The 72089-nt window shown below is 36.9% G+C and overlaps 2 protein-coding genes and 1 pseudogene across 3 annotated transcripts; 1 reads left to right on the forward strand and 2 right to left on the reverse strand.

The window, feature by feature from the left end:
• Positions 1–8843: 8843 nt before the first annotated feature.
• LOC126615352 (uncharacterized) lies at positions 8844–12791 on the forward strand. The gene is made up of 4 exons (XM_050283176.1): positions 8844–9034; positions 10181–10556; positions 11570–11601; positions 11723–12791. Exons 2-4 carry the CDS (start codon positions 10229–10231, stop codon positions 12674–12676), a joined length of 1314 nt encoding a protein of 437 aa, XP_050139133.1. The 5' UTR covers positions 8844–9034; positions 10181–10228; the 3' UTR covers positions 12677–12791.
• Positions 12792–14702: 1911 nt separating this feature from the next.
• Positions 14703–18470, reverse strand: LOC126615353 (uncharacterized). Of its 2 annotated transcripts, XM_050283177.1 has the most exons (10): positions 18228–18455; positions 17952–18070; positions 17718–17848; positions 17568–17634; positions 16995–17047; positions 16561–16615; positions 16401–16475; positions 16134–16251; positions 15163–15209; positions 14703–15051 (listed from the first exon to the last, which is right to left on the reverse strand). In XM_050283177.1, the coding sequence occupies exons 2-10, from the start codon at positions 18027–18029 to the stop codon at positions 14950–14952; spliced, it is 726 nt and encodes a 241-aa protein (XP_050139134.1). In that variant the 5' UTR covers positions 18030–18070; positions 18228–18455; the 3' UTR covers positions 14703–14949. The 2 variants fall into 2 exon arrangements, with proteins under 2 accessions (XP_050139134.1, XP_050139135.1); XM_050283178.1 differs by lacking the exon at positions 16401–16475 and having other exon boundaries at positions 18228–18470.
• A 31895-nt stretch (positions 18471–50365) lies between these two features.
• On the reverse strand, positions 50366–56603 carry LOC126616191 (ankyrin repeat-containing protein ITN1-like; annotated as a pseudogene).
• Between the last annotated feature and the right edge of the window lie 15486 nt (positions 56604–72089).

Below are 72089 nucleotides of genomic sequence, written 5' to 3' on the forward strand. Positions count from 1 at the left end.
GTTCACAAGGGCAACAAGCTCGCGTGTTTGAGTACGCCTAGTTTTGTGGAGCGTCTCAAAGAGCTTCTCATACTGCTCCTGGAAGACCTCATTCTTCATTGCTATCTTGTTATTCTGAGCTTCTAGCTCATTGACTTTAGCTTGAAGAGCAACCCTCTTTCCTTCATTCTTTCGTTGCTTCGCACTAGGTGCAAAAAAGGTGTCATTATGTGTGCTATGGCTTCCTTCGCTCCCCATGTTGGAAATGGATGATTGGTCAAAAGAAAGTGTACGAATGGTGGAAACTAGCTTAGCAAAGCTGAAGAGAGTGTGAATAAGTGTCGTTCCCATAGACAACGCCAAATGTTGATGCACAAAATCAGTGAGGACTTTGGTACAACAAAAAGTGTTAAGTTTGTAACCTTCGCTAGATTGCTCCGATCACTAGTGTGGATAAGTATGTAAATGGATAAGGATAGGGAAGCAAACACAAGATGTACGTGGTTCACCCAGATTGGCTACGTCCACGGAGTAGAGGAGTTCTCATTAATTGTGAAGGGCTTACACAAGTACATAGGTTCAAGCTCTCCTTTAGTGAGTACTAGTGAATGATTTAGTACAAATGACATTAGGAAATATTGTGAGAGAATGATCTCTATTTATAGAAGAGAGTTTCTAGTTTCATTCTAACATTGACATGTGTCGTGTTGTGATTGGCTTTTGATGTTGACACGTGTAGCGCTATGATTAGCTTCTGATGTCAACACGTGTCGCGCTGTGATTGGCCTCCTGGTTTGAGGGAAACTCTTCTGGGTCCTTGACGGTATAACGTTAATCGGTACTCAGTAGTTTCGGGATTGGTCAAGTATGGTACAAACAGATTTTATTATTGTTACTGCCATGGCTGATGATTTCAGAAGGCTTTATTATTTTGTGTCTCAAGTCTCAATAGATTGCAAAAAGGGTTTAATTAATTTGAATTTTGACTCTGATAAAAACAGTCAAGCATGCTAGTTTTAGATTAAATGGTAGTGTGAATGAAATGACATTCCTAGTTCATGAATGTGTTCTTGAATTATATATTTGAATAACAATTCATAATTTCATATTTCAATTTGGGATTCCCAATTTGTCCCGAAATCCCGAAAATATTTCAGGATTCCCGAAAATTTGGTTTGGGATTGGTCTTCAAATTCCCGTCCCGAAAAATTTCGGTTTGGAATTCAGGATACTAGTTTCAGTATGGTATCCTATACCGAACCACCCCTAGTTTACATCACTTGGCCTTTTTCAGTTCATCTTGATTCAATAAGTTTTCTCTTCGTACAGCTCGTAAAATACTAAATTATGTGAGGCATTAAGTTGCATTGTGTGTCCTTGCTTTCAATTAAGGACCGAAATTATGGCAACTTGGAAGATGGGAGGCTTCTCTGGATCTATGAGCTTGGTTCCAATTCATTGAAGGCGAGGATTACAAAGAGTGGTCTAAAATATAGTTACGGTGGTCCTTTTGGGTTTTCCAGTAGCTGGTCATCTCTACTAGATTTGTGGCTGTAGTAGCTAATGACCTTTTTAGTAAAAGCCTTTGTTTGTAGCCATTTTTTATTGGAATTTTTTATTGGGTGTTTCAAAATACAACTCCTCAACCATTACTGCAGAAGTGCAGTTTCTTTGGAAGGTTATTTGGCAGGCGTGCATTCCGGGGAAGGTGAAGATTTGTGTTTGGAGGTATTGTCTTGATGTATTACCAACACGATCAAACTTGAGGAAAAAGACAGTAATTACATAAACTTCTTGTTTGTATTATAATGGATATTTTGAAATAGTTGACCATTTATTTAGGGAATGCACAAGAACAGCCGCGTTGTGGTTTGCTAATCCTTTGGGGGTGGGAATTCGAGTTGATAGACGTGGAGGTTTTATGGATTAGATTATGTAGAGAGCAAGCTCTTTATCAAGAGAAAGCTTCGATCTTTTCCTGATTTTAATTTAGAGCATTTGGAAGGAACAAAATCCCTTTATATGGAAAGGTGTGTCCTTTTACCTACTGGATATGGTCCCTAAGGCGCAAGCTTGGCTCATTGAGTATAGAAAATGGGCATGGGTGAGAAAAAATAAAAAATGGAATAGAAGTGTTTGGGTTAATATTTGAATATTAGGCTTAGAATAAAGGAAGCCCAAAGGCACCAAAACAAGTTGAACTTGCCCGAAGCCTAGCAATGAAGGCTGAAACAAATTGAAGCCTTCTCAGCCAAGGCATAGGCCACGTGTCTATGATGGAAGTGACAACTGATAGAGACCAGTTCACTACCAACCAAAAAGCACTTTCTGATGGCATCAAGGTGTAAATACAAGATGACTCACTGCCCTAAAAGCCCTTGACCAAGAGTAAAGCCAAAACAGTCGGGCCAAATTGCCTATAAAAGCCAAAAGAGATAACAGAGAAAAGGACATTCAACCAATCAAACAAAAGACATATAAACTTGCCTCTCAGATAAGCAAATACCCAAAAAGCTGCACTTCGTCTAGATTCTGCATCTTTTAGCCATAGATTCCCCATAAAAAGCCATCTTTTGCCAAGATTAGAAGCTCTACTACCTTATCCTAGATTTGTAGTATCGATTCCCTTTAGGAAACCCTGTTTGTATTTCCTGCTTACATTTCCATTTCCCAGTACCCACGACCCTTCTACAAACTCAAAGAGAAGTGGTTGCAAGAGGTTTGAACATTGGCTGACAATCTTGTCCAACTTTCTTGAGTTTGTACTTACAGTTTGTAGATCTGTTGTTTAAATGCATAATCTATTATGTTTTAACTCACTTGCAATGGTTTCTTGCTTTAAGACCCATTTATGATCAAATCTAGCTAAGCAAGTTAACTTCACTTCTTTAAACGTTTAATTGTAACCAATCAAATGATTAAGATGGCTCTGGACTCCCTTCCTTTGAACATACAAAATTATTAGTAAAAGTCTTTAGTCACAAGGCAAGAAAAAGAACTTAATGCAGACTTAACCCATTTGTGACAATCCTTTGATAACAAGAAGTTTAAGTATCTTGAGGCGCAAGTAATCGACTTAAATCAAATCTGTTCAACATCTGTTATATTGAGATAACAGTGGCACACTTAGCTCTTTGTTAGTTTTGATTGTGAGCCTCAAGGCCTACACCTAAGGCCCACAAAGGCACCTTGCAAAACTAACTTTGTAATCTTCTTGTAGCACATTAAGCAGCAAGAACTCGACCAACAACCAACATCAACGCCAAGTGCCAACACTCCAGGGGAGCTATGCCAAGGCCGAATCCTTGCCCGAACAAGAGGTACAGAGATGGAAACCTCCCGATGATGGGTGGATTAAGTGTAATTTTGACGCGGCCTAGGATGGACACCGAGAATGGGGAGGAAAAGAAGTGGTGATAAAGGATGAAAATTGTGTTTTTCTAGGGGGCCCTTGCACAGAAACACGAAGGAATGACTTCCCCATTGTTGGCGAAATTCATGGCTGCCAGAGATGCCGTGTTCTTTACACAATAGCAAATGTACGAGAAGGTAGAGGTAGAGAGGGATGCACTTATGGTTATTACTGCGCTACAAAGAAAGGGCGAGTTGAATGCCTCACAGTTTGGGAATGCGATTGCAAATATTCAACAGGTTCTGCAAACATTTTCAGAGAGGAAGATGAGTTTTAGTGGACATGCAACGAATAAGGTAACCCATCGGTTGGCTCGTTTGAGCTTATTTCGTGACAATTATGTAGCTTCATTTGAGGAACCACCTGATGTAATCATTAACCTTCTCTTTTAGGGTAGTTATTCGTAGTATTAGTTTTGATGCGGTACACTTTTTTTCCCTTCGTCTAGGTTGAAATCCCCAGCAAGATATTTATCGAGGCCCATTTTATGCACCCTATCCTCAATGATTGTACATTTTATATTCTACTTAATGAATATCGTACTTTTCTCAAAAAAAAAAAAAAAAAAATACAACTGCTCATTGATCGTGTTAATATCATTCTTAGTGCATTACAGCAATTCATAATGTTGGCATTTGATTGTGCACTAATGTTCTTTGAATTACATTTTACACTTTGAATATGTCATCTTGGTTAACCCATTAATTGGGCCATTATAGAGTCTAACGTTTTTTATGCCGTCCTTAATCTATCAATGACCATTTTGTATCTTTTCCATGTACTATATAAGCACCCTTGACTCCGTCAGATAACATGGACAAAACAATAAGAATAACAATTGGTTAATTATATGTATCTCTATTAGTGTAGATAATTACGAGGATCATATTTGAACTACATTATTGTTAACCCATTTTGAAGCTAAGTCAACCCCCTCTTCCTTAGTGTAGATAATATCGTTTGTTCAAAAAAAAAATTTATATGTATCTCTATTATGTTTTTCCCTTGACTAACCCCTTTTTGATATCAATCTTCAAAACTCACTTCTCTCTTAATCCATCATTCTTTAAGTGTTATATTCATTTCTTGTATTCAAACCAAAGAAAGAATCGAGTTGTTCACTCAATCAAAGTATTGTGAGTGTACGCTTACGAGGATCATAGGGTGTTGTATCTTGGAGGGTAAGGCATGATAACCTTTTACATTGAGACATTGTCTTAGAGGGACGAAAACTACACTTAAGGACAATTATTACACTTAAGGACAGTTATTACACACCTCTAATCAAGTATCGACAAAGAACCATTTCTACCCTACAGAAGGTAAGTATTTTATCTTATTAGTTTATTTTATTTGATAAATTGGGATAAAAATTTGTGATATACTAATATTTATTTTATGTGATTTGTTGTAAGAGAAGTCGCATCCATATCGCCGAATATTTCCAACATTTTTACCCTTTTTGTATGGGCTCCTCATTGTTTGGGTTTAGACACATTTTATATGTAATTTATTGTTTTGGGCACAAACAATAGCCTTTATTCGTAGTATATATGCACATGTGACATCCCATTTGCACAATCCCGCACTCATGATAAAAATAAAAGCCTTTCACAAGAAGGTTAGTTATTTCTTATTACAAACGATATAGAGAGAATTTGAATCGAGAATAAATGATGTGATGGTTGAAAATGACTCCAAGATAGTTATAGAGAGGATTCTCGACTGATGTGATATAAATAGCACACAAACTTAAACCCTCTTTTTGATAGTTGTAGTATGTGTAAGTAGGGATCGTTTTAGGCCGGGGATTATGAGGGTTGCTAATCTACACAAATTAAACTCTAAATCGCTAAACTAGACTCAAAAATAGAAAACTAAACTTAAACTACTCAAAATAAGCGAAACTAATGCAAAACACACAAACTAAGTTAAATTGACTCGAAATAGGAACTAAAGGGAAGTTTGGACGAAAATTAAATTAAAAAGACTCAGAATACTAAATGGGAGGTTGTTTTGACGAATTTAAGATTTAAACAAACAAACTTGCAGAAACAAACTGAAGGGTACAAAATTGGGTGAATTAAGGGGGTGGAAGACTAGCTAGAGGGTCCTTCTCCACACATGACACATATGCATACAAATCGATTTCCAGTTATTCCTCCTATAAACCATGAATGACAATGCCCCAAGTTAACCGTGAACTGCACAAATTAACCATCAGATTTTCCTAAATTCATTGAATTGGACTCAGCGACGTAACCAAATTATTCTTATCAAGTTCCCTACATGAACTGCATAATAGAGGTACTTATAAAAGATCATTGAGTTCTGTGAAAATCATAAGCATTGACATGGCATTCGTAACTATGAACTGCATGATACACCTGCCAGGAATTTACTTAACGCGATCGTGACTAGCAACCTCTACTACTTGTAAATATAAGTTCATAACTATTAGGTGAAACTCCCTTATATTTTAGCATCAAATTCATGCATGCAAACTAAGTGGGCCCCCTTAATCAACACACAAGAATAAGTTATCAATCAAACGGTTAAGTAAATTGCACTCACGATTTATGAAATAATAACTTGATGTAATCAATTCATATCATATATATGTTCATGGCTTTGAATTCACCTCTAGCTAAAACGAAGTTAGTTCCTCATGTTTGCAATTAAACAAAGACAATTAAAATTAAACATTGAAAACAAAAGATAGAATACACCTAGAAACGCTCTAACAATCCAAAGGTCTTGAATGGCAGGCACGGCTCCAAGCTTCTTCTTCTCCTTCCTCGCAAAGCTGCAGCACAAGTGTGTTTTTTTTTATCTTAGGCTCCTATGTGTGGTGGTGCTGAATGGTGAGGCATTGTGGTGTATTTATAGGCTAAGGGCACACGGCATAAAGGAGTTTTGGAGAAGGATTTGGCACTCCAAAGGTTGTGTTGGAAAGGGATTGCACAGCACAAACCAACAAGGACAAGGATCTAGGGTGCGGTAGATTTCTAAGCTTCTAGAAATGAGGTGTTGTGGCAGGTTCCTAGAAGGACAAGGGACAAGGTATGCGGCACCCTTTTAGAAGAAGGTAAGGCCTTTTAGAAATCAGGTTTTTAGATCTCCCAAAATAACTCCCCCTTGCAGCTGGAATTTAGGTAGAATAGGATTAGGATAAGGTTAGGATAAGATAGGGTTTTGATAAGATAAGATAAGGTTTTAAATAATGTTCCTTCTCTTTAGCTGATTCCTTATCTTTTATGTTTTCAATTAATTTCTTCAACTCTTTAGCACATTCCTAGCCTCTTTTGATCTTCAAAAATGTCCATCCACCTTGCTCAATTCATATGCTATCCATTCCAAGCCCAAAACTGCTCTAAAATGCTCCAAATTGCCTTTTCTTGCCACTTTTGCCATTTGAACCTACAAACACACAAAAATGGCTTAAAACACTCTAAAAAGTAGAAACTAACTACGTAAATGCAAGGAAACAAGCTAACTATGTCGCATAAATATGCTCATATCATCGATCGATGCAAGATCCCTTGGAGGGTCATAACTATTTTTTAGGACATCAAATGGTTGGCAACCTCTTTTGATTATATTTAGGTGACTTTTGCTCTAGGTTTATTTTTTGGTAGGGTTTCTCTACATATTGACAGTTTAATTCGTTATTGAATGTTTGATTGCAACTAGACATTATGTTTGTATATGTACACATTGAAGATTTTTGCTTTGTATTGATGTATTGAAAGAGATCATGACGGTTAGAAATAAAAAAGTATGTGTGAGAAGTTAAAAATAGTGTGAAAATCATCCAAAGTAGTTTTGGGTGAATGTAGAGTAGACCATCATTATGTCATGGAACTTTAAAAACTTTAACCTGCATCTTGTAGTTTAGCATTAACGCCACTTTGGTTTATCCATTATCAAATATACGCAAAAAATATGTGGAGGTCATGCACCCATGATAAAAATAAAAGCCTTTCGCAAGAAAGTTATTTTTTATTGCAAATAATATAGAAAGAATTTGAATCTAAAACAAAGGATGTGATGGTTGAAAGTGACTCCAAAATAATTATAAGGATTCTCGACCGATGTAAGATCCCTTGGAGGATCAGAACTATTTCGAGGACACCAAATGATTGGCGAACTCTTTTGATTATATTCAGTGCCAAGATGTTTATAAAGAAGCCAACGTCCTAGCCAATGTTTTTACATCTATTGACCATAATATTAACAACAGTTATATTTGGGACAGAGTAATGAAGCACGCTAAATGTTTGTATTTGACTGTATGAACACTGGGTGTTTTAAAAAATTCTCCTTTTCTTAATACAATTTATTTCCTAGAGAGAAAAATTTGAATCTAATACACAGTAAATTGAAAAAAAAAATGCAATATTCACAATCTTCGTTTATTTATTTATTTATTGGTTTGCATCCTATATGTCGTGAAAGTCTTAAACAATTAAAATAGAGAAATGCATGCTAAAATGTACCTATAACGATGTTTAATTGTCAGAAAACGAAAATTATGACAAATTTTTCTTTTGTAATTTTCAAGTTGTTAAAAAAAAGACATGTAGGCGGGTGAAAAAAGGGATAAATAGATAAAAAAAAAAAGGGATAAACTGGTTCAAGAATAGGTAAACGGGTAAATGATTATGGTTAAATAGGTACACGGTTATGAGTATGATTAACCGTTTATAAACAGTTATGGGTATGGGTAGAACTGTTTATGCAATTACCCAACGAGTAAATAGTTATGCGAGTATGAACATAAACGGTTATGGATAAATAACCGCGGTTACCCATCCGCCATAATCGTTGTCCATCCTTACGTAAGACTGCTGGTCCCTCAATTTTAATCAAATCAAAGCAACGATCTCTTAACTAAAAATCAATTACCATTGTTCTCTCAACTCATCAAAATATGTAGTTATGGTCATTTTCGTTAACTTTATCGGAATTTTATCAAAATAAGTTATGTTGGAATGACCATTGTTACAATGGGGGTCCTCAACTCGTCAAAACGTGTAACTATGGTCATTTTCATCAATTTTGTCAAAATGAGTTATGTTGGAATAATCATTGCTACAATTGGGTTAAATTTTAAGGGACTATTGCTCCAATTAGGTTAAAGTTAAGAGATCATTTCTGCAGTTAGATTAAAGTTGAGGAACCAATAGTAATTGATTTTTAGTTGAGAGAACATATACGTACGTTTTGATGAGTTGAGGGACCAATGGTAATGAATTTTTAGTTGAGAAATCATTGCTCCACTTGAGTTAAAGTTAATGAATCATTTCTACAATATACTTTTTGTAAAAATACACAGGAGCAGTAAATATCCAAAGAAAAAAACAAACTAAAAGCTTCAAGTACAGAATACGTGGCACAATTCCCCGTGCGCTTCCCAACTTTCCACTCCCATATGATCCTTTCCGTTCCCTTTAACTCCGTCACAACGACGGTCGTCCCTTTCTGCCGCCAAATCCGACCCCTTCACATCCACGCCGTTATTCTCACACCGCTTATATCCTCTCTCCCTAAATCTCTCTTCTCTCCTCCTCTCTCAGCTTTATGCGGGAGAAGAAGATGAAGACCTCCCTCGCTGTCTGAAACCCTAAACGGAACGAAACGGTAAATTCTCGACGACTTTTCCTTTCTCTTTCGTGCACTCCAGCAGTTTGGAAACCCTAGGTTTTTTCTGCAATTTATATTTCCATTATTGAACTTCAATGCTTATTTTTCCTAGGTTTTTCTTCAATTTTATGATTATTAAGAATCAGTGAATTTTGTTTGCCTAATTACTTGACTCTGCTCTTAACTCTGTATTTTTTTTCCTTTTCAATTGTTGTTGTTGATTTTTGTATCAGTTTGTGGATGCGGTTTCGATTTGTTTTGGTTTGTTGTGGTTTTTGAATTTAAAATTCAATTAAGTGGTGGGTTTAGATGTTAATTTTGAGGAATTACTTTGCTTCTTAGTATTAATACGTAGATAATGCATTATGTTAGTCTGGAAGAGATAATGTGAACAGTATTTCCTTAAAAGGTAACTTGCAAATCGAAGATACCGAATAGTTGTACCCTTACCTGAATACAACAGACGATGTTGCAGTTAATTAATTACGGTCGATGATGATGCTGCTGCAATCGGATTTTCGACAGTAGATGATGGGTCATGATAACCTTACTTTGTTCTTAACTTTTTTTCCTTTTTGAATTGTTGTTTATTTTTGTTTTGGTGTGTGCTTGCAGTGTCGATTTGATTTGGTTTTCGCTTGTTTCGGTTTCGGATTTGACATCTAAGAACAAGTGGACTCTATGTTCAGTGAATAAATGGTGAAGTAGGCTCCATTTTTTTATAGGAAAACTAATGAAAAGGGCTTGAAAACTTTGAGTTATAATGATAAGGACAAAATAAAGGGTAAAGTGAATAGTACCAGGATTGACTTTTTAGTGTAAAAATGTGGTTTTTCGTTAAAATGAACAGTACGGGTGCTTTTCGTTAAAGTTCCCTGTTTTTTATAGCATCTATCATTAAGCATCAATTTGGTTTTTTCTGTTAGAGGTTAGTATGGAAGCAATAATGTGCAGAGTGTTTCCTTAAAAGGTAACAAATTAATTGAAGACGCCAAGTAATGTGCCATTAACTGAATACAACAGATGATGTTGCAGTTAATTGAATACAGTAGAGCTGCTACCGGATTCTCTACTTAGAGGATTAGGTTGTGGGTATTAAACATGAATGACAGACTAAATCTTGTTTATTTTCTGTCTTCCCAGGATGTGAAATTTTGGTTCGCCGTCAGAACTTACGGTATCTGGACAATCATGGGATCAGCTTGCTGTGTTGCTGCAAAGAAAAAAACCCACCCAAATCAAAGTGAAGGTGAAGCATTGCACAGGAATGCCATTCATTCACCATCATGGAGTTTTCAGTGGGATAATCGTCGGCGTGTCGCTGGTGAAATTGATACTCCATATCAAGTCTCTGGTGGAATCAGTACTAATGATAGCATGGAGTTAAAAGGTGCATTAAGTTCTGAAAGGGGTAATTTCTCAGATCTGGGAAGCCCGCTGGAGAATTTTGGAACACCTATATCTCAAAAGTCCCCTGTTCATGGAGGAACAGGTAAAAATCTGAGGAGTCCATCTCCAGGTAAACGTTGTGAAATATAACTCTCACTTTTGGTAAATAAAACCTTCTGAGCTTCCTACTTTTCATCATGAGGATAGTTTACATAAGATTGAATGCAGTGAACACGTAATTGCCTCTTTTACTTGGTTTATAAACTACTACATCAGAAATGCCTGTGAAATTGAAAATTTAACTTTGCAATCCTCAGTGTGATGCAAATGGCACAGCGGTATCACGTTTGCATTGGTAGGACTTTCTGATAGTCGTGAATGAGAATGACCAATCTAAAAAGAGTTTATAGACCTCGTGTCTTAATTTTAAATTGTTACTTAATGAATCCTTTCTGCTGGTATTTGGTCTTCCATGTATGGACAAGAATGTATATACTCTGTCAAAATGTGATCTCTTTCGCCGACTGATCATAGTGTTTTTAAGTAATTTGGGTGCCTTTTTTCTTGGTATTTGTAAACACATTGAAGAACCACACATTTGCCTTATATCCAAATATATGCCTCTCTCCGCTTCCTGCTTTCCTACTTGTTTATATTAGGCCCTAATACTGGAAGGGCTTCTTGCAGTTTTTTTCTTTCTGTTTTTTGAGATGACTGGACATCTGCCAATTTACATATCATCAAAATAAAATAAAAAGAAAGATCAAATGTGCAATTTTCTTCTGTGAAAATAGAAATTCTGGACGCATCACTGTTTTATGCATCGACGAAGTCTTATAACAGAACATATATTTTAAATTTTGAAGATGTATGTCCTCTATTTTCTTTTCGTTTGAGCACATGTTAAGAAAGGACATTGGTAACCTGCAGTTCGTTGTTTTACAATTATTTGTACAATGGAAAATTGGTAGCCCTCTCCATGAGGTCTTTGGATGCTTGCATGTGATGTTTTGTGCATGCACACACTCATCGGACGTACCTCCATTTTTTGTTAGGTAGTCATACAAATTTAATTCTTGGATTGCTGGTTTTTATTTCTTCATTCGTATGTGGTTTACTGAGCTGAGTGTGTGCATTTTGCAGATCTAACCATTGCAAGAAATTATTCTCCAGACGTGAGTTTGACCCCATTAAAACTAGACCTGTTATAATGGGTTGTATGCATTGTTGTTTGATGCTCTAACCCTTTACCAATTGTCATTTGATTGTCTTGACCTTTTTCCAATTGCATTTCAGGTGAAGAGTTTGACAGAATCACCAGGAATTGCAAATTCAGCCGTGTCAAATCTTTTGTTGTCCATGCCTACAACTTTTTCAACACCAACTGCAGAAACATTACGTACCCCTAGCTACCCTCTATTTCCCAACTCAACCCCATCAAGACGAGCTCGTCGTTCACCAGGACATCAGCTGTTGAGACAGGTTTCTGATAGTCGGATATTGGGATTAAAATCTCCAAATAACAACTCAATCTCTGAAGGAAGGCAATCATTTGTACTCTCCACTTGCAGCAATGACTTGGCAACTGGATCTCTAGGCGGGTCTTCTGATGGCTGGTCAATGCGTACCTTTTCTGAGCTCGTGGCGTATTCTCAAAGGGAAAGATTGTCTTTTGACAGTGAGCACTTTGGTTCTATCCATGGAAAGCTAAGTGGATCAAGCAGCAGGTTCTCGTGTTCTCCTTCCATAGATTTGCAGTCTTGTGGTGTCTGCTCAAAGCTCTTAACGGAGAGATCTTCATGGAGCGCCCAGAAAATTATTGCTGGCAGCGACACTTCAGTGGTTTCTGTGCTGGTATGTGGACATATTTACCATGCTGAGTGCTTGGAGACTATGACCTTGGAGGTTGATAGGTATGACCCGGCTTGCCCAATTTGTATGGTCGGAGAGAAGCAAGTCTTAAAGATGTCGAGAAAAGCTTTGAGGGCAGAAGTAGAGCTCAAAGCCAAAAACCACAAGGTATCCAAAAATAGAGTTGTAGATAGCTACTTTGATAGTGATAACGATGTCTTTGATCAGCAGAAGAATGCCAATAGAAAAGGACAGGTTTCTAAGATGGAACCGAGTTCCAGCACTCGGAATTCCTCTGCGAAGCCTTTCTTGAAACGACACTTCTCGCTTGGATCAAGGTGGAGTAGATCCCTATCGGAAAACGATTCTGCTAGGAGGAAGGGTTTTTGGGCCAGATAGCTCAACGATTGGTCTCCCCAACCCCAGCTGGTAAGAAAGATGCAAGTACAATGTTACATTTTCTTCCGAAATTTGTAGTCTAAGCTTCAATAATAAATTAAGTTTCATTTCGAAAGTTTCTTTCCGCGGAGTTCCCATATATCCGTTGTATAACCTTTGCTTGTGCGTACTTACATGCTCGGGGATTCATTAACCGTCGTAGGTTCAGAGAAAGATGGAATCCGATGAGGACGCCCTTAATTTTAATGTTAATTTTGCCGAAAATATCATGCCTTTCTCTACTGTAGAGATTAGTGGTGAGATTGAGATTAAATGAAATCTTCCAATTCTTCGCCCTTTGTTCTGCATCTGGTAGATCAACTCAGCGTTGGATAGGGACCAGCGGAGCAATTTTTCTTTCTTTGAACAAGCGATATTATTTACACTAAGATCATCTCAAACCGGAAGGGTTAAACATAGCCTTGTCTAGAATACCCTATAAAAAATTATTTTTAAATAAACAATGTCAAAGTATGGCCATATCCAACCGAATGGGCTAAGCATAGCCTCTTTAATAATTTATTAGTTTTTAGTTTATACTTTAAATTCAGTGGTTAATGTAATTAAACTAACGTTGGATGTTTTTAAACTTGTCATTGAATTTGTATCCATTATTGTAATTGAGGAGCTGGGTCTCAAAAAAATGGCTAAGGCCATCTCCAACCGAGTCGGTTAAAAGGCTACAGGCCAAAACATAGTTCCTTTTGACACAAAACCCATCTCTAATAGAGGGTTGGATCAAAGATCATGTAGCCTTTTTTTTTAAGACGAAATTAAAAAAAAATTAAAAATTCTAATTTTTTCCTATAAATACCTAAGTCATGTCTACACCATTTCTCGTATCATTTTCACAATTCCATATTAACTTACCTCATTTTAATGTCTAAGTTGTTAACATGCAAGTTAAATTAAAATATTTAGTAACATGAAACTTAAAACAACATTTAACGACAAGTGGCCCTCAAAAAATATCCCGAAACCTTATTTTAATATAATAGTTTAATCCAATTAACCAATAAAATTAAGGCCTAATCGGATAAATGGTCCCCATGGTCATAAGGTATTCGGATGATAGCCCCTATGGTAAAAAAATTCGGATTTAAACCCCTGTGGTCTAAGTCTGTTAGGATTCATGCCCTTCTGTTAAATAATGCTGACGTGGCTACCAAATGTCTGCCACGTGGCAAAAATATTAATTTTTAATTTTTTTTTTTTAAAACCTGAATTTTTACAAAAAAAAAAAAAAAAAAAAACCCAGATTTGCAGAAGAAGAACAAGCTCCCCCCCCCCCCCCCCGCCGGACTTCTTCTCCTTCTTCTTCTTCTTCTTCCCACCGGAGACCAGCTCCCCCCCCCCCCCGGTCGGAGCCCTCTCCCCGCGCGACCCTCCTCCCTCTCCTTCTTCCTTCTTCTTCTTCCCGCCGGAGACCAGCTCCCCCCCTCGCCGGTCTCCCCGCGCGACCCTCCTCCCTCTCCCTCTTCCTTCTTCTTCTTCTTCTTGTAAATCTGGGTTTTTTTTTTTTTTTTTTTTATTGTAAAAATTCAGGTTTTTTAAAAAAAAAAATTAAATATTATTATTTTTACCACGTGGCAGACATTTGGCAACCACATGACATATATGTGGCAGCCACGTCAGCATTATTTAACAGAAAGGCATAAATCCTAACAGACTTAGACCACAGGGGTTTAAATCCTAACAGACTGTGACCACAGGGGTTTAAATCCGATTTTTTTTACCACAGGGCTATCATCCGAATACCTTATGACCACGGGGACCATTTATCCGATTAGGCCTAAAATTAAAGCACAAACTTAAAATAATAAATTATTGAGAAGGCTAAAAAATAGCCTATTTTGGTTGGAGATTGTACATAGATATGGTCTGACATTGTTTATTAAAAAATAATTTCTTGCAGGCTATACTCTGTATGGAGGCAAAAGGAATGTGGGGAGTAGTGTGAGGCACATCCAAAGCCGAACAATTAGCCTTCTGGGAATCTGCCTACGGCATCCAAATTTCATCAAAGTATAGGCACAACAGAAGACAGTAGAACCAAAGTGATTTTCTTTAGTGTTTCATTACCTTAAGAAAAAAAAAAAATTAAAACATTGCAGCTGTCCAAGGAAACACCCGATGTTCGTCGCTACCCAGAGTCACCCCCGTGCCCACTTAGCTAGTAAGATAAAATCAAATTTACTCCGCTCCTATGAAACCAAAATAAACCTTTAAACTTGCTACTCGGTAGCATTGGGCCTGCGGTATGGCATGTATCTGTGGTCCTTCGCTGCATTCTTCCTGCGCCTTTTCTCAATGAAGGCTTCGAGCTTGCCAGATGCCTGGTCATGCAAACGGATGACATTATTTGCCAATGCCAAAGCCATCATGACTAAGTACTAATCTCTCACAAAGCTATTTTTCAACATCATGACAAAAGGAAAACATGTTACCTTGAGTTGTTTATACTTCTCCATGAGTCTTTTCTTTCGGATCTCAGCTGCGAATAATAGAAGAATGAAACGTCAATTGGAATTTAATTTTGATCTACTCATCTTATGATCTCATTTAATCAAGTGCTACTAGAACAATATCTCAGTAGCACTCATGCCGAAAACCTATACTGGGTTTCGACAGTCTATACTTCTGGGTAGTACTGAGCAGTCACAATAAGCAGAAAAAACATAATGAAACATCTGTATTCAGAAACTCAAAGCTCTTCATGTGATCATTTGGAGCCCAATTCTACGTTTTTAGCTTTGTTTAGGGTGACAATTTATATTTCCGAATCAAAGAGCAAAGGGTGATTTGGACTCGTCCTATTTATTCCAAGAAATGGTATCCAGAGAAAAAATTGTATCACAGTTCCAGTTAGCAGCAGTACAAGTTTTTGGGTGATGGCCACGCAGAACTTTGCACTGGTCATGGTTGAGAGTCTTGTAACGTTCATTCTTGTAATGTCATCTGGGTCTTCTTGTTAATCCTAGGTATTTGGTGGTCTGGCAAATAATTGTAGTTTTCTTATGATGCTTGCTCATAAGTGAATAAAAGACAGCATTACTTTAATGAGCTGGCAGATACATTTAAGGCAATGTTGTATTCAATTCGCTGATGTGTAATTATTTTAAGAAAGCTACATGTAGCTTCCATACCACCAACAAACTACTACTATGAATTGCCACCCATGTAAGATTTTAAGAATGAACATCTCAAGATTCTCAACCATGACCAAGGAAACGTCCTGGAAACCTCAATATCAGTTACTATTGCTGCTCACTAGAATTGTGATAGAAAATTTTGAAACAAAAAAAATATATATATTTTTCTTGTATCTGCTATGTGCTGACTAGAAGTACATACTATTTGAAACTAACACAGATGAACATGCGCACACAGGTGGAAAGGGAGCAAGAAAGGGCATTACATTTCTTAAGGAAAAAGGGTTGCTTCCCTTCCTTTGCTGCTTTTCTCTCTTTTTTCTTGTGCTCAGTCAGTATTGCAGCTTCAGTACCCTTAGCTGAATCAGATTTTAGCTGTTTATCCTGCAAAGACACAAAAACAAAGATAAATGAATAGTTACAGAAGCAGTATTTCTAATTTTCCAAAGCAAATATAAAGTTAAAAGGCCTATATAACATGGTCGCATAAATGAGGGAGTCTGCCAAATATTTATATAAAGGCAAGCATTTACAATCAAAGATATGTGTTTCTTTAGTTCTTCAATGGTTTCTGGGTCCTTAGATTTCTTGATTTGCTTCTGTAGTTCCTGTAATATTCAAACCAAAACTAAGCGAGAGAAAAGGTATGTATAGCTGATACTGAATATATATGACTTATTTAAGAAACTTTACCTCTTTTTCGGCAGGAAGCTCCTCCTCAAATAAAAAGCGATATTTCTTCCTAAACCTGTTGAATGCATGTTATTCCCTCTTTCTTTTTCATTTTTGTAAGAAACAAAATTTTGCTTACGTCAAAACAGTTACAAGTTCGACGACAAGTTGTCCACCACCCGTAAAACAATAAACAAAAATAAGCCAACGCAGTAAAGTTTATCTATCATACAACAACTGTAAAATCAAGATCAGAACATCTTTCCAATCTTCAAAATAGCAACAACACAAAAGGAGTTTTCTTTAACTCGACATTAAACACCATAGTGATGTCAAAAACCTTTCCATCCCATAAGACCCCTTCTCCACATGTTACTTACTAACTGGCTTCAAGAAAAAATCAATAAACATAAAACTCCAGTGAAGGCTTTGCCAGAGAGAGAGAGAGAGCATACCGGTCAACATCAAGTTCTCCACATAAAGATTCGAAACGTGGGTCCCGTACCACCTGAACATAGCAAGAAACAATTCCAACCAAGGTATATAAATGGCTTTCTACTGACTGAATTATACAAGTTTTACACTAATCGAAGTACATGTAAGCCAGTAATCCAATATCAATGAATTGCCAATTGATTAAGTATGGAAACACCTAGCTTTTATCATAGAAGTGACTCACAAATTTGATCCATCGATTGCTAGCTTTATCACAACTTTGACAAATCAAACCTAGCAGGATAAATGAATCCTATAGGAAAAGCCACATGAAATACTAAACCACCTAATTCCAATTCATCGTGCTTAAATCATACCAGGTTTTGAATCCAAATAGTTCAGGGCAATTACATAACAACAGAGTATAGTTATTTAAAGTTAACTTTCTTCATGGTAAAATATTTGTAATTACCAATCTTTTCTAATGAAAACTTTTACAACCCAATAGAAAACAGAAAGGGTTACGGAAAATGAGAATGAATCTTAATGAAGTCATCATACAAATCATAACAAACGCCATAACAAAATCTCACCTTTTTCGAACCTTGAATGACTTCTCGAAATCTAGGGACAGGCTTTGTGCAAGTAACCTCCATCGGCCTTCATAAACACACAAACATATTCATCTGTTCAACTACAAAACATATGAACCAACAAAACAATCCAATGTACGCTGAAATTACCGGTTCTTGTTCGCCCGGCCACCCTTCTTCTCTTCTTTAGGCTTAAGGTGCACTAAATGTGACCCGTTCGAGCGTGCCTTCTGCAGTTCCCCAAATGTCACATCTGCAAGCGCCTGCTCTATCTCCTCCTCCTATAACAAATAAAAAATACGCAAATTAAATACAAAAATTCAATTGTTCTTCAAATTAAAGCAACAAAAATACTAATAAATTAAGCTGCTTTGGATTACTTACATCCTCAGAAGACGAAGATTCAGGTTCTTCGAACTTTGTTTTGGTTGGCATTCCCATCGAGCTGCCAGGTTTTAACATTCTGATTCTCTGAGTTTGAAAAGGATTATATGGCTTTGACCCTAAAATTGAAACCAAGGTCTAATTAATACCAACAAAAACATAAATACTGGACAAAGTTCATGAGGTAAATACTGAACACCATCCAAAAAAAGAGGAAGCAAAATAATCATATAAATCAAATCAGAAAATAGATATTAGTTACCCAAATATTCATACCTGAGAATCGGTGTCTCTTCGGTATCGGGTGAAGGAGAGATGTGAGCGGTGTAGAGGGTGAGAAAGATGGAAGCTGCAGGTGTGGTGTGCGAGGCGGCGGCTGGTCTGGTTGATGGGAGGGAATGGTTTTGCTGTTGCTGCGCAGGGTTTGTGCTGTGTCGGCTGATTTTTTTCTTTTTTTCTCTTTTCAATACGTTACCAGACACAAAGTACATGACCATATATAAAATGTGTACCTAAAGAGATCCTATTTCCAAAATCAAGGATTAAGTTATCCGATCTTTTGAAATTTGATTTAACAATTAAAAATAAAGAAATTAGTAAAAATAGTATATTACACTTAACCATATCAGGTTTGAGGTTTATTATAACATCTTCAAAATATTTTATTTTCATACCTCAAGTATTATTTTATTTCAATATAATACATCCGTTATATTTTTCATCCATTGATCTATTAAGAGCTGACGTGGCTGCTAAATTTATGCTACGTAATAAAAAAATAATTTTTTATATATTAAAAATATTATAATAATTTACTCATATTTAAAAAAATAAAAAAAGAAATTGAAAACCCAGAAGCCACCTCCCTCTCTCCTGTTTCTTCCTCCCCCCTCACACCATCGCCACCTTCAGCCCTTTCCTCAGTGTTTCCTCCACACTCTCTCTCCGTTCCTGGAGCCTCACTGCCGTGCCCAAGCTTCACTCTCTGTGGCATCCCTCCACCTCACTCACGACCTCACCGTCCCCGAGAGCACCGTCGATCACCAAATCCGGCAGGCCGCCTGCATCAACTTCAAAAACCACCTCAAGTCGCTCTGGGCTCCCAACTCCTCTTCCGACAAGACCCCTATCCCTGATGTCGAGAAGTACCAGATCAAGGGCTTCATCGTCTCCCTCATGCTTTCCACAACCCACGACCCAACCTAGACGGCTAAACGCTCGATCATTGAACCTCAAACCCTCTCTCCCTTCCTCCCTTCTCCTTTTTCTCTCCCTCTCTCACTGCAATTTTGGGTCGGGGATGACATCCTCACCTACTTGTGGTGGTCCAAAACAGTGCACACCCCTCAGCACAAATGGTAGGAGGGAGAGAGAGCTTTGTAGCGAGGGATTTGGAGTTGCTGGGTTTTAATTCAAGGTGTGTGGGAATTTTTGCCAACTGTCATAATTTTGGCAGTCACGTGGCACAAATAAGATAGTCATATTAGCTCTTAACGGATCAATAGATAGAAAATGCAACGGATGTATTATGTTGAAATAAGATAGTAGTTGAGATATAAAAATGAAATGTTGTATGAGGTTATAATAGACCTCAAACCTGAGATGGTAAAATGTACTTTACCCTAGTAAAAACTTTTAAAAACTATAATAATTTTTAACCGTTGGATATTGTAGAATATTTTGACAAAAAAAAAAAAAACTAATGCAGAATATTGCTCGTGATAAAATAAAATTTTATGGGTAAATTATTTCAACCAACGACATAATAAGTATTAAAAATACAAGATTTTATTAGGTGTCAAGAGTTAGATTTTGGGTGTAGATACTTTTCTTTTTATTATTTCTCATGATGGACTCAGATCCTCTCTTGAGCCTTTGCCAACGGGGCCTAGGGATCAATTGATCCCAGCCCTTCAAATTCATCCTACGGCCAAAAAAGGAGACACAGTTGGAAATAGAGAGAGAGAGAGAGAGAGAGAGAGAGAGAGAGAGAGAGAGAGGTGGAAGAAGATAAGCGAAAGCTGAGATCTTTGGGTGTGGGAATAGCCTCGTGAGAGAGATCGTCGTTGACAAGGTTGGGAGTAGGAGCATGCAAATCTTGCCCGGCAGGTTTGACCAAATTATCCCGCGAATTATGGTGGGTTTCCAGTGATGAGAGATGGGATTAGAGTCATGTGTGTAACTGATTTGTTTGTAGTTAACATTAGTCGATATGGATTCGTAGGAAGCTGGAGATTAGGGGTTAGGGGAGCGGGAATTGTAGGGAAGGCAAACAAAATTGCCTTGGGTTGCGAGAAAAACATTTGAAAGTTGCTTGGCCGCAAGATGAATTTGAAGGGCTGGGATCAATTGATCCCTAGGCCCCGTTGGCAACGGCTTAGGAGAGGATCTGAGTCCTCTAATGATTCCATTGAATCGCTCAGGTGCTAGTAACTTAGTACGTTGTTAACTATTTATCCGTGCCCGCTCTACAAAATAGTCTCATAATTTATGTATTTTGTTTTTTCATGTCGTTATTCATAGATCATCTTGTAAAAATTCACTTAATTTGAAAATTGTTTTAGCCCTTTAATGTGGAATTATGAACATTTTAATATTTACTAACAATATCGTGTTCGTCTATTTCACAGTTAAATTAAGTTGTTTTTAAATTTCAATAAACTTTTGCAAAGATGATCTTTCAATTAAAACCTAAAAAAATATCAGTTCAAATTATTGAAATATTATCGAGTGAGCCCATATGAGCACCGTATTAGAATACTGACTGGTTTATGTTTCCTTCGATGGTTTATAGAATGAGCGTACATATATAGACTAGTATGCTGGCTGAAATTTCAAATATAATTCCTGTTGATATATTGTACCCCTACACAAAGGTACAGAGAAAACATCAGAACCTTAACATTTGTAAAGAGGTGTGACGTGTGCATTCCCTAAAGAAAGTATTATTCTTTTTCATTTTTTTAAGACGACGTCATCGACGACTGATATTGTTGTAGTAAAATATGCAAATTAGAATTTGACAAAAATATTCAAATTAGGAACTCCTCGAGCTTTGCATTAGATTATGGCTGTTGATGACACAATGTTCTGTTGTGGTATATTGATACCTAAAGTGTAGCATAAATCACACTTGAATATTTCTAGCTTTGTGAAATTACAACATAAACTAAAACATTTATAATCAAGGGCCTTTAAGGCATATTGAATTACGTTAATGATCTGCCTTACTCATTCAGCGGAACCTTCATTCTAATGCTTTCATGATTTCATTCGGCCATCTTTCGCAACTTGTATGATTGCATCAGTTGTAAGATTTGCGAAATCTAGACAAAATTCAGTAAAAAATGTTGCTTCGATCATGGAGTTGCAAAGGCGTGCAAGCACATTCCTTCCATTTCTGTTCCAAAATACATAAGCTCTCACACAAACCCATAATTAAATTACATATAATTCCAGTAACGCATTGTACCACATGTTCTGCATTCCTCCTCTTTTACATTTTTACTTTATGAAGGAGGAGGGTTTCAATAATTAAATCCTCCCAATCAATACCACGTCCTCTCTCCAATCTATACTTTTTTACTTTTTAACTTGTTGAAGAGGTACCTCTTCAGAAATGCAAATATTGCTGCGGTCAATTTGCTGCTTGGCAACATTTATCTTTTCTGTCCTCTTCTTAATTGCCACACAACAAAAGACGAAGGCATAGCATCCAATTCTACATCTTTATCTAAGGGGGGTGTATTCAATTAGGATTCTTAGAGAGTTTCAGGGAATTTAAATCTATAGAATTTGAGAAAGTTTGAGAGAAAAAAAAATGAATTCCTAGAGATTTTGAGTGAATTAATTATAACTTCCAGAGAATTCACATGAATTGTGAGAGAATTCTTTACATGAATTGTGAGAGAATTTTTTACATGGGGTTAGAGAATTGAAGAGAATTTGATCAACAATTTCCTTCTCTTTAGAAGCCAAATTTTCATCCTACTAATACCAAATTGCAATACCAAGTTTAGAGAATTGAAGAGAATTTGATCAACAATTTCCTTCTCTTTAGAAGCCAAATTTTCATCCTACTAATACCAAATTGCAATACCAAGTTCATATGCAATGTTTTCAACTAGCTATCAAAATGAAAGAGGAACCGATCGATTAGTGTCAAAATAAACTAGTTATCAAAGTTTTTTAAAAAAACCCAACAATTTTATATAAACATAACTACTCAAAGCAAAAAGATTTATCTAGCGTTCAACCATGTTTGAATACTCTCCAGGTTATATTGCTGCTCTCCAAGTGTTTGCATACTCCAATCTGTAAAAACAATTAATTCTCTATTTCTCATCTTTGAATGCTATCATTCACAGCATCTGTCCACATATTTGTAGCTATGCCAGCTCTCCATGCATTAGCAATCTGTCGTTGTTGCTCTTGAGTTTGATTACCTAGTTCATCATCATTATCTTCATCTTCAGATTCATCATCTTCTGGTTCGATTGGAAATTCATCAGAACAACACTCCTTGCGAAGAAAGTTGTGCAACCCTGCACAAGCTAACACTAACTCTGCTTGTGTTTTAATTGGAAATGGAGGTGCAAACTTAAAAATTGTGAAACGAGATTTAAATACACCAAATATCCTCTCCACTACGTTTCTCAAGGAAGCATGTCGAAGATTAAACAATTCATTCGCATTTACGGGGTCACGACCGTTACCAACAAAATCTTGGAGATGATATCGAATACCTCGAAATAGAGCTAAAAAAGACTATAAAAGCATAACATGATAATAGAGATTACAAGTATAAATTACTATAAAAAGGATTGGGACAACATATTGACATATTATTAATAGGGATTATGCAACAAGTATAATGACTATAACAACAAACGAGCAGGTCGTTTTTTCCCTTTGTTTCTTCGCTTCAATTAGGGTTTTAAACCTGCTTGGTTTCTGTAGTTAGATTTTTGTTTTATTAACCCTAACATAGAAAGACTTGGCACTGGAAGACTTGGCACTGGACTAACTATATTATATAAATTTCCACTAATCTAGAAAGAACAACATAAAAATATTCAATTTTCCTTAGCATGACATGGATGATAAAATATTCAGGGTAAATTTTCCTCATGCCTAACCAAAAAATAACCAAAAATAAATAAAAAAATTGGAGACTGGACAAGTAAGCTTTGAATTTATATTTGTCTGTTGGTTCGGTTTCTGCATATCCCAGATTTGTAAGATATCTAAGGCATATGGGAATTTTCATTGGCCGTAGTTGTTTGGTAAAAGAAACAAATTCGCAGCCTTCACAACAAGGACAAAATGGAAGTAGACGAATAATGGGAAGAAGTTGCAGAGATTGTACCTTCGCTCGAACGGAGACTAGAGAGGAGAGAGCAGCACACTCAAAATCTCTCAAAGTTTCTAGGGTTGAGGTGAGATTTGCCAAGCTCTTTGGTATTTATACATATCACCTTGAAATCCTCCAAAATCCACCAAATCACAAATCCGTTAAAATCCAATTCCTTTTTCAATACACCTAAACTTTTAGAGACTTTCAAAAAGTTATGATTGAATACACCTAAATTTATAGGGAATTGTAAGAAGTCTTTAAGAATCTCAATTGAATACACCAAGATTTTTATAAAATCTTTTAAATTCCTAATTGAATACCCCTGGAATTATTAATTCCCTGAAACTCTCTGAGAAACCTAATTGAATACACCCCCCTAATTTTCAGATTTGAAAACTTGGGCTGATTCTCGGAAAAGTTGTGAATTTTCTGGAAAAATAGTTGGGAATTTTCTGGAAAAAAATTGGTAGGAAATACGAGTGTTAGGACAAGGAAGTGAGAAAGCGTTGTGTTACGTTGGATTTGGGAGATTTTTCAGCAAGAAGGAATGATTCTTTCTTCAACCTGATGGAGCATGGAAGACGAACACCAGAGCAGGAGAGAAGAGAAAGTTTTAGATTAAGGATAATTAAGTCTTTTTAACTTCAATTTTGGTTAATTTTATAAGAATTTAAAAAGTTTGGCTATATTTCATTTTTTAAAGTGGTTACATTTCCAAATTCCCCCCCTGAAATTGACTCGTTCCATCAAGATGGTTCTTAAAATTGAAAATCGATCAATATAGTTACTGAAAATGAGTATCGCAAGACAATATGATCATTTCGTCACAATTTTGTTATGTGCTCATGTGACACGTTAATGGATTCTACAAATTTTATTAAATGTTGACATGTGTATTAGAAATAATTAAGTAATGAAAATAATCTAAAACAAATTTTAAATTAATGTATAGAGGGGCCTACATCTTCTTCTCTCCATTTGCTTCTCCAACAACCTCTCTCTTGCTTCTCTGTCTGCCATTTCTCATACACTTCTATCTCATTCTATTTGTACGATCACGTTTAAGCTACGTCAACATTTTATATTACTATTGTTTTTTGTCTTATTATCTTTATAAAAAAATTAATATAAAATACTGACGTAGCTTAACCGTGATCGCATAAAGAAGAAGGGGATGAGAGTGTATGAGAAGTGAGAGGGCAAAGAAGCCGGGTGCCTCTCTTTCCATCTCTATCTTCCACTCCGGTGACGAGAACAATGATGTGGTGCTCAGTGATGTGGAGGGCGACGATCCAGTGCCGATCGCAATCAAGACTCTATCGCCGGACGAGATTTCCCCATAGTGCTTCACGAGCTGAATCTCGAGTGGTAAGCTTACGACGCTGTGGAGAATTCGAAGTTGAATTTGTAGGATCACTGGCGCACGAGGCGATAAAGGAGTGGGACGAGTGGGGGAGGCAAAGGGACTAGGCGATGCGTGAAAAGGAAAAAGCTTATAGAACAAACGAGAAAGTCATGACAGAGTTGGTGGAGTCGAATAGGGCTAAATAGGAAGCGTTGCAGCGGTGGGAGAAGATCAAAAACCAGACACACCACAAACCACCACCTAGACTGCGAGCCCAATTCTGGGTTCTTCTTTGTTTCTGAAAATTTGTATATAATCTCATCTGGGTTTTGTTCAAATTTATCAAAAAACCTAAACTTTGTGAAACTTTTGGTGTTTGAATTTATGGGTTTCTCTAAAAAATGATGACTGAATCTAGGAATGCTCCTTTATGTATTGGAATTTGGACCATGTGTATAGTGCATTCATACACAGAACAAAAATTGTCCTCAATTTTTCTCGAGAGGGTGGGACAACACGAAGCTTGAGTTGCTTGAGAGGATAATAAATCAGCTTTTCCCAGAAACAATTGGCCAGAATTGTTGGATGTCTGGAGTGGAAGATGGAGAAGGAGATAAAAAAAGAGGTTGTTGGCGAATAAGATGGTAGAAGACGTGAAGAAGAAGATGTGGGCCTCCTTTATATATTAAATTTCGTTTGATTAGTTTTATTATTGGGTAATGCTACCGACACCAAAATTTTAAATCAAATTTGCAAATAAAATGATGTGTCCTCAATATGAAATAAGCACATTAATTAACGCTTAATTAATAATCCAATAATCAACAACCACATCATTTGGTGTAAAAATTTGATCTTCCATTATTTTTATATTTTAGTCCACATGTCAATAATTAATTAGACTTGTAGGACTTAGTTATGTGCTATATCAGCACATTACAGAATTGTCATGAAATGACCATATTGATTTTTGACACCGATTTTAAAGGACAATATTGATCAATTTCAATTTCAGGGACCATCTTTATAGGATGGGTCAATTTTAGGGACCATTTGTGATAAAAACATATAATTAATTACCCAATCTTCAAATGTTGCTACAGTTTGACACCAATACTCACTTCTATCCACTATTGTGTCAAATAATGGCATATAAAAAGAATGCACACTGTTTTTGTTAGTGTCAAATTTAGACGGAGCCTGACTAGGTTCAACACGTGTTTGCTTCGACTGTTGCTTTCAGTCTTAGTGCCATAGATGGCTTGAGAGAAAAAGAAAATAGGCGTGCCACTATTGAAGGCTGCCAACAGACAATAGTGTGTAAAGTTGTGTTGTGTTTGCACGTAGATCTGACTTCTTAACTAAATGATTGTGCACCGAATAGGACACTGGTTCAGTTAAGTTTTTAATGCCTTGAGTGAACGAGGACTTGAAATCCAGTGAGAAATAAGTGTTTTCCTAAGTAATGATTGAAAATGAAATTAGAAATAAAAATTAAAAGCAAGGAACTAAATGTAATCATTTTGAGATTACAAACGTTTCAAAAGTGATTTTAGGTTAATGAGAAGTCTACATGAGTTGAAAAGTAATAGACTTCAAAATGTAAAGAAAACAATAAACTTTAGCAAGATTCAAGCATGTTAGGACAAGATAATACTAAAGGAGTTCATTGCGGTCACTGGTATCTGATGTGATATAAACTAGCACTCAAATTAAACCATTTTATTGACAATTGTAGTAAAGGTGTAAGTAGGGATCGTTCTAGGCCGGGGATTAGGAGGGATTGCTAATCTACTTAAAACTGTCTCAAAAACACAAAACTAGGCTTGAAAACACTTAAGTAGACTCAAAGAACTCAAAACAAACTAAAGAGACTCTAAACAACACAAAATAACCAAATAGACTCAAACTTGACACTAAAGGGTGATTTGGACGAAAATTGATTTTAACTTGACTCAAAACACTTAAAAACACAAGTTTAGATAGATTCTAACAAATTTAATACAACAAAGTAAAGTGGACTGGGTTTTTGACGAATTTAAAGTAAAAACAAGTAGATTAAAGACTTAAACAAATTTGGCATGAAATTGGAGGAAAATATGGGTGATTGGCTAGCTAGAGGGTCCTTCTCCGCGCATGACACACTTGCATACAAATCGATTTCCAGTTGCTTTTCCAATAAACCATGAACCTCAATGCCCCAGATTAACCGTGAACAACACTAATTAACCCTCAGATTTTCCTTAAGTCATTGAATTGGATGGATAACGCATCGGCAACCAAATTATTCTTCAATAGTTCCCTACATGAACAACATAATAGAGATACAATCAAAGATTATTAAGCTTTGTGAAAATCATAAGCATTGACAAGGCATTCGTAACTATGAACAGCTTAATACTCCTACTAGGAATTCACCTAACACGATTGTGACTAGCAACCTCCACTACTTATGAATATAAGTTCATAACGATTAGGTGAAACTCCCTTATATTCTAGCATCAAATTCACTAAGTATGCATCCTTAATCAACAAATAAGAATAAGTTCTGAATCTAACAGTTAAGTAAATTGCATTCACGATTTATGAAATCACAACTGGAAGTAATCAATTCATATTGCAAATATATTCATGGCTTTGAATTTCCCCTAGCTAAAACGCGTTTAGCTCATCATGTTCGCAAAACAAAGATAATTAAACTTAAACATTGAGAACAAAAGATGGATTACACCTAAGAATGTTCCAGCAATCCAACTTGAATGGCTAGCACGTCCAAGGGTCCTCCTTCTTCTTCTTTGCTGCGGCACAAGGTGTGGGTGTAGGTTTGAGTGATGAATTGTATGAAAGGATGGCTGAAAATATGGATGGTAGTGAATGGATGATTTGAATGGTGCGACAAGTCCTTTATTTATAGGAGAAGGAAGGGACACGTTTGGGAATTAAATTAGGAAAGGTTTAAGACTCCTAATCCTCCAAGAAAAGGGTAACAAATCAGAATCCCAAGAGGAAAATGGTAAGTGATATGTGGCAAGCCTAGAAAGAAAGGGGAATGAGACTTGCTTGCACGGCAAGGAAAGATTCCTTGCAGATTTGGTACAGCAAGGCTTAAAAGGAATGGGAAATTGGTTTGCTTGTGCAGCAAGGGATTTTAGGAATGTAATTAGGTCTGAATTTAAGTCTCTTAATTTAATTAAAGATCCTCCTTGCAGCTGGAAATTAAGTGGTGAAGGATTAGGAAAGTTTAGGACAAAATAAGGTAACTTTGGCTAACATTCATTCTTTCTTGCTTGCATCATTTACTTCCTTTTCTTGAATTAATTTCTTCATAACTTCAGCATAATCATAGCCTCTTTTGGTCTTCAAATTCGTCCATCCACCTTGCTCCATGCATGTGCTATCCATTCCAAGCCCAAAACTGCTCCAAAATGCACCAAAATGCACTTTCTTGCTACTTTAGCCCTTTGGACCTACAAACACACGAAAATAGCTTAAAATACTAAAATAACTATGAACTAACAACATAAATGCAAGAAAACAAGCTAACTAAGTCACATAAATATGCTCCTATCAGTATCAAATTGGAATAAAAAGGAAACATTGGCTTAAAGAAGTGATCATGGTGGTTGGAATTGCACGTCAACCAAAATATTTCAAAATATATCACAGGTTGGCACAAATGTAAAAGTTTTAGATCTCAGGGATTGTAGGTTGTTGATGTACAAAATCAGTGAAGACTTTGGTACAACAAAAAGTGTTAAGTTTGTGACCTTCGCTAGATTACTCCGGTCACTAGTGTGGATAAGTATGCAAATGGATAGAGACAGGGAAGTAAACACAAGATGTACGTGGTTCACCTAGATTGGCTACGTCTACGAAGTATAGGAGTTCTCATTAATTGTGAAGGGTTTACACAAGTACATAGGTTCAAGCTCTCCTTTAGTGAGTACTAGTGAATGATTTAATACAAATGACAAATATTGTGAGAGAATGATCTCCATTTATAGAAGAGCGTTTCTAGTTTCATTCTGACATTGACACATGTCGCGCTATGATTAGCTTCTGATGTCGACACGTGTCGCGTTATGATTGGCCTTCTGGTTTGAGAGAAACTCTTCTGGGTCCTTAACGGTATAACGTTGACCGGTGCTCAGTAGTTTCGGGATTGGTCAAGTCTGGTACAAACAGTGCTCCCCTAAGTTCCCGAGTGAGGGAAGCTCCTTTGTTGAGGACTTGCAAGATCCAAGCCATTGAGTAATCACGAAGCTTCTAAGTACCAAAGTGTGGTATCATTTTCACTTGCCTTATCTGTCTCATATGTAAATGTGGCATCTTCTCTGGAAGTACTTTTTCTCCATCTAGGGGTGGTATCTTTAACCGATAAAGGTGCACAAGGTAATGTATCAATTTCACTTGAAGCTTACTTGTAGTTTCGGGCTTGGTCAAGTGCGATACAAACCCTATAATAGGAGTCCCCCAAGTCGTTGAGCTAAGAGATTTGTCGAAGGAGGTAACAGACAAGGTAAGCAATCAGACTTCCAAGCAAGCAACTTGGATTGGAGGTTCAACTTCGGCTTCCGGTTAATTGTGCTCCTTCTCCTTGTGTCGTAAACAGTAACTAGGATAAGGAGAAGCAAATGGAGTAGAAATGATATGAGATACTTTTGCTTTTGAAGAAGTAACTTTCCACAGACTTATTCTTAAACTGGGCTGTAGGGTTTTTTGGTTTCCTCCAGAGTATAAGGCCGACTTAAGAATTTGAGAGTCAAAACAAGTCCATCAAATCTAGAGTACGTTCGACATTAATGATATGGGATACTTTTGCTGTTGACAAAGTAGTGGGTATGGTATGGCGAGGCTTTGCTCTTTGGCGATGGTGTCAGCGAAAGGTTGTTGAAGCTTCTTGAGTTCTTCGGATAGGGCAGCGATGCTGGGTTTGAATTTGATTTAGACTCATCTGTCTGGGTTGTGTGGTTCTGTAGGAAGGGCATCGTGCTGTAGTGATCTGTTCCAGCTCATCATTGATCTTTTTACTTCAATCTTTTACAACATTTATCCCCGATGCAGAAGTGGAATGCAACCTTTACATTTAAATGGTCCTTCAGAACACTACTTCTCAGCGACACATCCATGCATGGCAGCTTCAGTGTAAAGCGTCAATATCGTATCAACTGCTATGAGGTATTTGCCGAAGGACTTCGTGACTTTGACAACAGTTGAGGATGAGTACTCGAGAGCAATGTTAGGCAAACAGCCATGCAAAGATTCCGGGCAATCAGTTCCAGATCGGAAGTTTGATTTCAGGTTTCGACTGATTGCGTTTTTTCTCCTTGTCCTACAGGTAAGAGCAAGGGCAAAGGAAAAGACAGGGAAAAAGCATGATATGGGATACTCTTGCTCTAGTGTGGCTGGTTTGCATAGGTATTATTGGGGGGAAGAAAGCTGAGTATTTCGACAGGCTTCGTTGGGAATGTCCTCTCAAATATGAGGAAGGGTTGAGCATTTTTGCAGGTTTGCCTGTCTGTAGAGGATGAAGGTCAACATATATAGGAGTCTCCCTAACAACAAGTAGTAATGCTATTCTTTTACCCTTCTTAGTCATAACAATGTAGTGGGAGCTGCAAGCTTTACGTGTTTTAACTTTGTCAGAGCACTTTGAAAAAGTGGTCTGTGGTATCTGGAAAGCTGATGTTGCGTGTGAATATTGCAGACAAGCTTTATCCAAGGAAATCTGGCTCTCGAAGTTCAGAGAACGGTGCCTCTTTGGTTTTCGAACAAGTAATCCCGTCGAGGATCTGACTCTCGAGATTCGGAGAACGATGCCTTTTCGATTTTTGAGAAAGCAATCCTGTTGAGAGTCTGGCTCTTGAGATTCGGAGAACGGTGTCTCTTCGATTTTTGAGAAAGTAATCTTGTTGGGAGTCTGGCTCTCGAGATTCGGAGGGCGATGCCTCTTCGATTTTTGAGCAAGTAATCCTATTGGGAGTCTAGCTCTCGAGAATTGGAGAGCGGTGCCTCTTCGATTTTTGAGCAAGCAATCTTGTTGGGAGTGTTTTCTTGAATATGAGTAAAGGTTGGGCATTTTGCCAGTCTGCCTTGCCACTGAGCATAGAGGTTGACACACATAGGGACTTTCTAGTTATCAAGTAGTGGTGCTATTCTTTTACCCTTGCGGGTAATAATAGGGTAGCTGGACCTTCAAAATTTATGTGTCTAAACTTTGTCAGAGATTTTTGACAAAGTTATCTGTGGTAGCCGATGAGCTGATGTTGCGTGTGGAAAGTGGTGCCTCTTCAAAATCCAGAGAGTGGTGCTGTTCTTTTACCCTTGTGGGTAATAGTAGGGTAACTGGACCTTCAAAATTTATGTGTCTAAAATTTGTCAGAGATCTTTGGCAAAGTTATCTGTGATACCCGAGGAGCTGATGTTGCGTGTGGAAAGTGGTTGATAGGAGCATATTTATGCGACTTAGTTAGCTTGTTTCTTGGCATTTATGTTGTTAGTTGTTAGTTATTTTAGTATTTTAAGCTATTTTCGTGTGTTTGTAGGTCCAAAGGGTTAATGTGGCAAAGAAGTGCATTTTGGAGCATTTTTGGGCATGGAATGGATAACATATGCTTGGAGCAAAAGGAATGGACGAAATTTGAAGTTTGTGCATCATCCTCTCCCTATAAATAATCATTTTAGCACACTCATTTCACCCAACATATCCACCTACCACTACATCCACTCATTTCACCTAACACATTCACCTACCACTACATCCACTCATTACACCCATTACATCCACCCACTACACCCATTACATCCACTCATTACCAAACACTCATCCACCACACCCATTACATCCACCCATTACACCCATTACATCCACTCATTACAAACATTCATCCACTACACCTATTACATCCACTCATTACCAAACATCCACCTACTACACCCATTACATCCACTCATTACCACAACACTCACCCACTACACCCATTACATCCACTCATTACATCCACTCATTACAACTCCATACACTCCTCCCCCTAGCCTATAAATACATCCACCCTTCACCATAATTTGGGGGCCATCATCCAAAGACACCACATCATCTACACAACTCTCCACCCTTCACCATAACTCACCTATATCCATCCACCACCACAAGAGACCATCCATTCACCATTCACACCTTCGTGCCGCATATTTGCAAGGAAGGAGGATTGCTTGGAGTTGTGCTAGTCATTCAATTTGGATTGCTGGAGAATTCTAGGTGTATTCTACTTTGGTTTTCAATGTTTAATTTCAATTGTTTCTGTTTAATTGCAAGTATGAGGAACTAAACCTTTTTTGGCTAGAGGAGAATTCGAAACCATGAATATTTCTTCCAATTGTGATTTGATAAGTTGTGATTGCAATTCAATTATCTATTTTATTCATAACGGATTTGTGTATGTTTATTAAGGATGCATATTTAGTTTTCATGCATGAATTTGATGCTAGGATATAAATAAGTTTTACCTAATCGTTACAAGTTTATATTCATGAGTAGTGAAGGTTGCTTGTCACAATCACGTTAATTGAATTCTTGGCAAACGTATCATGCATTCATAGTTACAATTGCCTCGTAAACACTTATGATTTTCATGGAACATAATGATCTTTAATTGTATCTCTATTATGCATTCATATAGGGGACTTTTAGAGAATGATTTGGGTTGTCACATGCATTCATCCAATTCAATGAGTAAAGGAAAATCTGAGGGTTAATTTGTGCATCACGGTTAATCTGGGGTGTTGGGCATCATAGTTTATTGAAAATAAATTGGAGATTGATTTGCATGCAAGTGTGTCATGTGTGGAGAAAGACCTTCTAGCTAGCCCATCATCCATCCAAAACAACCAATTTCGTGCAAATCTGTTTAGTTCTAGTTTCTGTTTTGTTTTACTTTATTTTCGTCCAAAACCCAATCCCCCTTTACTTTAGTCTGTCTAATTAGTTAGAATCTATTTTAGTTTGTGTTTGTAAGTGTTTTGAGTCTATAGAGTCTAGTTAAGTATTTTTAAGTTTCTTTTTATAAGTCAGTTTAGTTTAGATTAGCAATCCCTCCTAATCCCCGGTCCAGAACGATCCCTACTTATACATATACTACAATTGTCAAAAGAGGGTTTAATTTGAGTGCTTAACTTTCATCGCATCAGTGGTGCCTCTTCAAAATCCAGAGAATGATGCCTCTTCGATTTTTGAACCAACGACCATATTGCCCTTTCTTTTATAAGGGCACCAATTATGTGCAAGAAGTACATTCAGAGAGTTATTGCTTGTAGGAATTTTCCCCTTATTTTTGTACTTCAGAGATTTATTGGACCTCATTTCTCTTTCATCATTTCTGAAAATGTCTGGCCTATCTGACCGTCGTTTTGACTTGAACTTTGGTGAAGAGGCAGCTATGTCTCCTCAAGACAACATATGGCACCCATCCTTTTTATCCCTTACTGGTCCTCTTACTGTTGGAGACTATGTGATGAAGAATGATATGACTGCTGCGGTGGTGGCCAGGAACCTTTTCACTCCCAAAGATAATAGACTACTTTCCAAACGGTCTGATGAGTTGGCTGTTAAGGATTCCCTGGCTTTCAGTGTTTAGTGTGCATGTTCTGTGTCTAATATGGCCCAACGCCTATTTGTTCAAACTCGCCAAGTTGAATCATTGGCGGCTGAAGTGATAAGTCTCAAACAGGAGATTAGAGGGCTCAAGCATGAGAATAAACAGTTGCACATGCTCGCACATGACTATGCCACAAACATGAAGAGGAAACTTGACCAGATGCAGGAATCTGATGGTCAGATTTTACTTGATCATCAGAGGTTTATGGGTTTGTTCCAAAGGCATTTATTGCCTTCGTCTTCTAGGGCTATACCACGTAATGAAACTCCAAATGATCAACCTCCAATGCTTCCTCATTCTGGGGTTCTGTCCAGTACTGAGGCTCCGAATGATCACTCTCCGGTGCCTTCTCTTTCTGGGGCTCTACCGACTGCTAAGACTTCTCCTAAGAAACCTTTGTGAAGGCTCCCTCTTGTTTGTTTATTTTGACTCATGTATATGTACATATTTGTAACTTATCGGAGATATCAATAAATAAGTTTTACTTCATTTCAACGTATTGTGTTAAATACACCAAAGCCTTTTTTCACTAAGTTCTTTGATTTTTTTCTTCTGTTGAAGCTTGTATGTTGAAGCTTTGTGAGTGAAGTATGTAGGTTGAGGTAGTGTTCCCTTAATTTCTCGAGTAAGGAAACCTTCTCGGTTGGAAACTTGAAAAATCCTAGTCACTGAGTGGTCGTGAGACTTCCGAGTATCAAGGTGCAGTAGCATATGGTAAGAGTCCCCCAAGTCTTCGGTCGAGGGAGTTGACGAATGAGGTGTCTTGCTAGTAGCCAAGCTTCTAAAGTAACAAAACTTCATCATTTTCCTTTCTAAGTGGTAGCCCAAAACTCCTCCTTCATATATATGTGTTATGAAAGTTGTTAGGCCCAAAGAAGATGAGGCCTAGGTAATTTTTTTTTTAATTTTTTTTTTGTTTTTTAAAATATATATATATATATATATTTTAGGCTTTGTAGGTGAAGCTTTGGTGTTGAAGCTTTGTAGGTGAAGCTTTGAGGTTGAAGCTTTGTTGGGTACTATGAATTGATTTTGCTTCACACTATTTTGATCAAGAGTGTGTGAAGCTTTTGTAGGTGAAGCTTTTGTGTTGAAGCTTTTGTGGGTGAAGCTTTTGTGGGTGAAGCTTTGGAGTTGAAGCTTTGTAGGTGAAGCTTTGGAGTTGAAGCTTTTGTTGGTTACCATGAATTGATTTTGCTTCACATTATCTTGATCAAGATAGTGTGAAGCTTTTGTTTTGAAGCTTTGTAGGTGAAGCTTTGGAGTTAAAGCTTTGTAGGTGAAGTTTTGGAGTTGAAGCTTTGTAGGTGAAGCTTTGGAGTTGAAGCTTTTGTTGGGTACCATGAATTGATTTTGCTTCACACTATCTTGATCAAGATAGTGTGAAGCTTTTGAGAATTTGTAGTTGTCCTCCATTAATGAAGCTTTCGTTGGTGAAGCTTTGTTGGGTACCATGAATTGATTTTGCTTCACACTATCTTGATCAAGATAGTGTGAAGCTTTTGAGAATTTGTAGTTGTCCTCCATTGATGAAGCTTTTTTGAATTTCCTAATTTCCCTTTTTTTTGGGAGGAAAATTAGAAATTTGAAAATGTGGGAGAGACAACATATACAAATTTTTCTTCCACACTGTTGAGCAAGAGATTGTGATGCAAGCCACACCTTGTAGTAGTCGAAGGTTTGGATGAACCATATAAATTGAATTTGCTTCAAACAGTCTTGAATTTGCTTCGAAGATTTGAGAATTGTAGTTGCCCTCCATTGATAAAGCTCTTGTTGGCACCATAAATTGGTTTTGCTTCACACTGTCTTGATCAAGAGTGTATGAAGTGTTTGAGAATTGTGGTTGAACTCCTTTGATGAAGCTCTTGTTGGCACCATAAATTGGTTTTGCTTCATGATAGGAGCATTTTTATGCGACTTAATTGGCTTGTTCTCATGCATTTATGTTGTTTTTCCTTAGTTAGTTTAGTGTTTAAAGTCATTTTCGTGCAATTTCAGGTTTTATTGTCAAAGTATGCAAAAATGAGCATTTTGGAGCTTTTAGGAGCAAAATTGGGCTTGGAATGAAGTGCATATGCATGGAGCAAGGAGTTTGGACGAAATTGAAGATCAAATGAGGCTAGGAACATGCTAAAAATCTGGTGAAACAAATACAAGCTGCAAGAAGGGATAGGTTTCTAGAAGGATTGACCAAAATTTCACTCAAAACCATGCCTACCCCAGAAATTCATCAATGCCGTGGGTATTGACTCACTTCCACCAGAAATTTGAGTGATTGTTCAATACCTAACCCACTAGGAAATTGAGTAGATGATTCATCTCTAAAAACACATCCTTGCCGTGCATCCTTGTTGCTTTCCACCAGAAATTTGAGTGATGATGCAATGCCTAACTCACCATGACATTTGAGATGATGCAATGCCTAACTCACCATGACATTTGAGTGGATGATTCATCCCCAACTCAACAGAAAATGAGTGGATTGTGCACAGAAATTGAGTGGATGATTCAAGACCTAACCCACCATTACCCTCCACTTCATGCCGTGTGCATCCTTGTTGATTTCCACCAGAAAATTGAATTAAACAAGTCCATCCTCTCCCTATAAATACCCATGGCAGCAGCCTCATTGAAGGCATCCAGAAATTAACCATTCTCCAAGCCTTGCCTTGCCTCTCCCTACATATCTAAACTCCTTCCCATCCATTCCTCCACATAACCAACCCTTCAAAACATCACTCCAACCTTGTGTTGCAGCAAAGAAGAAGAGGAAAGTTCTTGTACGTGCTTGCTATCCAACATGGATCGTTGGAACGTTTAGGTGTTTTCTTTCTTTTGTTTTCAATGTATAATTCTGTTTATCTTTGTTTTGTGAACATGAGGAACTAAACCCCTATTTAGTTAGGGGGAAGTTTGAAGCCATGAACATGCTTGTGATATGAATTGATTTCTTCCAATTGTGATTTGATAAGTTGTGATTGCAATTCAATTATCTATTTTCTTCATAACTGATTCTTGTATGTTTATTAAGGATGCATACTTAGTTTTCATACATAAATTAGATGCTAGAATATAAATGAGTTTCACCTAATTGTTACAAGTTTATATTCATGAGTAGTGAAGGTTGCTTGTCACAATCGTGTTAATTGAATTCTTGGCAAACGTATCATGCATTCATAGTTACAATTGCCTCGTCAACATTTATGATTTTCATTGAATGTAATGATCTCTGATTGTATCTCTATTATGCATTCATATAGGGGACTTTTAGAGAATAATTTGGATTGTCGCATGCATTCATCCAATTCAATAAGTAAAGGAAAATCTGAGGGTTAATTTGTGCATCACGGTCAATCTGGGGTGTTGAGCATCATAGTTTATTGAAAAGCAATTGGAAATCGATTCATGTACAAGTGTGTCATGTGTGAAGAACGGACCTCTAACTAATCCATCCATCATCTTATTTCTCAAATTCGTTTTATAATCTGCCTAGCTAAAAATCTATTTAAGTTTTAGTTTATTTGTTTTACTTTCAACTTCACCAAACCCAAATCCCCCTTTTACTTTCTTGTTTTAAAAGTCTTTTGTTTACATTTTTAACTTTGTTTCTTTTTGTTTTTGTGTCAGTTTAGAGGTTTTAGCAAGCCCTCCTAATCCCCGGTTTAGAACGATCCTTACTTACATACTTTGCTACAATTGTCAAAAGAGGGTTTAATTTGTGTGCTTATATTATTCGCACCACTTCACACTGTCTTGATCAAGAGTGTGTGAAGCTTTTGAGAATTATGGTTGAACTCCTTTAATGAAGCTCTTGTTGGCACCATAAATTAGTTTTACTTCACACTATCTTAATCAAGAGTGTGTGAAGCTTTTGAGTATTCTGGTTGCCCTCCATTGATGAAGCTCTTGTTGGCACCATAAATTGGTTTTGCTTCACACTGTCTTGATCAAGAGTGTGTGAAGCTTTTGAGAATTGTGGTTGCCCTCCATTGATAAAGCTCTTGTTGGCACCATAAATTGGTTTTGCTTCACACTGTCTTGATCAAGAGTGCGTGAAGCTTTCTATGAGTTGTAGTGTTTGCATTGTTACAAAGGAGAAATGTCTGAAGCAAATGCAAGAGGGCTGAATAGCTTGATCTTCGTATGCTATGCACTGAAGTTGTTGTTGGCTTGCAATAAGACTTTGTTGGTGACTATAACTCTTGTTGGGCATAAATGCTCCCCTAGTTGAGTTGTAAAACTTGATGGTTTTTTATTATTTGTGAATGCTAGGAGTTCAAATGTACAAGTTATACCACTCGTTTTCTGGTTGGTGGAATGAATGGTGAGTTGCTTTCATCACTTGGTTGGTGGTACGAATGTGAGTTCCTTCGTCACCTTTCATCACATTTCATCACCTGGTTGGTGGCACGAAGATGAGTTCCTTCTTCACCTGGTTGGTGGCATGAGTGGCAAGTTGTCAAATGATATTAGAGTATGGGTTGTACATTTCATCACCTGGTTGATGGCATGAAGGAGAGTACGGGTTGTACGTTTCATCACCTGGTTGGTGGCACGAAGATGAGTTCCTTTTTCACCTGGTTGGTGGCATGAGTGGCAAGTTGCCAAATGATGTTAGAGTACAGGTTGTACATTTCATCACCTGGTTGGTGGCATGAGTGGCAAGTTGCCAAATAATATTAGAGTACGGGTTGTACATTTCATCACCTGGTTGGTGGCATGAAGGAGAGTACAGGTTGTACATTTCATCACCTGGTTGGTGGCATGAAGATGAGTTCATTCTTCACCTGGTTGGTGGCATGGGTGGCAAGTTGCTAAATGATATTAGAGTACAGGTTGTACATTTCATACCTGGTTGGTGGCATGAATGAGAGTATCGGTTGTACATTTCATCACCTAGTTGGTGGCATGAAGATGAGTTCCTTCTTCACATTTCATCACCTGGTTGGTGAGAATAAGGGCAAGGTGTCGAGGCACATTGTAGCAAGTGTCGAAGACACAAAGTATGTTGAACCCTTTCGCAGCACAGTTGGCTTATGTATGGATGTGTTGGAATGTATGATGTTTATGTATAAATGCGTTTGAATGTATAATGTTTATGCTGATTAATATGAGTGATGCTTATGAATGTTTTGCTATGCATGAAGGGATCCATGCTTTTAACATGTGAACCATGTTGGTTGTAACACTTAGTATCACATACTTTGTGTCAAAATACGCATGTTGAAGCTTTGAGTTAGAGTATAAGGGTAGGTCAGCGTAGACCAAATGTTCCAGTGTTAGGAACGCAAAAGACTTAGAAGAAGTTGTATGAATTCCCTCTTCTTTAAATATTTGCCGAATGGCTTGTGTGACAAAAGATCTCAAGCGGTTGAAAGTCAAAACATTTGTAATGTGTATGCCTTCTTATAATAGCATTTCCTTTAGTACCTAGTCCTCCATTTTGAAAGAGTGAGGCTTGGCCCCATAGTCATAATAGTCGACGGTACATTCACCCCTGGTTGTCTTGGTACGAACTTTTATCCCTCTTGTTGTAATGGGCTTGATGAGAGTAAAAATCCTTCATCTTACTAAGAGACAAATACGTTTGGTGACTTAGCGAGTAGCTAAATGAGGCAGGAGATAATGCAATGGGTGTCAGAATAGCCAATATCTCCTCACTTGGTAGAACTTGACTCCCACTTCCCACTTGTTGATAGGGGTTAACCATATGGGGGTTCCCTTAGTATGTCATTGCTTCGGCAGAGACGTGGTTGTAAGCCTGTGCCATCACCTCAGAGTAAGTCTTCCAAGTGTTGGCATTGATCATGTACTTGAAGAAACAATCACGTAGGCCGGTCGTGAAGGCCTTGAGGGCGGTCTTGTCATTTGCCTCAGCACAGCGAGAATACTTATGGCTGAATCAACTGACATACTCTCGTACTGACTCGTTTGGCTTCTGGTGAATAGTGTACAAGTCATCTGTAGAATGCAAGCGATCGGCTTGGAATATGTGTTGAGAGACAAACAGTTTCCTCAATTCTTCAAATGAGTCTACTGTCTTAGGTGGAAAAAGGCAATACCAGTTTAGAGCTCCGCCAGAGAGGGTGGAGGGGACGAGAAGACATCGCTCTTAGTCGGTGTGCATCCGATATGCCATGGTGGACTCAAATAGGCTAAGGTGTTCAATTGGGTCATTCCTTCCAGTATAGAGTTGTAAACCAAGCTTTTGTTTTGTCTTCGCTTGAAAGGGGTGTCAAGGATCCTTCTTGTGAAAAGGCCAGGCCTGGGTTGGTTCCAGTCAGGTATCTCGGCTTGACGTTCGGCCTTCAACTTGTTTACTTCCTTAAGGAGTTGTAGGACAAGGGGGTCCTGAGTGGAGTCATGTACCACTGGAATTTTCTTTTGTAAGTTTCCATCGCCTCTTGGAAGTAGGAAAGTTTGAGCAAGGGCGTGTGGTTTTTTCTTGGACTCTCTGTACTGACTTCTAGGGCGAGTCTGTTAGAATACCTCAGAGTCCCCTGTACCTTCATGTTCCTCTAGGACCTGTCGTTCATTCCCTAGATTAGCAGCTGGCCTGGGTCGTGGGAGGGGACCGAGTCTTTTAAAAACCCTTGGGTCATTGATCTTCGAGCATATGTGGAGGGGATTCTCTCGACGTTGCTTTAGGAAGTCTCGGCAGTCACAATAAAAGGCTTTCGATCTTTCCAACCTTTATGCAAGGATGTGTCTTATTCCACTTCTTCTGCTTCAAGTTGAAGCATTTAGGTTGAGAGAAGTCTCATGTTGATCAATGTTTTGTTGATTAGCTCGTTCCTCATCAGGGATACCCATGTCGAAGGGAGGTGACCCTCTGTGTTGGGAGGCACCTAGATGATAGTTGATGTCCACAAGGGCAACGAGCTCGCGTGTTTGAGTACGCCTAGTTTCATGGAGCGTCTCAAAGAGCTTCTTATACTGCTCCTGGAGGACCTCATTCTTCATTACTATCTTGTTGTTCTGAGCTTCTAGCTCATCGTCTTTAGCTTGAAGAACAACCCTATTTCCTTCCTTCTTTCGTTGCTTCACACTAGGTGCAAGAGGGGTGTCATTCTATGTGATGTGGCTTCCTTCGCTCCCTATGTTGGAGAGGGATGCTTGGTCAAAAGAAAGTGTACGAATGGTGGAAACCAGCTTGGCAAAGCTGAAAAGAGTGAGAATTAGTGTCGTTCCCACAGACGGCGCCAAATGTTGATGCACAAAATCCGGAGGATCTTAGACCAACGTAAATCCGGCCATGAATCACATAAACGCTCAAGAACATAAAGATGTATCGTGGTTCACCCCAATGTTTGGGCTACGTCCACACTGATGTTGATTATGTATGTATGGATTACATATATCGGCAATGGAGCTTTCTGTGGATACAGCCCTTGCCATTTTGCTCTATGTTTGGCTGAGAGGGTACTGCCCTCTATTGTAGTGAGGATTGAGTGTGAGACCCTTTTCTTAGTGAAGGTGAGACCTTGTTTATGAAGGTAAGGGAGAGTCCCCTTTATAGAATAAGGGCTCCTTCCCCTTTTACATTTGTCATGGGTTTAGGGATGAGGCCCAATATATGGTACCAACACAAGTAAGAAGGCTTTGGGTTATAGCTAAAGAGCAATTGATTTGAGTTGAAAAGTTGTTAGGTTGATTGAAGAATCACTAAAAGTTCCCTATAATTGTTGAGATTGAATTTGACGAAAGTCTTGAGCTTGAGGGCATATGGCACTATTTATAGATAACCATGGATGAGCAATCTCCATTGTATCACTGAGCTGGAGTAGGGTTGATCAGCCTTTTTTGTTTTTTTTTTGAAGAATTGGAAATAAGCATAACCAGGGCTGATGCCAAAAGGCCATGGAGGCCTACAAGGAGGTAAGAACCAAGAAAAGCAAACACAGAGCAGTGATGGGGGGTACAAAGGCTAGAGACACTACACCAAATGCAAAGGTGTCGCCCCCATCACTACCATAACAAAATTAAGGAGGACATAAGAGACCATCCTATGCAGTACAAACACCAACAAAGATGAGGGTTGGTTAACCCAGGTGGAATCGCACATCTCAGTGTTAGACCTCGACGCCAACTGGTCCACCGCCATATTGGCTGATCTCGGAACCCAATACTAGTGCCACATCTGAAAGACATCCCTAAGCCGTAAAATTCTTATCAACGTAGGGAAAACCTCCCAACTACTAGAGGAAATATCTCATCGGAGTCCGACTCCACAATAATTTGCTGCAGATTCAAAGATTTAGCAAACTTACACCCTAATAATATAGCATTAGTCTCCGCCGCAGTGGCACTAGGAGCATGAATGTGCCATTTCCCTGCTACCATAAACCAACCCTCCTCATGCTGAACAACAACCCCAACAAATCCTTCACAATTAAAAGCAGACCAGCTCGCATCAACATTGACCTTCACAAAAGGATAACTAGAGGGAGACCAACTGACCAAGGCAGAAGAAGAGACATGCAAAGGGAGAGAGTTCCCCGACGGAGAATGGGAAGCCTCCAGAAAAAGACCAGCCGAGGAGGTGATAGACAAAAGAACTTGTCGGGGTAAAATAGGCATCTGATTAAATATGAAGTTACACCGAGCCTTCCAAATGTGCCAACAAGTGAAAGCTACATATGACAACAGCCAAGTATCATCATCCACAGACCCTATATGAGAACTAATTAATGAAGAAAACTAGTTCACCAAAGATGTAATGCTAGCCCTATCCACTTTATAATTAAGAGAACCCCCAAACCATATGGTTTTGACCAACGGGCTTAACAATAGCATATGCTCCACAGATTCATCACAAGCATGACACAAATTCATCACAATAGCATATGCTCAAACTTGGGATGGAATCAAGAAATAAGTAGAAGTCGGCCTAGCCACCACTAACACCATAGAGGAATGCACCCAATGGTAACCCAATCACACAGTATACACCCCGTTCCTAGTCATCGGCCAAACCAATCTATCCATTCGCAAATGATCCCCAATACTAACTTGAACACAATGACTGCAATTTGTGGTTGTTAGTGTACTTCTGGGCTATACGGCGCATCAAATACAATTTTTATGGCTATATCAATCTATTTGGTGACGCGTTCCTTGCTGTTCAATGAAGTGATAGATTCCAAGATCTGGTAGCCCATGTGGCAGACGCGCTTCGAGAATGGTCATGTCTAATCCCTTATTATTGAAACCGATTTGTATGGATGGGTTGTATGTATGAGTTGTCATCCTCACTTTAGCTAAGTCATAGGCTAAAGTCATTTTCCATAGCTTGTCATTCACCTTACATCAACCTCATTTTCCATAGCTTGTCATTCACCTTACATCAACCTTTCCGTAGCTTGTCATTAACTTTACATCAACCTTTCTTAGTTGCTTGTAAAAGCTTTTTTACTTGTAATTTGGTTTTTGCTTTTCCACTTGTTAGGGCAGATTTTAGGGATTGTGTTTGTGTAGTGATCCTACAATCTATTGTAGCTTTCTTTTGGCTATCTATAAGAGTTGCCTTCACTCTCTTGTAACATTCATAATGAAATACACAACAAATATTGAAACCAATGCTCAACATGGTATCAGAGCAGGAACCATAGGGTCCTGACTCTGTTCTTTTTTTTTTACTTCTTCATTTGCTCATCATCAATAGAGATGGCAGAAGAAAATGTGTCTAATGCCTACAGTGCCTCATCTTCCTCCCTAAACTTAACCCAAGGGGTTAAGAACAATCCAAATCAACGACTCTGCTCGGTGTTACTGAACGAGTTCAACTACCTTCCTTGGTCAAAAGCTGTGTCACTTGCTCTAGAAGGAAGATAGAAGCTAAGGTTTATCAATGGAAGCTCTGAGCCCCCATAATCCACTTCACCAACTTACAATGCATGGCATACTACTGATCAGCTGGTCATGTCCTGGTTACTTAACTCTATGGAACCAAAACGGTCTGAGCTTTTCAGTTACTCAAAGTCATCCCTTCTCCTATGGGAGTCTGTCAAAGACATGTATGGCAGCCAAAACAACTCAGTTCGCATCTTTCAACTAAAGAAGAGTGTGGCTAGTTTAAAGCAAGGTGATCATACATTTGTTCAACACCTTGGAAGTATGAAATCCATGTGGAATGAACTCGATATGTATCGTTCACACACGACTGATTCCGCTGTGCTACTGAAGAGGGCTGATGAAGACAAGGTTTTTCAACTCTTAGCAAGCTTGGGAGCAGAGTATGAAGACCTGCGTAGTCACTTGTTAATGACTCAAGAGTTGCCCTTCTTTAGCACTATGCGTCATACAGTCCAGAGAGAAGAAACTTGACGAATAGTGATGAACGTTGAGCCCAAATCCAACTCTGAAGCTAGGGTTTTCATGACAAATCACAAAGAAACTGGTGATAGGGTGTTTGGCAAGAAAGCAGACTTGAAATGTTCTTATTGCAACATGAAGGAACATTTGAGAGAAAAATGTTATATTTTTCATCTGGAGTTAAAGCCTAAGTTTGATAGGGAAGACAGGATGATCAAAAATGGGAAGGGTGGAGTCACTCCAAAAGCATTTCATTTAGCTTGTTCCTCAACTGATGGGATGGCCAATTTCTCAACAAACCCTGTGTCCTTGATCAACGAGTTTGCTGCTTTTCCTCAAAAGAAGCAAAGAAACACTGAACCTGATGAAATGACACTTGAAAACCGTACTGCAATGCTAGGGAAACTTGCTAGATTCTTGGCTAACTCGGAGAACACATTGAAAGGCAATATTCCAGGTATTATCAGTGCCATTTCCACTGCTCTTAATGCAAATGTTACACATGATTTTTGGATTATTGACTCTGGTGCCACTGATCATATAACTAATAAACCCTCTAGTCTCCACGATTTTCAAAGAACTATTGATCCAATTCATGTATCTGTTGCAAATGGGAAAGGGGAACCTATTCTAGGGAAAGGAAAAATTAGATTGCTAAGTGAGCATACTGATTCCACTGCTCTTTATGTACCTTCTTTTCCTTTTCAGCTCTTGTCAATAGGAAAAATCACAAAAACCTTAGACTGTCTTGCCATATTTTCCTCTCACAATGTTATGTTTCAAGACCGAGTTACTCAGAAGAAGATTGGTGAAAGGTTCTTCTTGAATTGACTCTAATATCTCTCAAAAGAGTCCAATTTTGTCAAAAAGCTCAGTGTCATCTTAAGTCAAGTTCAGGAACACCAACTCTAGCATCAACGCCTTGCCCATCCCTCAGAACATGTGATGACCAAGTTGTTTCCCTTTTTTTTTGTAAAAACACACTAGAGTGTGAAACTTGTCAAATGTCAAAAGCCACTAGACTTTTTTTTGTTTCCTCTAATTCTAGAACTAGTAAACTTTTTGAGCTTGTTCACTCTGATATTTGGGGTCCTTCTTATGTAGAATCCTTTGATGGGTATAGATATTATGTTACATTTATTGATGACTATTTTAAAGTAACCTGGTTATATCTTTTAAAACTTAAAAGCGATTTTTTGATGCTTTTGGACTTTCACAACCTAATCACCAATCAATTTTCATCTAAGTTATATATGTTAAGATCAGATAATGGTACCGAGTACACTTCCAATAACATGAGTAATTACTTGAGCAATCATGGCATTTTGTATCAAACTAGCTGTGTTAGTGCACCATAACAAAATGGTGTGGCAGAGAGAAACAATCGAGACTTATTGGAGAAGACTCGATCACTTATGATCCAAATGAATGTTCCTAAGAAAGTTTGGTCTCAAGCTCTACTCAATGCCACATACATCATTAATAGATTGCCAACTCGGGTGTTGAATACTAAATCTCCTTTTGAAGTCATGAAGGGCAAACCTATAAGCTTGTCTCACCTCAGGGCCTTTGGTTGTACTTGTTATGTGCACATTTAAGCTCTCCATCATGACAAACTCGACCCTCGAGCTGTCAAATGTGTGTTTATGGGATACGCCAGTTCTCAAAAGGGTTACAAAGTGTACAACCCTAACACGGGGAAGCTGGTAGTCTCTAGAGATGTGCAATTTGATGAATATTAACCTTATTTCCACAAAGGGTTGGAGACTAATGCTAATATGGAAGATCTTATGGACCTATTTCCACTACCTATTCTAGCAGAAATTCATGAAGTCACTCCTGCTCATATCAGCACTGATAATTCTCAACTCACTGATAATGTAACAGATGCAGTGCCAAGCTCCTATGAACCATCAGAAGCTCAACCAAATTAGCAAGCTATAAGTGCACTAAAAAGAAATCCTACACGAGATAGACATCCACCAGTGAGGTTACACGAGTATGTTACTTACACTGCAAGGAATCCTATCTCTGCAGCCATTTCTTATCACATATTCTCATCTTCTCATACTTCTTTCCTTAACAAAGTGTCCCACACTTTCAAACCAAGGAATTTTCATGAAGCCATATGCATGCCTGAAAGGCAAGATCCTATGACTAAAGAGCTTCAAGCTCTGAATGACAACCAGACATGGAGTGTGGTGGATCTTCCAAATGGCAAGAAGGTCGTGGGAAGTAGGTGGATATATAAGACCAAATTCAACTCCAATGAAAGCATTGAAAGACACAAGGCACAATTAGTAGCTCAAGGCTTTACTCAAACCTATGGCATTGACTATAAGGAGACCTTTGCTCCTGTTGCCAAAATGAACACAGTTAGGGTGTTGTTGTCTGTGGCAGTCAATAATGCATGGCCCTTATTCCAAATGGATGTGAATAATGCATTTCTTCATGGAGATCTTGAAGAAGAAGTGTACATGAAGTTGCTGAAGGGAAATTTATGAGATTTCATGTGGGATTTCTAGTGACTAGCATGCAAATACAAATCAAGATTTATATACGAAAGCAACGGAAGCATGTTATCAAATAATATCAAAGCTCTAGTCATGCAAATCCCCTTCAAGATGCATAGGTTTATGTAAGATGCATCAAAAACAAATTTATATATAAGAACAAAGTTTAGGAGTAGTTTTATACCTCTTGATCTAGATCTTAGACCAAGGATGGATCACCTCCAAGACCTTTGCTCCTTGAACTCCTTGAGCCTAGCCTCATTCCTTGCCTCTTCCACTTTGTTTAGAATGAGTGCTCCTAGGTTCTCTTCAAGTTTCCAAAATTGAAAACCTCTAAAGATCCTCACCCACTAGTGTAGTGAGAAAGATGAAGGAATAACCAAAAGGGTGAGAAGATGATTAGTTAAATCACCCCTATGGTGGCCGGCCTTGTGTGAGTTTTTGAGAGAGAGAGATGGTTTCTTCTTTTGTGAAAAACAACACACAAAACCCTAATAAACTTTTCACTATAAAGTTCCTTTTATAACGCCAAGAAACCTAGCCAACAACTTGACTTCCTATCTCTCCTTTTCACTCTATATGGCCAGCCCCCTTAGTGTTGTTTGGGCTTTTGGGCTTTTATTTATTAAAAGTCATCCAATGCTTGAATAAAAGCCCAATGGGTTTAGGCCCAATGGGCCCAATTAAACCCGAACGTTTCTTTAAGCCCAAAACGATCTTATATCGCTTTTATGATTTCTTTAGACTTTCTAATTAATCACAACACTTAATTAATCCAATTAATTATTTCCATCATCCATTAATTACTCATTACAAGAGTGTATTGGTGAACAATCGTTTTAGGTTCTAATTAGCAAGGCAGTGAGGTGATTGGCACCAATCCAATTGATTATATTTAATCCAATCACTTAGTGAATTAAAACTTACTTTTAATTCACCTTCTTCTTTGACGACTACATTTAATCATCTAGAAGAACTCACAAGCCATGAGTGACATCTAACCATATATCATGGCTACCCAAGCTAATGTAGAAGTTGTTCGGAAAACCTATTCAGTTGGAATTACAATGCAATTCAATCCTTCTCTAAAACAATACTCTCAATCACATCACTAGGGTATGGATATAATATGTCAAACCCCTAATGTAATTATTCCATGTTATATGATTCAATTGAGTCGTATAGGAACGCTTTCCTTTATTACGCTCAATACTTCGGCCGAAGATTCCCAAATCATATCTTAGAGTATTCATCCTCTCATAACGAGGATTAGAGATTCCTTGTTGAACATTCACTTGCCTTCATGACTAAGTGGCTTAACCCCGACTATGCCGTGGACACCTGTGGATGGAGTGACTTTGACATAATCAAAGATCAAGTACTTAACCACAAGACAACGATGATGCCTCAGGTCAAAGGACTACTTACACTATTCCAACCATTAGAGTTACTTGCTTGACATGTGAGTAGACCTCCATGCAAGTACTCTCATTCGATTGTGTTCAGTGAACTCATTCCCTTAATGAGCACCTACATACTTGTCTTAGTGTCACTACACCAATGGGATGAGACTTTCCATCCTTCTAATTGAAGCGGACATAGTATGTACCGGTCTATGCATTGTCAGTATCCCTCCGACAATCTTATGACCAGGAACCTTTTTGGACATGATGGTTATGGGAATAAGGTCTCTGTAGTCTAACATCATTAGATTACTTCTTCCATCAATCCATTGTCCATGGATTCACTATTTATGACATATATTGTTTATAGAGATAGTCCTAATTAGTATCTTTGCCATTTGATGTATAAAATCATCCATACATCCATTCATTGTCCTGAAAGGTTTCTTCCAAAGATTGACTTTCAGGGCATATCTCCAACAGACTTCACAAAGCCATATATGGTCTCAAACAGTCCCCTCGAGCTTGGTATTCGAAACTTAGTTCAGTCTTTGAAGCTGCAGGGTTCAAAATGAGTCATGCTGACTCTTCTTTGTTTGTTCAAAGTAGTATTGCTGGCAAATTGTTTGTGCTTAGATATGTTGACGACCTAATTATTACAGGTAACAATATAAGTGAAATCAAGACGCTTAAGCAGTCACTTCACCAAAAATTTGCCATTAAAGACTTGGGGCCCTTGAAATACTTTCTTGGAATTGAGGTGGCTACCTCTTCAAATGGATTGTTCTTGAATTAAAGAAAGTATGTTCTCAATCTTCTAGATGAAGCTAACATGATGAAATGTAAACCAACTCGGACACCCTTAGCTAGCAAACTTCAGTGGCATGAAAAAGGTGAACCTCTCTCGGACCCTAGTGTTTATCAGCGAATGGTTAGGAAACTTATTTATCTCACCATTACTAGGCCTAATATCTCATATTCAGTTAGCCTAGCCAGTCAGTTCATGCACTCTCCTACTCTAGTTCACTGGGAAATCGTCAAGAGAGTACTTCGATATCTCAAGGGCTCAGTAGGAAGGGGGATAATTATGAAGAACAATGGATCAAATCAAATCTTAGCCTACACAGATGCTGACTGGGCTGGAAATGCCCTTGATCGAAAATCCACAACAAGTTTTTGCACATTTGTTGGAGGGAACCTTGTCACTTGGAAGAGCAAGAAACAAACTGTTATTGCTCGATCTAATGCCGAAGCTGAGTATAGGGCTATAGCAGCAACAGCTTGTGAACTCATATGGTTGAAAGGTCTTCTTTCTGAGCTCGGATTCACAAGCATGGCACCTATGTCCTTGTATTGTGATAACCAAGCTGCCATGCACATTGCCTCCAATCCAATATTCCATGAAATGACCAAACATATTGAAGTTGACTGCCATTATATTTGTGCTCAAGTTCAATCTAAGGTGATAAACACCGTGTTCATATGCAGCCACGATCAACTTGCTGATTTATTCACAAAAGCACTAGACTCTACTCAGTTTCAGCGTTTGTTGTGCAAGCTTGGATCAATCAATCCCCTTGATCTAGCTTGAGAGGGTGTATTGAAACCGGTTTGTATGGATGGGTTGTATGTATGAGTTGTCATCCTCACTTTAGCTAAGTCATAGGCTAAAGTCACTTTTCATAGCTTGTCATTCACCTTACATCAACCTTTCCATAGCTTGTCATTCACCTTACATCAACCTCACTTTCCATAGCTTGTCATTCACCTTACATCAACCTTTCTTAGTTGCTTGTAAAAGCTTTTTTACTTGTAATTTGGTTTTTGCTTTTCCATTTGTTAGGGCAGATTTTAGGGATTGTGTTTGTTTAGTAATCCTACAATTTATTGTAGCTTTCTTTTGGCTCTCTATAAGAGTTGCCTTCACTCTCTTGTAACATTCATAATGAAATATACAACAAATATTGAAACCAAAACTCAACACTTATGTTGTCAACCAAAACTCAACACTTATGTTGTCGTGGAGTGATAGGAAGTGGTCTTCCCAGCCTTGGGTAAGTATCTTGAGCTGGGCTTTGGAGTTGGTGGGCCGTATCGCATGATTTTGAGCAAATAAAATAAATTAGCCTCATAACAGGCCTTTTTTCTTATTTACGGCCGAACAATTGTTTTCGAAATCATTAATGTTGATAGGGTCTATAATTGATGAATTTTAGAGAAAATGGAGTGCTAGCTTTTTTAGGGAGAAAAAAATCCGCATGCACTTGTTTTGGCTACAATAATGGGATAAATGATAGGATAATACTTGCATTCTACTATATGGGGATGCACATATTTTCCGTTTGCGTATAACGTATCTTGATCATATAAATTAACAATTGGAGTAGCTAAATTTCTTAATCATCATTTATAGATCACCTAATTGGAGCTTATTTAGTCATTCAAATGAATAGAACAAATCGATGGAGTAGGTACATGTAACATATACATAATGAACCTTCCATTTATTTGATATGTTTCAATGATTTTACGATCTTCATTTCAAATGAATTTTTGTAGAGGTGATGTTCAATTGAAGATTATAGGAGATTGAACTGTTCTGACGATTGAATACTTGAATTTGTATAGTCAAAATACATTTTTTGCAAATCGGGGATATGTACATCCCCACTTGAGGGATGCAAGTATTATCTATAAATGATTTGCCGTAATCAGGCTAAGAGGGCACCATGTGAAGTTTGGGTGGTTAAATATAAAATAAAATAGTTCGAGTGAAAAAAGTTTAAATATCAAATTTTATAACTATACCAAATTTACTGCCAACCATTCGTGTCAATATAGATGATCATTCTTATTTAATCACAACTCTGAGCTAGAACATATATACACATTATTGTGGAGGCAAGGTTTCAGTAGAGCGTTCTACATATTAAATCATAACCCTCCTTGGCTGAAACAAAAGACTTGAATAATATGTCGAAAAGAACATATCAAACAAGAGAGGATACTGTAAGAAAGCGAACAAAGCAACCGGAACAAATGCAAATATGAATATAATATCTGGAACCCATATTAATCCATCATGGCAAGATAAATAGAAGGTTGTGCTGAAAGTTACCATCATGGATGTTATTGACACGAAGAGAGATGTAAGCCCGATCATCAACTTCAACGGTAAAGATTTGAGAAAATCGTTTTCAGCATACCGTGACGTGAGGATGTACAAGAACATGAGGATTGCAGTTGAGGAGGAAAAGAGTGCTACTCCATCAGATATGGCGAATATTAAAAAGGCTGTCTCTTTTATGGAATTTGGTGTTCCTTTATTATCATTTATACCTCCCGGAATGCTAAATGCGGCTGAAAACACGACAGTGGCGATAAGAGTTGAAACAAGCATGCATGAATTTGCAGTGTCCTTCATCCATGATTCTCCCTTGCGCAATAGATCCTCATGCTCGCTAGTGAATAATTCTCGAGGTGTCTTGCCTTGCTTATTTTTCATATCTATAAAGGGAGGTTTTGCACAATCTTCTCGACTTCCTGCCACATCAATGATCGATAATGAAATTAGAGAAGCAAGGAATTTCTAGGCAAGACGGATTAAGGTTGATTATAAGATGAACTTTAATGATACCTCAAACCATACTAATTCTCGTTGCATCTGAAGAGCTGCTCCGGACACAAGATTGAGTTGGTCTTGAGGTGCCAGTTTTGCAGCTAGATGTAGAATGTTGTTATTCTCATCATCAGTAAATGTTGCTATGATATCTTTGATGGAGCCTGTCACATGCACGAGATTAAAGATACTTGCATGACGATGCAAGACTGCAATATGGAATATAGTTCGATTGTTGTCATCATATTCTAATAGCAATTCCGGATAAAAGCCAATAAGCACATATAAGAACTCAAAATTTCCTAATTTTGCAGCGTCAAATACTAATTCTGAAGGTTCTCTTATCAGAAGCATCACTTCGTCGTCGTCATGTTTCAACATTTCTTTCCAAAGGCATTCGACTAGTTTGAGGGCTTGAGTTTGCTTCAAGTTTCTTTTGTAAGAAACATTCATCCCTGGGAGTACTTGAACTGAAAATTAAAAAGGTTACAACATAAACAAAAGGGTTGATAGTCAAAAGAATATGCAGGCAAATGTGCGGTGATTAAATACGAAAGTTTGTTTTTATATAACTCATCACATTTTGATATCATATTTTAGAAGAATTAACTCACGTGTTTTGATAAGTCTTCTGCACATTCCTGGAGTACTTTGGTCGCCAAATTCTGAAGACTTTCGAGCTAAGACATGCAAGGCCGTTTCTTTGTCGCTTTTACGGACCGTTGCTAATGTTCTATCATCTTGTAGCAACTTCATGGCTAAATCTGCACAATTTTACAAAGATTAAAAGAATAGTAGTCGAGAAATAAAGATGTCTTTAATGTCTAACAAGTTCCAAGTACTTACCATAAAGACCATGATCGATACAACAGAAAAAAAGAACGTTACGGCCCATTTCATCCAACATTTTATACGTTTTTGGGTATAAATACGTTGCCATTTCAGACTGTCCTAACAAAGCAGCCATATAAAGTGGTGTCATTCCTTCGCCACCTGGAATTGTTGGCAAGAACCTATTTTTTCGTATCAAAATATCGGCAATTTCTACGGTTCCAGCTGCAGCGGCAAAGCTCAGTGCCGTATTTCCTTTATTGTCTTGAAGTGCCAAGTCGTCTTCATCTATCATTTTGACTAGTTCTGCCACAATCTGAATATTGTTCTTTGCTCCTGCTGCAACGTGCAGAACAGTTTGCCATCCTTTTGTTATGCTAGCAGTTAAGAGTGCCGGATTGATTTTTAAGATGCCTTTGGTGGTTTCCCAGTTGCCTTCCATTGCAGCTTTGTAAAGGGGCATACACAAGTTCAAGTATGCCTCTCCTGTGATGGATGCAAGGGATGTAGTTAGAGTAAGCATATGGTTAATTTGTGAACGTATAATATATATGTGTACACAAATATGCTTTCGTAGAAGGATTTGGCATACCATCTATTTAAAATTAGATTGATTATTGTCTGAATATGATTCTTGTCTAAATAGATAAACCGTCTATTACTTTGTATCATTTAGTCAATCATATGCATCAAAGAAATAAATGGTTCATTTGAGGATATTACTTGTTATCAAAAAATCGATTTGTTCAATACATATACATGGTAGCCAAATTTATTGATTTTTTAGAAAACTTCATCCTAATCCTTGAAAAATGTCACACTTAGACTAAAACCTTAAGTAAGATTAAAACTAATTGTAGTCTGTTGAGTCACTGTAAATGTCAGCATACATTTAATCACTTCATATGTTAATTATATTAGGATATTTTATTTCTCTTTTTCTTCATAATTTTCATTTCATTCATCATAATATTTTGCTTTAGACATTTAGGTAAACTAACTTATTTATATTATTTAGAAAGTAATTTATATAATATACTTTGGTATATCCATTTCGGAACAGACATTTAGATGCATTAATTCATGATAATATATTTTGGTACATACATTTCTATTAAGATATTTAGGTAAATCAATTCATTTTAATATATATTATCAGTACACTTATGTATTCCTATATTTTTCTTATGTGTAACAAATTTTATTTCGAATTTTTTCTCATTTAGGTTCATTTTTAACGATTTGAGGGGAGGAAGTTAATCAAAATAAATGAACTAAAATGTGTATTTTTTTTTTTGTCAAAGAATTAAAATGTGTGTATTAATCGATTCAAATATTTAATGGGAGAATTTAAATAAAATACATATTAAGTATTAAATAAAAGGAAAATTAATGAAAATGGCTAGAAAACTTTGAATTTTAACGATAAGGACAAAATAAAGGGTAAAATAAATAGTATCAGAATTGACTTTATAGTGTAAAAATATGGTTTTTCGTTAAAATGAATAGTACCGGGAGCTTTTCGCTAAAGTTCCCTTAAATAAAAGTCGAATATTGATTTGAAGTAAAATACACATCAAAGAATTATAATTCATTTGTAATTTAACATTACTTTTTATTTAAATGTTAATATTTTTGAAGGATTAAAGTTAGAACCCCTTAATTTTTTTTATTTTAAGGATAATATCTTAATAATAATAAAGTAAACAATTATGATTATGAAAATTATTTTTTTTTGAACGATTATGACATTTGTATACTTTTCAAAATGAGATTTTTTTTATTTAGACTCGGTCAACCGTGCAAAATGTGGAAAGAACTCACTAGATAAAATAATCCACATAAGTATCATGCTGACTAGGTTACATATTTGGTAGGACTATTTTACCCTTGAAATTCAATTTTAAAACGTTTTTGTTGTTCCAAAAATTGGATTTCAATTTTCAACCTTAAGAACTCATATACATTCTTGAAATTATCTTATTAATAGGAACGATACTGTATTACCTTGTTAATAGACATAAAAATTATATTACCTTGCTAATAGACGTAAAAATCATATCAAGATTCTAAAAGACACTAAGCTACTAGGCAGAGGCCTAATCGTACTAGGCGGATTTATGTAAATTTATTATATGTCGTATAAATTAGTGTTTGTGTATACTTTTTTTTAACAAAAAGTGTCTGTTTATACTTAAAAATACATAATTGTAGTAAGATACATAAATTGAAAAATAGAATGACATATATTATAAAGTTTTAGAACATATTGAAAACATGAGGAACAAACATGTAATGAGTGTTCATCTAAGTATTCAACAAGTTTCTTACAATTTATTAAAAAAAAAAGAAAAAAGAAAAATATCTATTTTATGCTTAAATGAGAGTTGTGACCTAAGCGGGCGCCTAAGCAGGTCTATGCCCCTTTATTAATTTTCAAACTTCTAAAGATTAATTGGGTGGTGACCAACAGGCTAGCGCCTATACAGGCGGGGCCTAAGTAGCGCTAGGCAGGAATTTTTATAACAAATTTATACCTTGTTAACAAATACAACATCAAGATGATTAAAACATGTGTGAGTGAAAAGTTTTAAAATTACGTTACCTACAGTACGAAGAAAAGTAACAATTACCGAAAAAAAAAACTTCTTTATTCTAGGTACACTTGAACCTTTAACAAGGTAAGAAGCACTTTGTAGGAGGAGGAGGAATGCCATGAAATTCATAGGATTTTAGAGGTGAAGAACATGAAATTTTGACGAGGAAGAAGAAAAAAATAAAAATTTTGAATTTTTGTAGGGAAAAATTATTGATCATACATGTGTGTTATAAATGATTTAAGCCATTAACTACACATTAATTGAGAAAAAAAATAGTTTAAATCGATGGTCTCTATAGCATTACTCTTTAAAAAAAATGGGTTATTCAAAAGTATGCTTAAGATATTGGGTTTAAACCAACTTTTCATAAAATGATATTATTTAATACATGTTTTGATCTTCACACTTTCATGCAATATTTATCTCATATTCATGTATAGCATATAACTTCACCTAGCTCTGTATTATTAATTGATGTTAATTCAAGTTATTTTTTTATTTCCACGCTGATTGTTTTTCTTTTTCCCAACTAATCAATTTGCAGACTTCTACCACTTTAATTAACCTTCACAGGTGCAAATACAACGCATATATATATGGAGACTATATATATCAATTAATCATATGCTACGTGTATGTATACATGGGATGTGCATGAAAGAGAGAGATCGTATAGTACTGTTGGTATTTTCTAGTAGATGACGCGAAGGATGCCTCGGTTGAATCGGTGCCGCAATGCCGATGATTACATTTCCAGCAGCCGGAACGCCATTTGCTGCCGCCTGGATCCCAGCTGGGGCAGGTACACATTGTGCTTGTGGACTAGACATTTTTCCCTATGAACTTGCAGAATATATATAAACATCTCCACAGAAAAATCTGAATTACCAACTAATTTATACTGTAATATACTAATATGTTTCTAAAGCATAGCAAGAGAACCAATAACAAGTGATATTTCATTCACATTAATATAATGATAGTTTTAATTTTTTTATACAACGACATATTTACAGTGAAAAAATAAATTAAATTTGCCATCCACATGGAGTGCCAATTTAAAATTTATTTAGAAAAGAAAGTTTCAGTGTATTTCTTTTGAAAATTCGAATAGTATTAGTCATCTAGAGACTAGAACAAGAAAAAAGACCAACAAATTTGGTTCGTTCATTTTACGTCAGTCACCTACGTCAGGTTTACGAACTACCAAAAAGTTTATCGCATGAAATAGCCATACGTCCGGCACTAAAAACATACGACTAAAAACATACGAGGGACCCTATTTGTAATGGTGGGGATCATTTTTTGTTAAAATTGTTTATTCACTAAAATCCTTTGATAATTGAGCAATTAAAATTGGAGCAAGTGCAATTAAAATTGAAGAAAGTCAATGGTCGCTGTATATTTTACATATATTACAAAAATAAAAGATAAAGTTTTTCCGTTCTCTTTTGTAGTCTTTCCATTTTCCTTCTTCTTCCATTAATTTGTTCCAGAACCGCTGGCGAACTTACAACAATACATGGCATGGGGAATCTGTTATGCTTCTAATTGATTAAGTCATGTAATTGTACGTACAAGATTGATAAGTAAAAAAGAAAGTTAAATATATATTCAAGCAATCTGATCACTGGACAAGGTACTCGATTCCAAATAAAGTGAAGATAATGAGTGTGAAAATTAAGTAAACAAAGATAGAGATCTAAAATACTGGCATGGTAAGTTTTGTTTAATGCATACCATTAATTTTGATAAGCGAAATCATGATATATAGAATATTACTTACAGATTTCCAGCAGCCAATTGGAGCTAATTACACTGAAGCGCTGCTACGTATACTCGTCTCTACTGTATTGAGCTAATTAGGGTTTCTTGAGCTTAGATCGAGGAAACTTCAAGAAGAATAATATATATAGAGTTTGAAAGTGTTTGAAACCGAACAAGACCACAACGGTAGTTCTAGTATCTCTCTCTCTCTCTCTCTCTCTCTCTCTCTCTCTCTCTCTACCTTTTCTTTAGTGGGGAAATTAACTATTAAGACATGGGTCATTCAACAAAGAACGAAACTTTCGAAACTTAATGTGTGGTTGCATTCGCTACATGTATGGTGTGTAATGATAGAGAGATTAAATTTGTAGACAAAATTTTAAAAATTAAATGTTGTGTTACTAATAACAATGAGCACGTTTATCAATACTAAATTAATAATCCAATCATCAATTTCTGTGTCATTAGTTTAACAAATTTTGTTAATAATCCAATCATCAATTTCATATCAAAATTAAATATCATGTTGTGAAGACGACGTCTCGGAAGGAAGGCTGTGGAAAAAGTGGTCTTGGACGGCCAACGACTAGTAAAACGATGGTCCAATAAGGCAGTGGTCTCTGTAATCACTTTAAGGTGCAGGAGGAGCCCGCGAAAATTATAAAAGGCAGAAAATGATATATTGTTAGGTCAGTGGCTTCCCCACTTGGAGCAAGAGACAAAAACCTAAACTATAATTGAAGGGAAATTGGGAGGAAACTTCTCCCCTCATTTTTTTTTTTTCATTTTTTTTTTTACATTAAAGGATTTCGAACTCTAAGTTGCACGTGTAGGCAAGACTGAGTCCCACGCCTAGGTGATACCGTGATAGTAATGCATTGGTGGCATATAAAAATGGCTTCCTGCACTGCATCAGAGGAGAGGCCACGCCCGCCGCACTGCCTAGGAAAATCGACAATCTGCCGAAAAGGGACAAGGACTATGAAACAAATACAAGAGAAGGTGGAAGTGGAAGTCCGCAGCCAAATGCTCAAATATTGGTGAATGTTATAATATCTGGATTATGAAACAAATACAAGAGAAGGTGGAAGTGGAAGTCCGCAGCCAAATGCTCAAATATTGGTGAATGTTATAATATCTGGATGGTTGGTGCACAAATTTGGCAGAATATCTAATTATTCCTTGAACTTTGGTTCTTTTAATTGTATTGCAGGTATATAATGTTTATTATTATTTTTAAAATGCGATCGAATTAGATGGTTATGAGTAATGTTAGGAAGATTAAATTTGTAAATAAATTTTTGTAAATTAAATGATGTGGAAGTTGATGATTGATTTATTACTTAAACGTTGATAAACGAACTCATTTCCTATTGGTGACACATAATTTAGTTTGCAAATTTTGTCTACAAATTTAGTTTTCCTAACATTACTCTCTAAATATTACAGTACTCAGTACTTTAATGTCAAATATTAGCTAGAGGTAAAAGGAGTAAAATTAAATATTGAATATATTAAAGTAATAACCCTTCTATGCTCTTTTCTTTACCCTAACGATTAAACACTACTTGCAAGATTAGCCAAAACTACGGAGATGAAAGTGCAGGTTTCTAAGGCTCAAGCTAGCTAAGATTGTGATGTTGAGCACAAAAGTTGTACATAGCGATCTAAGACTAAGAGTTCCATGTGGAAGGGCGCTAGCTCGCTCGAAGGATCAAATCATCAAATTAATGTAAGATAAGATTCAGAGATACATGTTTTTGACACTTTTTTTTTTTTTTTTGTAAAATCCACTCCTTAATATAGTGATCTAAGAATTCCATGTGGAAGGGCTTTAGCTCCCTCAAAGGATCAAACGTACGCTAGGATCTAAAGAGAATGCTTTTGGCACATGTATTTTTGTGAAATTTACTCCATAATATACCTCAACGATCCTATCATCAAATTACGTTCATCAAATTACCTAGGGCGGCAACTATTATACGCGTATGTTGAGAGTGTTGGCAATGGCTATCTTGTGCCGCACAAGAATATCCATAAAGTAATCTCACACTCATCTTTTCATGTTTCTTGAAACTGGTAGAGTTGTTAAATTAAGAACTCTAAGACCAGGATTAAGTGCATGAATATAAACAAATTAACACCGGCAAGTTCTGAAGAAAACTTAGATTTGATATCTTTTATGGTCAATGGGATGTCAATTTTAAAATGTGGATCAGGTATTATGCTGCATCAATGTGTAACTTTTATAAACGAAAAGTTAAGTCTTCGAGCTGCCTACCACTTAATAATATAATCTGATGATATTCTTCTTCACTTGAAAGTGAGAGGTTTTATGTTTGAATCTCGTAGATAACGAATTTGATACCAAATTAAGTTGTCTATTGTGTGGTTTAGCCAAACTCATCCTCACTCTAATATAAAAATATCAATGTACTAAAAAAAAAAATCTTCTAGCCGCCTTTTTTTTTTGTGGCATCAGTTGTGTGTCATTACTGATTGTTGCTTTCTTGTCGTCGATTTTTTTTTTCATACTTATTATTCAATGTTGAGTACTAATCTTTTGATTTTGTTTAATAATATTTTTAACATATGTTTTATTATTTAAAAAAATAATAGATATGTTAATAATTTTTCCTGATTTTTAAAAACAAGGAACACGTGGCTTTTTTTTATTACACTAAATTGGAAGGTGAATACTCACTAGATATCACATGACGTAGTTGTTGATAATTGAATTTTTACTTAAATCTTAATTAATGTACTTATTTTTTATTGATTATACATCACATAATTTATAAATTAATCTAAAAAAGTAGTTTACCTAACATTACTCTAATTATAGCTATGCTAATGCATGTAAAAGCAATAAAAACATCATCAACAATTCAGTAGGGGTCATATAGTGCAATCTTCTTCTTGAATTTTGGTTTGATTTATATTTAATTTGGATATTCTCCTTTGTTGTGGAAAACTTTTGTTACATGATTTGGTCAGAAATTTCTACATCTCGTGCCATATGTCATCCCACTAAGAAGGATAAAGGGGAAGAGGATCCTTTCCTATGGGAATCCTCCTGACCACGAAATCCAGATCGTTCAAATTTAATCCAACGGCTCTAAACAGGAAAACCCTCTAAAAGTTATAATAATTATAACCATTAAATTAAATTTGAACAGTATGAATTTCGTGGTCAGAAGAATTCCTATCCTAAGCTCAGAAGAGAATCCTCTTCCGAATAAAGGGACTAACTAAAGTTTGCCAAAAAAAAGAAGAAAAGGGGCTAACTAAAATATTGGAGTACCATGGCACATTTGTCTTCAACCACAGATTTGTTGTTGTTGAAGGCAAGTGGAATCAATATTTTGACAAGTGGCCCCTTGCACGCCAAGTTGGCACTATGTGCCACTGAAAGAAATTATAAAAAGTCTCCTTGGCTCAATATACAATATTAAGGTGGTTTGCTATTGAGGTGATTATGAAAAAAGTTGGTATTCAAAAAAGCTGAGAGTTTTTTTTGTGTTTCGTAAACATTCAGCTTCATTTTTTTTTTATAGTTTTGGGTGAAAAAAAGCCAAAAACAAGAAGCTGCAAAACCTAACTTTGAAAAACTACCTTTTTTTCACATCTGTTTTACATAAAAGTTTACCAAACACTATAATACTGCTTTTTTTTTCAAAAGCATTTTTACAAAAAGGTTTACCAAATACTCTATAACTTTATTTCACATCCGCTTATTCTTACAGCATAGCAGAAGTAGTTTTTTTTTAAAACACAGTAATACCAAACTAGTTCTAAATGCATCAAGTAGAAGAATAACTAAAGAACAAAATTTGAGAGAAAGCTTAACTGCATAATTTACGTGTCGATGTTTAATTGGATATATGTGCGCCACATCAATAAATTGATAAAATATTTAACAAACATACACAATATGGATTGACGGATGTGGTAGAGACAGTAATGATTAATTTCTAGAATTGAGGGATAAAAATGGGGGAACGAGGTAGCCACTTAGTATCATAATATAGTGATTTTTTTTTTTACTTATAAGTGAGAGGTCTTAAGTTTGATTTTTATCAAAAACAAATTTAAATAACATTATTGTTAATTCATTATAAGATTTAACACTTACCCCACTCTCTTAGTGTGTAAATAAAATATTGTTTGTTAAAAAATAAAAAAAAATTTAAGCAACCAGGTCAAATTTCAAAAATCATCCGTGACCAAAAAGGGTCCTATTTTATATAAAAGATTTGATATTATAACTATTTCACTACAGTAAAAAGCAACCATGTGTTAACAAAAAATTTAAAGCATCTAACAAACCCAACTCAACCCAACACCACACACAATTATTATTCACCCACAATCAAAACTCAAGACTAATAAATATAGTGAGCTTCAGTTGAGAAATCTAGACATGGCATTCTTGCCATGTTTTTCGTGTTCGTATCAATTTTGTGTCATATTCGATATTTTAACGGGTCGTATCGTGTAACATTCGTAAAAATAAACGAGTAATATGACCCGACCTATTACCAGTTAAAAAATATATTTTAAACCAATAAATAATCAAATAAAAAAAATATACTAAATTACTATATACATACTACATTGTCACATAAATATTACTTCAAAATATAACAACACATTTGTCTTTCAAGTAGCACATAAATGTTAATTAATGTTGAAGTGTGGAAAATAAAAAATAATATATATATGTATGTATGTATGATACAATAAGAGCGACAGATGCTAACGTGATATCAACGATTCGTACTGTTCATTTTTCTACATTTGCTAAAAAGATAATGTTTAAAAAAAAACGAAAAATTTGAAAAAATGAAATTTGATGAAAAGAAATAGCGTAAACGCAATCGATGGTTAAATATAAATTTAAGAAATATGGATTATGGTATCAGGTTTCGAAGTTGGTAAAACATTCATGAGTATGACCATATGAGAGAGATTAAAAAATTTAGTTAGATCGTTGACCCTGAAATTGAAAGTCTATCTTTTACTTTACTAATACTATGTTAGCTAATTTGATATTTGGACAACATGTCAAGTAAAATTTATCCCAGTAATGATAATAAGAAACTCGCATAATAAAATAAATAAATAAATAAAACCTAATTTTTTTTAACTTATCTAGAATAATATATATTTAGTATACAATATGTATATTATGGCTATTGTATTTTATAGTAAGTATTTTAGGTAGTATAACTTTAAATTCATCAAAATAATTGTTTTTCTTAACAGGTCGAAACAGGTTACGTACCCATGGCTTACACACGTGTAAACCCGTTAATGACCCATTATTAACGGGTGACCCGACAACGACCTGATTAGTTATCATGTTGACCTAGAACCCGTTATTTTTGTGTCGTGTTAACAGGTCGTGTAAGAAATTACCAGGTCTAGAGAAATCTCTCAACGTAAATACATTCATGGGATTGACTCTACATTGTATTTCAACGATCCAACTATTTATCTTTTAAGTCTTCTTTTAAAAATGATCTCTAGTAGTAGATATTTAAGTTTTTTTTTTTTTTTGAAACATCATTTACTCTCTTCATTGCAATTAAATGCCATAATAGTTTTGGATTTCTTTAATTTTTGCTAAGAATTGAATTGAAATATAAACTCTTCGGATCATTGAAAAAGTTACGAAATTCATCTCACGAAGTGTCCCTTAGATACTAAATAGAAGAAACGGTTAACAAATTAGGGTTTCTTTAAGACTTGGCAATTTCTTACATGACATGTTAACCCAACCCAAAACGACATGAATTTAATGTGTTTCGGATCAACACATAACTACTCCGAATGTTATCGGGTCACACATTAAGACCACGTGACTAACAGGTTCTTAATGATAAGAGAGGACACATGGCAAGTTTTTGAAGATGTATCTACCATGTCAGCAAAGGCAGTTGGGGTTTGTTAAAGAATGGTTATTTTAGATAAAGTTTGGTGAGTCATGTTTAGCCTTTTTGTAGTCGGTTAAAGGGTGCCTATATATGCAACCTTTCTAAAAGACTCCGTAGGATATATCATTGTATTGAATGAATAGTCATCTTTAAAGACTCATTTCTTTCTCTGTGTTCTTCCTCCTTGATTCATTTTCTACTTTCTTGATCAATCTTTGATATTTTCTCACAGTAGTTAATATGGTATCCAGAGCCAGTGATTTTGCTGTGGTCTCACGATTATTCGAATGCTTGATTTTCTGAGGTCCATCAGCGTTGTGGGCATCCGGAATTTGAAGTCGATGCAATTGGGTTTCTTGACATTTGCTGGAATTCTCATGTTATATGTTTCAATTCATTGCAAAATTGTATGATTTTTGATTCTGTGAAGTAGTAGATTGTTTCTTTGCGGCACGAAGCCATTTCAAGATTGTTTGCTGTTTGGGCACGAAGCCATTTCAAGATTGTTTGTTGTTTGGGTCAGAAGCCATCTGAGCTCTTTTTTTTTTTTTGGTGTTCTTATATCTGTGGAGTTGAAGTTGTTCTTTGGTGTATCTGTGCTGTTGAATTCTGAATAGTTTGTGTAGTAATGGCGTCTAATACTATTCGAGTTGAAGGTCTTTTGGGTATGCTTACAATCAAGTTGAATGATAAGAACTTCTCGAAATGGGTTTATCAGTTCAAGTCGGTTATGAAAGGGTACAAGATGTTTGGTCATTTTGATGGCACCGCTGTTTGTCCTTCTAAATTTGTGGTTGATTCAGAGCGTGGGGTTACTAATATGATTACTGAGGCTTTTCTTGAATGGGAATCGATTGATTTAGTACTCTTGAGTCTATTGATTGCTACTTTGTCTAATGAATCTATTGAACATGTATTGGGTTGTAAAACTGCGCATAAAGCTTGGTCTAATCTTCAAGATCGTTATGCTTCAGTTTCGAAGGCTAGGGTGAGGTGAATACCTTAAAGACTGAGTTTCAAACTATACAGAAATGAGGTGATTCAATAGATCAATATTTGTCTAAGTTGAGAAATATAAAGGATCAATTGATTGCTGCTAATGAATCTGTTTCTGATAATGATTTTGTGGTGGCTGCATTATCTGGATTACCTAGAGAATACTCTACTATAAGAACTGTGATTTTTACTAGAGACAATCCTATTACACTCAAAGAGTTTAGGGAGCAATTGTTGTGTGCTGAAAGGGAAATTGAATCTATGGTTAATACTCTCCCTAATACTTTTTCTGGATTGTATATGCAAGGATCATCTTCTCAGTCTATGCAGTCTCAAGGATCATCTAGTAATTCTGGTAATGTTCCATTTACTACTGGTGGGACACTTACTAGAGTACCTAGTGAGGGTTCCAATCTGAGTTTACCATATCAGCCTCCAGGTTCTGTTGTTTCACCCTTTACTTTTCAAGGTTTTTCTTTTCTAGCAACAACATTTCCATCTAATGGTCTCATGCATTCTCCTGCTCAATATCCTTCAAGTTCGTTTGTCATGCCACGACCTTCATCTATGTACTCGGATTTTTCTAACTCGTATGGTTTTGTTGGGAATGGCCCTGCTCCTAGGCCCTTCAATAATTCTAATGCTAGTTCCAAACCATTTTTTGGACAGAAATCTAATAGAGGGTATCGAGGCTCAAACTTTGGAAATAACAGAGGACAGTCATCTGGTACTAAGTCCAGTACAAATAATTGGCAACCTTGGTCTAGCAACACATAGACTAGAAGCTACATTGTGCCTGAATGCCAAATCTGCTCCAAGAGAGGACATATAGCTCCTAATTGCTGGAAAAGATCTACTAATCCCAATCAATGAGGTCAAGTTGTTGAGTGCCAAATCTGTGGGAAACGAGGTCATAATGCTTTGGATTGTCATCATCGTAATAACTTTGCATATCAAGGCACAGCACCTGCCCCTTCTTTAACAGTTATGTAAGCACACAGTCCATCTACAATTTTGCCTCAAGATTCCTGGATAGTTGACACTGGTGCCTCCCATCATATGACTGCTGATGTTAACTCATTTCAACAAGTCACACCATATCACGGCACTGATACAATTACTATTGGCAATGGTGAAGGTTTGCCAATTCAGCATATTGGTTCTACCACATTAAATACTCTCCCTACTTCTTTAATTCTAAGAACTGTTTTACATATACCAACTATTGCTGTGAATTTAATGTCAGTGCAACAACTTTGCAAAGATAATTTTTGTTGGTTCATTTGTGATGATCATGAGTTCTTTGTGCAGGACAAGGTAACCAAAGTTGTTCTTTACCACAGAAGGAGTAATGGGGGAGAGTTGTTTCGGATACCAGTTCAGTTGCTGTCAGGTTCTTCCATTCAGTCATCTAATAAATCAGTAGCTTTACTTGGACAGAAAGTGAAAACAGCAATCTGGCATCAAAGACTTGGACATCCCAGCAATGCAATCATGTCTGCAATGTTGAAACAATCCGATATAGTTTGTATTCCTGATGATCAACAACACTTATGTACTCAGTGTATTTCTGGAAAGATGTCTAGGTTACCTTTTTCTGATAGAACAGAAACTTGTACTTTTCCATTTCAAAAGGTCCATACTGATCTTTGGGGGCCATCACCTACTAAATCCATAGAGAGATACAAGTATTATGTTAGTTTTGTAGATGAGTTCACCAGATTTGTATGGATATTTCCCTTAATCAATAAATCAGAGGTTTTTGATGTCTTTCAACGGTTTTACAGTTATGTCTTGGCACAATTTAATGTTGGTATTAAGTGTTTACAAACAAATGGTGGTGGTGAATATGTTAGTACCAGATTTGAGAACTTCTTAAGATACAAAGGAATCATTCATATGCTCTTTTATCCATATACCCCTCAGCAAAATGGAATTACTGAGAGGAAACATCGACATATTGTGGAGACAGCCATTACTCTTATGACTGCTGCAAAATTGCCTCAAGACCTATGGTATTATACATGTGCTCATTCTGTTTTTCTAATAAATAGAATGCCATGTCCAGTGTTAGCAATGAAATCTCCATATCAGAAGTTGTATAATACTAATCCTCAGTTACAAGGTCTCAAAGTTTTTGGTACTGCAGTATATCCATACATTAGACCTTATACTGCAAACAAGTTACAACCAAGGGCTTTATTGTGTGTTTTTGTGGGCTATGCTCTAGGATATAAAGGAGTTATTTGCTTTCATTCTCTAACTAGGAAATTCATTATTTCCAGGCATGTTCTTCATGATGAAAGTATGTTTCCATATAAATGTGTCTCTCTTGCACAAAATTGTTCTTTTGATCAAGTATCTACTTCTCAGTCTTCACAATCTCCGGTATCAATTCCTGTTCCACTGCAGTCAAGATTAGATTCCACTATCTCTCCTAATTCACAGGGTGTTGAGGGATATCACAGTATTGATTTACCTACTTCAAGTGCTACTGATACATCTGTCACTTCTTCAAGGAATGCTACTCATAATGGGTCTTCATCATTGTCTGAAACAACTCCCTCATCTTCTTCAACAGCTTTGGTGTTACCTATCCTTGATCCTGCACAGTTGGAGGTAATTCTTCCTTTTGATTCTTCTTCATCCTTACATAATGATTCTTCTCATTCTTCTTCGATTTCAAGAATGCAAACCAGACTACAAACTGGTACTATTTCCAGGAAGAATTATACTGGTTTTCTTGCAACACTCCCTGAGTTACACACTCTGCAGTTAGATCCCTCTGATCATTGTCATCATGGTTTCTCCTTTGCTGTTGCACTAAATGATATTGCCGAACCTACTTCATTTCGCACTGCTGCAACTAATATTCATTGGCAAACTGCGATGCAAGAGGAGTTCGATGCTTTACAAAGTCAAGGCACTTGGATTCTTGTTCTTCCACCTACACATCGTTCTGTCATTGGTAGTAAGTGGGTTTTTAAATTGAAAAAGAATCCTGATGGATCCATTTCCTGTTATAAGGCTAGATTAGTAGCACAAGGTTATAATTAAGAACTTGGTTTAGACTACTTTGAGACTTTTAGTCCAGTTGTACGTCATACAACTGCGCGCTTAATTATTTATCTTGCTGCTCAATACAAATGGGAGTTAAGACAACTTGATATTAAAAATGCCTTTTTGCACGGTGATTTGGAAGAGGAGGTGTACATGAAGTAGCCCCAAGGTTTTGTGGATTCTAATCATCCTGAGTATGTTTGTAAATTGGTTAAATCCCTCTACGGTTTAAAGCAAGCACCTCGTGCCTGGAATGCCAAATTCACAGGCTATTTATCAGCTATGGGATTTCAGATGTCTTAGTCAGATACGAGTCTTTTTGTCAAACATGATGGCAGTGATGTGGTAGTCCTCTTATTATATGTTGATGATATAATCTTGACAGGCTCAAATGCAAGCAAAGTTCACACAGTTATTCGGGAATTAGGTGAAGTGTTTGAATTAAAAGATATGGGACAACTTTCATATTTTTTGGGACTGCAACTTACATATAAAGATAATGGGGATATTTTTATCAGTCAATCCAAGTATGCTCGGGACTTGATTCACAAGGCTAGAATGGACACTTGCAAACCTACCCCAACACCATGTAAGCCAAATACTCAATTGCTAGCATTTGAGGGTACTCATTTGGCTGATCCAACTACATATAGGAGTTTAGTAGGTGCATTCCAATATCTGACTTTTACAAGACCAAATCTTTCATATTCTGTGAATGTTGCTTGTCAATATATGAATAGCCCCACTGAGGTTCATTATGCTCTTGTCAAACGAATTCTCAGATATATTCAAGGCACTATCAATTGTGGTCTTACATACACTGCATCTTCAGATTACTCTATCACTGCATTTTCTGATTCGGACTGGGCAGCTGATCCTAATACTAAAAGATCTATAACTGGCTTTGTGGTGTATATGGGTAACAATCCTATTTCCTGGCAGACTAAGAAACAATCTTCAGTTTCTCGCAGTTCCACCGAGGCAGAATATAAAGCATTGGCTCATTGTGCTGCTGATATAGCATGGATACGTCTTCTGTTGAAAGATTTGCATTAGCCTTTGTTATTGCCACCTCTCCTACATTTTGATAATCTCTCAGCTTTTGCTTTGTGTGCTAATCCAGTGTTTCATACCAGGATTAAGCACCTTGATACTGACTTCCACTTTGTTCGAGAGAAGGTTCAAAAGAAAGACTTACTGGTTTAATATGTTCCCACTAATGATCAAACGGCTGATGTCTTCACTAAAAGCCTTCATGGACCTGCATTTTACAAGCATTGTTGCAATCTCAGCATTGGTCACCCTACCTGAGAATTAGGGGGGATGATAAGAGAGGACACATGGCAAGTTTTTAAAGATGTATCTACCATGTCAGCAAAGGCAGTTGGGGTTTGTTAAAGAATGGTTATTTTAGATAAAGTTTGTTAAAGAATGGTTATTTTAGATAAAGTTTGGTGAGTCATGTTTAGCCTTTTTGTAGTCGGTTAAAGGGTGCCTATATATGCAACCTTTCTAAAAGACTCCGTACGATATATCATTGTATTGAATGAATAGTCATCTTTAAAGACTCATTTCTTTCTCTGTGTTCTTCCTCCTTGATTCATTTTCTGCTTTCTTGATCAATCTTTGATATTTTCTCACAGTAGTTAATACTTAACACGCTGGTAACCCATTACAACTTGTTAAGAAAAAAATTAGTTTGATAATTTTGAACTACTAAAATTAGCTGGGCACGCAATTTAGGACTACCCATATGGGCCTACTGACACATTTTTTTGCTGAGAGCCATCTTTTCACCCTTAATATGCTTAAATCGTTTTTCACGTTGACAAGTGTCTCTTATCCTTGTTGGTTGAAAACAAACAAGTTTTTTTTATTTTTTATTTTTATTTATTTTTATTTTTTATTTTTATAAAACCCATCGTATGTTTTCATTTCAACTTGGTTGTACAGATTTTATCTTTGTAATGAAAGAATGCATTCGAAGATTCCAATGATGGGATAAATGATAGATAAGCTTGCATCTTTTATGTGGGGATGCACATATCTCCTATTTGCGTTAGCTTATCTTGATCGTATAAATTTAACAATTGGAATTCACCGTTGTATGGCTAACTGGTGATTACTAGTGATTCCGGCTTCATGTAGGTGAGTTGCAACCCACAATCTGAATTGAGGACAAGTTTTTTGAGTTCACTCACCCTTGCGGGATCGTGACCCTTTGTCCTGACCATTGTAGCACTTGTGTCTCCCTTTGGGGCTTCGACTCTCACATAAAGTTCTTGTTTCGGCAATTCAAATGTAGGAGATGACTTTTTACTAATAAATCGATATTCTAAATCATTCCATTTCGGATTCATTTCTCTATCAAAGTATTGTAGTTCTCGAATGAGCAATCAAAAAGATTTTAGAGCATCCTTGGGTTTAGGTATTGTTCCTCCAATGATTGTAGTACCAAGTACTTCTTGGCGAGTTCTAATATGATAGATTTATAAGTAAGCATCTCTTGTAAAATATGAGCAACACCAATCCTTCTAGAGCCCAAACTTCCATTTCTCCTACCTGGTGTCAAGGTAATAGCTATGAATAGTCATTGACTCCCGGGAAAGAGTAGAAGAATGGGAATTATTAATTATTATGGGACATACAATGCATTACAAATCATCCACATTTTGTTTATTTCATTAATTGAATTTTATTTGTTGATTAGGGAGAAGTTCCGTAAAAACCCTCGCCCTTTATTGTGATAATAAAGCGCTCTTAATTCAGTTTGGTAGAACGTGTGTATCCAAAACCCGATGTCATAGGTTCAAATCCTACATGGCATGATTATGTGTTATTGTTAATTGTGGGAGGTCAAAAAACTCAATTTATTAATAACTCAATCAAAATAAAGAAAATACAATTATCCTCAAGAACAAAATGTTTGTTATGCTTAATATATTTAGTTTGATCTGTATCTGTCTTAATTCTGCTCTTTATTCAAGTAGTTTTTTTGTCGCCAAATTGCCCGAGGCCTACACTTTTTTAAATCCAATCTCACAAAGATTGGTTTCAGTGAATTTTCATTTACTAATTTAATCTTTTACGAAATCGGCCCCCCTTGACTGCACAAGAATATGCGGAGCTCAACATGTTCGGGGCACATATTGTGGTTTTGGGCTTGTGCTTTTTTACAATATGGCATTGGGTGTATTAGGATCTAGAAATATTTACCGATCAACATACATGAAAACCCCCTTTGGATTTGCCTAAGATCTTTGGAATTCATTTATTTTTATCAGGGGTGGCTTGCTTTGGTTTTGGTGCATTTCATGTTTACAAAACACCCATGCTTTAGCACCCAACGCAACGGCCCCTGGTGCAACAACAGGCACCAGTTTGACTTAGGGGGTGGTGATTTAGTGGCAATGGACAGTTCCTAGGAGAAAGATGATCAAACAATTCCCAATCATGGTCCTTGCGGATCGGATCATCCATATAATATACAAAAAGAAACCTTTCCTTTTTTACGCCCCCAAGTTGCCACATGGGAGGGACATGGGGACGTAAAAAAAGGGATCCTATCAAATTGTTCTGACTTAGGATAATAAGCTCATGAGCTTTACTTCAGGTTGCACATTTCTCCTATTCGCGTTAGCGTATTTTGATCGTATAAATTTAACAATTGGAATCGTTAAATTCATTTATCTTCATTTTAGATCACTCATAAAAACATTTCAATCGGAGCTTATTTAGTTATTCAAATGTATAGAACAAGTTAACAGTCTAGGTACCAAGTAACATATTGATGATGAACTGTCCATTTATTTAAAACGTTTAAAGGTTTTAACGTTCTCCTTTTCAAATGAATTTTTGTAGTGGTGATCTTCAATTGAACATCTGTTTGGGCCGAAAATATTAGTTTGGGCCGAGTATAGAATCATTCTCGGCCCAGAAGGCCTTACAACAAAGGTATCATGGATCGTTTAGTTCATAGGCTTCCAAACCTAGGTCGGTTGTGCTGTAAGATGAGTAATTGAATCCTGGCACAATAAGGAGTCTCGGCGAGATATGGATATGAATAACTCGGAAGTGAATCCGACCTGATAAAGGACTGGGTTCAAAATCATAGTGAAAGTAGAACTGGTCGAGATGATGTTTAATTAGGAGAAGAAGTCATAATATGAGTAGGGTTTTAACTCGACCTAGAAGGTATCTGGTGCTATAAATAGAGGAGGCTGTGCATCGTTCAACCTCCTCCAACTCAATACATAACTGCCTTGCGCAAACTCTCTCAACAACTTTGAGATTTTTATTTTCTCCTTTCGCTGACACATTTTCCGTTGGCATCAATAGTACTGTGAAAGAAACCGGTGATATCTTCAGTCGGCATAGATAGCTCTGTCGCCGTAGAATCAGCCGATCTCGCAGCATCTTTCATTGGCATCAACAGCACTGCGGCGAGGTTGGTTGGTTACCTATCCAAGTCCTGGTCGAGAAGGGTTTCCGAATCCTTATTGATCGAGGTCATCTCATTAGCTTTCTTGGCGAAGTGAGGTGTTACAGCTTACTGAGCTCGACGTATTGCACGCCGAGTTATTTTATGATTGGATACTCTCAAGTGGGATTTAGAGTTCGGCATTCAACCACGTTCACTATTAAGACTTATATCCGCTTTGAGTATTTGTGCCCTTACACTTTGGTATCGATTTGGCATGAGTTTATTCTGACGAATACCATCACTGTGACAAAATCTAGCGACGACGATTCATGAACTTCGTAAGAATAGTAGCCTTGTCTTCAGGTTTGAGAACCCAAGAGGTCGAGACGTGTTCTTTCCTCGGTCGCAATCGCAAGACACAGAAGTCAGCCACTCACCCAACGCAACATTAACAAATTTTACTCCTCGGTCGAGCTCGACCGACGAGTTGGCACGCCCCGCATTCAACCGAAAGACGTAGTTATCTTATAGATTACTCGGCCTGCGCGCCACGTAGGCTTGGTAGTTTTTAGGGTCAACATTTTGGCACACCCAGTGAGACCTAGTGCTAAACTATGAAGTTCATGCGAATTGAAACGCGATCGGTAAAAAAGAAAACAGCTATGAGAGAATCAACAACTGATTTGCCAATTCAGAACATAGGACAAAGTGTGCCACAGACGCATAATCCCCTTGCCGTGACACCTGAGTCCACAAGCGCTACTCGTCGAGAAAGGGAAGTTAATCTCGGCGGTCAGCTTCGTAATCTAGAAGTCCCTAACAGAAACACCTGCATTCTTAATGAAGGGATAGTGGAGGATTGTGACGATGATGGTGGCGAAGGATTTGATCTACCAACAAGATCGTTTCTTCGAAAACGACTTGACGAGCAGTCTCGGACGGTTGAACATACGCTTAGTCGAGGAATCGATAAACTGCATGACGTGATACGCAGTACCAGTAAGACACAAACCAGATTGCTCAAAATACTGGTTAGTAAGGTCAGCGACAACAGGTTTTTCGATCTTTTTCAGCACTTGCCACCAAGAAATAATTTGCCACCAATTGTACAAGCCGACTCAATTCCTACTCGGCCAAGCCAATTGACTCTGAAAAATGATGAAGATCGAATAGTAAGCCAGGCGGGTCCGACCATAGAGTAGAAGCCACACCCGTTGATATGATCGAGGTTCAACGGATGATTGATTCGGCCATGAAAAATGGCCGAAGTTCCCTAAATTTATACATTCGTATCCAGCTTATGTGCAACAGTTCG

Source organism: Malus sylvestris, chromosome 3 (assembly GCF_916048215.2).
Source record: "Malus sylvestris chromosome 3, drMalSylv7.2, whole genome shotgun sequence".
NCBI classification, from domain to species: Eukaryota; Viridiplantae; Streptophyta; class Magnoliopsida; order Rosales; family Rosaceae; genus Malus; species Malus sylvestris.

Bases quoted from the DNA above. Each gene is read 5' to 3' on its own strand.
- LOC126615353 (XM_050283177.1), bottom strand. From the start codon at position 18,029: ATGTTAAAACCTGGCAGCTCGATGGGAATGCCAACCAAAACAAAGTTC. The intron at 17,849-17,951 runs GTAAGTAATCCA...TATTTGTTATAG, and splicing joins AATCTTCGTCTTCTGAGGAT to GAGGAGGAGATAGAGCAGGC. The intron at 15,052-15,162 runs GTAACATGTTTT...TTGCATGACCAG, and splicing joins AGAAGTATAAACAACTCAAG to GCATCTGGCAAGCTCGAAGC.
- LOC126615352 (XM_050283176.1), top strand. From the start codon at position 10,229: ATGGGATCAGCTTGCTGTGTTGCTGCAAAGAAAAAAACCCACCCAAAT. The intron at 10,557-11,569 runs GTAAACGTTGTG...TGCATTTTGCAG, and splicing joins TCTGAGGAGTCCATCTCCAG to ATCTAACCATTGCAAGAAAT. The intron at 11,602-11,722 runs GTGAGTTTGACC...ATTGCATTTCAG, and splicing joins CAAGAAATTATTCTCCAGAC to GTGAAGAGTTTGACAGAATC.